This window comes from Apium graveolens, chromosome 1 (assembly GCF_009905375.1).
Source record: "Apium graveolens cultivar Ventura chromosome 1, ASM990537v1, whole genome shotgun sequence".
Taxonomy (NCBI): domain Eukaryota; kingdom Viridiplantae; phylum Streptophyta; class Magnoliopsida; order Apiales; family Apiaceae; genus Apium; species Apium graveolens.
In genome coordinates this window covers 85,702,628-85,774,716 of record NC_133647.1, presented here as the reverse complement: position 1 = coordinate 85,774,716, position 72,089 = coordinate 85,702,628, and the positions used below count along the sequence as shown (strand labels likewise).

The 72,089-nt window shown below is 35.3% G+C and overlaps 2 protein-coding genes and 1 non-coding gene across 4 annotated transcripts; all 3 read right to left on the bottom strand.

Annotated features, from left to right (window-relative positions):
* Positions 1–35,998: 35,998 nt before the first annotated feature.
* On the bottom strand, positions 35,999–36,547 carry LOC141683973 (protein SRC2 homolog). The gene has a single exon (XM_074488827.1). It carries the CDS (start codon positions 36,545–36,547, stop codon positions 35,999–36,001), a length of 549 nt encoding a protein of 182 aa, XP_074344928.1.
* Positions 36,548–38,648: 2,101 nt separating this feature from the next.
* LOC141664803 (acyl-CoA-binding domain-containing protein 4-like) lies at positions 38,649–54,853 on the bottom strand. 2 transcript variants are annotated; one of them, XM_074470758.1, is made up of 18 exons: positions 54,584–54,850; positions 53,564–53,634; positions 52,057–52,120; positions 51,901–51,972; positions 47,237–47,431; positions 47,075–47,152; positions 46,579–46,686; positions 46,378–46,447; positions 44,288–44,349; positions 43,515–43,654; positions 43,095–43,221; positions 42,871–42,985; positions 42,095–42,183; positions 41,185–41,268; positions 40,919–41,104; positions 39,932–40,087; positions 39,656–39,715; positions 38,649–39,144 (listed from the first exon to the last, which is right to left on the bottom strand). In XM_074470758.1, the coding sequence occupies exons 1-18, from the start codon at positions 54,731–54,733 to the stop codon at positions 38,959–38,961; spliced, it is 2,013 nt and encodes a 670-aa protein (XP_074326859.1). In that variant the 5' UTR covers positions 54,734–54,850; the 3' UTR covers positions 38,649–38,958. The 2 variants fall into 2 exon arrangements, with proteins under 2 accessions (XP_074326859.1, XP_074326866.1); XM_074470765.1 differs by lacking the exons at positions 38,649–39,144; positions 39,656–39,715; positions 39,932–40,087 and adding an exon at positions 40,323–40,392 and having other exon boundaries at positions 54,584–54,853.
* A 9,740-nt stretch (positions 54,854–64,593) lies between these two features.
* On the bottom strand, positions 64,594–64,700 carry LOC141683471 (small nucleolar RNA R71). The gene has a single exon (XR_012560311.1). It is a non-coding gene; the product is annotated as a small nucleolar RNA R71 (small nucleolar RNA).
* Between the last annotated feature and the right edge of the window lie 7,389 nt (positions 64,701–72,089).

Genomic DNA, 72,089 nt, shown 5'->3' with positions numbered 1-72,089 from the left:
CCTTCTCTTCTTTCTTAGCTTCTACAAAAAGAGGGTGTTCATCCACCACACAAATTTCCTTACCATTTCTGTAGATTTTGGCAATTCTTCTTTTAAGTGATGAATCAGTAGGATCTTTGAAAAATGCAATTGACCTAGCCAACAGCTTCTTCTTATCTGGCCTAGGTGTCTCATACACAATATCCATAGGATTTTTGTCTGAAAACCTTGAGTAGTTTCTTTTAGGCTTCAGGACCAGATTTGCCTTTGGAAACTTTATGCAGGATGTTTGACCCTTTTCCAGATAATTTAAACTCATTTCATTCACAGAAATTTGCTTGACTTGAGAGTGATGATTAAAGAATTTGTCTGGTTTCTGAATTGGTCCAAATTTCTGTTGAATTTCTGCATCTATTTTCCTCCATTTTTCTTTTAATTCCTTCTCAGCTGCTGCTACTTCAATCTTTAGCAGTTTATCATTTGATTTCAGTTTTGTAACTGCCACATTGATGATGTCAATGATGTCCAAGGCTAGTGGCTTAGTGAAAGCAATTGTTGGTATAATTACTTTGCCGACTTGAATGTTGAGCTGTTTCTCCCCCTCACTTGATGAGCCTTTCTCCACCTTTTTGTTAACATCAAGTTGGAGAGTGAAAGGGAGTTGAGCAGGCACCAATTGTTGGAGCAGAGCAGTCTGAGTTTCTTGATTAGCAAGTAACTTGGCCATTGACTTCTCCACATCAGATAATGTAGAGTCCATGGCCTCAACCTTTCTATTGAGATCAGCTTCCTTCCTCAGTTTCTGAGCTATCTCAGTCATGGTGGTTCCAAGAAGTCTAGCATCCAACCTTGCTATGAAATCCTGTTTTACTTCAGAAACTTCTTGCTTAATTTCATGCACACTTTGACTATGTTGGAGAGCTTGAATCTTGTGCAGTTGAAGGGCTTCAAGATGTGCTGAAAGTAGTCTCTTTGTGTTGGCATTTGTAGATGCTTAAAAGGCTGTTTGGGTGTCATGAATGAGCTTTAATAGTGTTGATTGGAGATGTGAGTACGGACATTCTTTAGTTAGCATCCAGGCAGAAATATCTGCATCTCCTCCTATTCTCATGCTATTTTCCTCATCATCCCCACCAGCATCCCCAAATGAGTCTTCAGCCAGCTCAAAATCACTGCAGTAGTTGAAGGCATAGCAGTGATTGAATCATTTGCTCTTTGTAGAGATTGAGTAGTGTGCACTAAGTTGAGCATCTTTTCAGCCTCCTCATTACCTTGTACAGCTAGAGTTTGATAAGCTATAACAGGATGAGTAAATGTCTCAGCATCTAGGGAAATAGAATCTATGACAGCTTGATATTCTTGCTTAAATAGTCTTTTCCTTTCTGCATCTCTGGCATTCATTGACTCACTAGCAATGGTATCCATCTTTATCTCTCCAGTACCTGCATTTCTCTCATGTTCTCTCTATTTTTGCATCAAGGGCTCCCCTTGGCTTCCCACCCTCACACCCTCACCTTCACCATCTAAGGTGGGACTGCCCTCACTCACTTTTGCCAGTCCTGAAGAAATGAACTGCATAGGTTCACTCATTTTCTCTCCTTTTTCCTGGGAGCAACCGAGCCTCTCACTCAGTTCACTCCCTTCCCTCAGTCCTAAGAGTGATTGTACTACTACTAAGTCCTCTGCACTTGTGATAATTGAAGAAATTTGAAGTTATGCAGAGACTCCCGACGGATGATGAATATCCGTCGGGATAATAGTTTGTCTAGCCGACGGAAGACTCCTGTTAGGCACATCCGTCGGGATACAATCACTACTCGACGGATAAAGAATATCCACCGGGATAGAAAAATGAATGAGTTTGGAGTGGAGACTATTGTAGACTCTGTGCAGATTGATGAAAATTTAGGCACAGATGTCTCAACAGACTCAGAAAGAATTGGCAAGTGAGCCAACAAATAATCTAAAAGATGATGCTCACTTGCTTGAATTTTTGGCTTCTCCAATAGAGTTAAAGATGGAGAATTTGGAAGTGATGTATTGATAATGTCAACATCCAGTGAGTGTGTGGGTGAATTTGGTGTTTCAGGTGCTTCAATTATTAATGACTTTGGCTATGACTCCACATTTATTGGGGCCACATCAATCTGACTTTGAGATGGTGCAGTGACTGGGTCTTTAGCACCAGTTTGCACTGTGTGTGTTCCCTATGCATTCCCAAGGGTTTTTGATCTTTTCTTTCTAGCATAAGTCTATGGTGAACTTGTGTCCCTAACCCTCTTGGCATGTGCTCCTGGTTGGGAGCTTGTTTCAATAGTAATATCCTTTTGGGAGGATGAAACTAGAATTGAGCTTATATCCTTATTAACAACCACAGTTTGTTGGGAAACTGTGGTGTGGCTAGGCTTGGGTACACTAAACTCACCAGCCTTATCCTTAGGGTTTTCTTGATTTTCACCCTGTCCCTCACCTTGCTCACTCACCTTCATACTCCCCTCTTTATATTTAGTAGATTTTCCAACTGATTTCTTTTAAGAGAAACCAGAGGGGGGCTTTCTTAGCTTTGGATTTAGAAATTGTTGTTTTGGTATCTTGGGTAGGCATCTGTTGGGTCATTGACACAGATGCCATTGCTTCACTTGAAGGCAAAGAAATGTGTGAGGTTGGAAGAGTGGAGACAGTGGTGCTTACCTCACTTACCTGAGGTCCCTCCATGATTGGAAAGTAAAGGAGGGGCACCTCTTTGTGGTGACTTGCCCTGTTGAGATCAACAATGACTCTCATTTCTTGAACCCAACAATATTCTCAATAAGATGGTAAGCAAGCATCATAAAGAATCTAGCATAATAGACACTTTTACATCTCTTATTAAGTTCTCCTAACTTATAACCTAACTCAAACAAGACCAAGTCACTGAAATTAAAGTACTTATCAGTAACTAACATGTAAAGCATGTTAAGCATGGAGATGTTAACATAGTCAAAATTTCTAATTTTACCAGAAAATAATTTAGTTACCACATCACACAGATAGCTCCATTCGTTTCTAAGACCTAGCCTCCTAATTTCATTTAACTTAGAAGTAGGAAGTGCATAGCCCATAGAATTTAGCATGTTAACTATATCAGTATCTATGTGTGGAACAGTAGCAGTGTTATTTGGAATTCTAAAGTATGTTTTGACAATGTCACTATTAATGGAAAACTGTTTACCTTTGAGAGTGAAAGTTATGGTCCTGTCAGTAGAGTTGTACACGGCAGTTGTCTATATCTTCTCCACAACTTCACAGTAGATTGTGGGTGATTCCAGCATAGCATAACTGAGTTTACAGCTCTTCACAAAATCCATCATCTTGTGAAAGTCTCCAGAATGAGGAATCTCCTTGTTAGATATATTTGAGATGTCATGTCTAATATGATTTGTGTTTAGTTTTCAGAACTTAACAACGGGACAAATTAGGACTTACTGAAATCAAGACTTACTGTAAGTCAGAACTTAATATCAGAACTTAAGGTCATATCAGAACTTCAGTGCGGGAAGACTTTCAGTTAAGGAAGGAAGCTGATTTACAGGAGAAGGTCGAGACTAAAACAAAAGAAGATGTACATTGAAAAGAGTTAGAAGACTGGAAGACTTGTAGAAGATATATGATTGATATATTTTAGGAGATAGAATTGTATTCCATATCAATTAGAAGTTATCTTGTAACTGTGTGCTATATAAATACAGACTTAGGGTTTACACTATATGTGTTATCATTATCGAGAAGATTATACATTGTAACCTAGCAGCTCTTAGTGATATTTGTTCATCACTGAGAGAGAACAACCGTTCTTATTGTAACAGAGTTTATTCAATATACTTGATCTTTGTTACATACTTGTATTAAATCGATTTGATTGTATAAACACTGTATTCAACCCCCTTCTACAATGTTGTGTGACTTAACAAGTGGTATCAGAGCTTATCTATTAACACACATACAGTAAAGATCCAAACAATCATGTCTGAAGAAGCACAAACCCCAACTAAGCCCACCAAAACTCAAGAAACTCAAAACACTCAAACCCACAGTCGATATGAGACTATTAGGGTTCCCATACTGAAACCTTCTGAGTATCCCATATGGAAAGTGAAGATGGCTATGTTTCTAGAAGCTACAGATCCAGAATACCTTGATAGAATTAATGAAGGACCATATAAGCCTACCAAGCTCTCTGTTGTAGTTGTTGATCAACCAGCAAAGACCATACCAAAGGAGAAAAGACCATAAGAGACAACTATGACCTTACTGAAACTACTCTTGATGAAATTTATGGTATGCTCAAGACTTATGAACTTGAGATGGATCAAAGGAGCAAGAGGCATGGAAGAAAGTCAAGGACAGTTGCTCTTAAGGCTGAGGAGGAATCTCCTAAAGTGGTTTCCTCAAAGAGGGGCAAGGGAAAGGCTCTCATCATAAAGTCTGATTCAGAGTCATCATATTCTAATGATGATGATTTAGAAACTGAAAGTTTACCTGAAATGGATGTTGATGCTGAGATGATGCAACTGTGTGCTCTTATGGTGAAGGGTATCACAAAGATAGCCTACAGGAAATTCAGAAAGGGAAAGAAGTTTTCCAGGAAAGGTGTAAGTTATGATAAGAAAGGGTTCAGAATGTCTGAAGGCAAAGGAGGAAGGTCTGACAGAGTAGACAACTCAAATATCAAATGCTACAACTGTGGTGATAAAGGCCACATATATCCTGGCTGCAAGAAGGGAAAAGTGACAAAGGCAAGTCACTTGTCACAAAGAAGAAAAGCTGGACAGACACTTCATATTCTGAAAATGAGGTGAATTATGCCTTGATGGCAAATGCTGATAGCAGCCCTGAAACTGATGAATTGAAGGTACCTCAAACAACTTATGCTATTCATACTGATGATATTACTGAGTTGAGATTATATCTTAAAACCATGTTTATTAGTTATAGAGATCAGTCTTTAATATGTGAAAGATTAACATCTGAAAATCTTGCCTTTAAAGAGAGAAATGACTATTTAGAAAAGGAGTTAGTTTTTCTTCATCAAACCAAAAAAGAACGAGATGATGCTTTGTATGTTAGAGCTGAAGTGTTAAAATTCAATGAATCTCTAAAAGCTGACTTAGAAAAGGAAAAAGAGATTATCAGAACTTGGACTAACTCTGGCAGAACAACTCAGAGATTATCGATTTGATTGTAATAACACTATATTCAACCCCCTTCTACAGTTTTGTGTGACCTAACAAGTGGTATCAGAGCTTATTTGTTAACACACATGCAGTAAAGATCCAAACAATCATGTCTGAAGAAGTACAAACTCCAACCAAGCCCACCAAAACTGAAGAAACTCAAAAGACTCAAACCCACAGTTGATATGAGACTATTAGGGTTCCCATACTGAGACCTTCTGAGTATCCCATATGGAAAGTGAAGATGGCTATGTTTCTGGAAGTTACAGATCCAGAATACCTTGACAACATTAATGAAGGACCACATAAGCCTACCAAGATCTCTGTTGTAGTTGTTGATCAACCAGCAAAGACCATACCAAAGGAGAACAGTGAGTACACAGTTGAAGACATCTCATCTATTGCCAAGGATGCAAAGGTAAGGCATTTGCTGTATAGTGCCATTGATAATGTCATGTCAAATATGGTAATTCATTGCAAAACTGCAAAGGAGATATGGGAAGCTTTGGAGACAAGATGTCAGGGAACTGATACAATCAAGAAGAACAGGAGGACAATACTCACTCAAGAGTATGAGCACTTTGACTCAAAAACTGATGAGTCTTTAACCGACTTATATGACATGTTTGTCAAACTCTTGAATGATCTGTCACTGGTGGACAAGGAATATGATCTAGAAGATTCAAATCTAAAATTCCTTTTAGCTCTTCCTGAAAATTGGGATTTGAAGTCTACTACCATAAGAGACAACTATGACCTTACTGAAACTACTCTTGATGAAATTTATGGTATGCTCAAGACTTATGAACTTGAGATGGATCAAAGGAGCAAGAGGCATGAAAGAAAGTCAAGGACAGTTGCTCTTAAGGCTGAGGAGGAATCTCCTAAAGTTGTTTCCTCAAAGAGGGGCAAGGGAAAGGCTCTCATCATAAAGTCTGATTCAGAGTCATCATATTCTGATGATGATGATTCAGAAACTGAAAGTTTAACTGAAATAGACGCTGATGAAAAGATGATGAAATTGTGTGCTCTTATGGTGAAGGGTATCACAAAGATAGCCTACAGGAAATTCAGAAAGGGAAAGAAGTTTTCCAGGAAAGGTGTAAGTTATGATAAGAACGGGTTCAGAAAGTCTGAAGGCAAAGGTGCAAATTCTGACTGAGGAGATAACTCAAATGTCAAATGCTACAATTGTGGTGAAAGAGGCCACATATCTCCTAACTGTAAGGAAAGAATAAGTGATAAAGGCAAGGCACTTGTCACAAAGAAGAAAAGCTGGACAGACACTTTAGATTCTGAAAGTGAGGTGAACTATGCCTTGATGGCAAATGCTGATAGCAGCCCTGAAACTGCTGAATTGAAGGTACCTCAAACAACTTATGCTTTTCATACTGATGATATTACTGAGTTGTGACTGTATCTTAAAAGCATGTTTATTAATTATAGAGATCAGACTTTAACATGTGAAAGATTAACATCTGAAAATTATGCTTATAAAAAGAGGAATGATTATTTAGAAAAGAAGTTAGTTTTCCTTCATCAAACTAAGAAAGAAAAAAATGATGCTTTATATGTTAGGGATGACGTGTTAAAATTGAATAAATCTCAAAAAGCTGACTTAGAAAAGGAAAGAGAGATTATCAGAACTTGGACTAACTCTGGCAGGACAACTCAGAATTTGTTAAGTAGTGGAAACTGGAAAGAGGGCTTAGGTTATGGAGATGATAAAAGTGAAAAAGGAACTGATCAAATTGAGCCAAGTGTTGTTAAACAGACTACTAAGCCAAAGGTAAATCATGTTAAGTTTGTAGCAAATACTGTAAAGTCTGATTCTGAAAAGATGAAAGAGTCTGTGACAGAAGTCAAAGATAAGTCGACTTCTGACAAATTAAAACAGGATAAACCAGCTGAAGTCAACATAGGCTTAATGAAAAAAAAGCAGCTTAAGCATAAGCTGAAAGAGATTAGGATTGTCAATAAGGTAAAGGAAGCTAGGAAAAATAGGAATGGAAAGGAAGGGGTGAATAAAAGCAATAACTATATGCCTGTTCCTAATGCTCCTAGAAAGAAATGTTATAACTGTGGAAACTCTAACCATCTTGCTTCTTTTTGCAGGAAGAATAAAGATATAAACTCTTTACCTCCTAATTCAGGAGTTAAGAGTCAGTCTGTTAGGTTTTAGCCACAAAATCCTTATTTTCATTGTGGTAGTTTATGACATTCTATTTATACTTGTAAGGAATATCATAGTTTGTACTATGATTATTATGAAATAAAACCTTCTTTAAAGAAAGTTACTATTGTTCCTTCTAGTGTAAAGTCTGATGCAAAGTCTGATATAAATTCTGATAAACAGCATATTAGCATAAACTCTGAAACTAAATCCGCTGCAAATGCTAACAAACTTAAAATGGCCAAAGGATCCAAGAAAGTTTGGGTCCTTAAAACTAACCATTAGTGGTCTTTGTGATTGCAGGGCAACAGGAAAAATATCCTAGTTCTGGACATGGATGTTCAGGACATATGACTGGAAATAAAGCCCTGCTATCAGACTTTGTGGAGAAAGCTGGCCCAGGAGTTTCTTATGGAGATGGTAACATGGGAAAAACTCTGGGATATGGCAATATAAATATGGGGAATGTCATCATTGAATCAGTAGCTCTTATCTTAGTACTTAAACACAATCTGCTAAGTGTGAGTCAAATCTGTGATAGAGGTTATCATGTGGATTTCTTTGAAGAACACTGTGAAGTTATAAGCAATTCTACAGGCAAAGTAGTTCTGAAAGGTTACAGGCATGGTAACATTTACGAAGCCAGACTTTTAACAAGTACTGATGGTTCTACAATCTGTCTGTTGAGTAGAGCATCAATTGAAGAAAGCTGGAATTGGCACAAGAAACTCTCTCATTTAAACTTCAACAATATAAATGAGCTTGTAAAGAAAGATCTTGTGAGAGGACTGCCAAAATCAGTATTTGCTCCTGATGGCCTTTGTGATTCTTGTCAAAAGGCAAAACAAAGAAAATTTTCTTTTAAGAGCAAAACAGAATCCTCAATTATTGAGCCTTATCACCTACTGCATGTTGATCTATTTGGTCCAGTCAATGTCATGTCTATTGCAAAGAAGAAATATGTTATGGTTATAGTGGATGAGTTCACAAGAAACACTTGGGTGTATTTCTTGCACAAGAAGACTAAAACTGCATCTACTCTAACTGATCATGTCAAGCAGCTGGATAAATTGGTCAAAGATTCTGTTAAAATCATAAGGAGTGATAATGGCATTGAGTTCAAGAATTCAATTATGGAAGAGTTCTGCAAAGAGCATGGAATCAAACAGGAATTTTCTACACCTGGAACTCCACGGCAAAATGGAGTTGTAGAAAGAAAGAATAGGACTCTCATTGAAGCTGCACAAACTATGCTTGATGAAGCAAAGCTGCCAACCTACTTTTGGGCTGAAGCTATGCAGACTGCTTATTTTACACAGTATGCTACACTTATAAACAAGCATGGAAAAACACCATATGAGATGGTAAAGAAAAAAAGCCAAATCTAAAATACTTTCATGTATTTGGATATAAGTATTTTGTTCTTAAGACTCATCCTGAACATCTGTCAAAATTTGATCTAAAAGCTGACGAAGGAATTTTTGTTGGATATCCACATTCCACAAAAGCCTTCAGAGTCTACAATATAAGAACAAGGGTTGTCATGGAATCTATCAATGTATCTTTTGATGATAAGAAGATTACTGGACTTGAAGATTTCAATGATCATGATCAGCTGAGATTTGAAAATGAAGATTTAAATTCTGATGACTTAAACTCTAATCATGTAAGTTCTGATGTGTTAGATTATGATGTCATTGAGACTGTGGTAACAACTCCAAGGGAAAATGCACCTGTCCAGGGGGAGCAAGCTGAAGATCCTACCACAACTCAAGACTCACAAGAAGCATCAGAACCTGTCAATGGCTCTTCAATTTCTGATTCATCAAGTTCTGATGAGCCAAATTCTGATAATTCTAGAAACTCTGATACTTCGAATCCTGAAGGATCCAACTCAAATTCTGAAGTCTCAGAGAGCATAACTACAGGGGGAGCATCAGAAAATGTTGATGGAGATAGCATGGATCATGGGGGAGGATCCAGTTCTAGAAATCAACTTCTATATGCAAGTAAGTGGACCAAATCATATACACCTGACTTAATAATTGGAGATCCTGAAGCAGGTGTCAGAACTAGAACTGCAACATCAAATGAATGTCTCTATCATTCCTTTCTATCTCAGACTGAACCAAAAAAAGTGTATGAAGCTCTTCAAGATGTTGATTGGGTGCAAGCAATGCAGGAAGAGTTAAATAAATTTGAAAGAAATAAAGTTTGGACCCTAGTACCAAGACCAAAGAACAGATCTATTGTTGGCACAAAATGGGTGTTCAGAAACAAAACTGACAGTGATGGCATAATTACAAGGAACAAAGCAAGGCTGTTTGCTAAAGGCTACTCTCAACATGAGGGTATTGATTATGATGAAACATTTGCACCAGTTGCTAGATTGGAAGCCATAAGAATCTTTTTGGCTTATGATTCTCACAAAAAATTTAAAGTCTTTCAAATGGATTTGAAAAGTTCTTTTCTCAATGGAGAATTGGAAGAAGAGGTATATGTTGAACAACCTCCAGAATTTGTAGATCATAAATTTCCCAATCATGTCTAGAGGCTTGACAAAGCACTTTATGGCCTTAAGCAAGCTCCAAGAGCATGGTATGAGAATTTAGCTCAATTCCTTCTAGAAAGTGGATTTCACAGAGGCACAATTGATAAAACACTGTTCTACCTCAACCATGGAAATGACTTACTTTTGGTACAGATATATGTTGATGATATCATATTTGGTTCTACAAATGCCAAACTCTGTGAAAGGTTTGCAAAGCTAATGCAGTCAAGATGTCAAATGAGTATGATGGGAGAACTTCTGGGACTTCAAGTCAAGCAAAATGAAGAATGTAGTTTTATCTGTCAATCCAAGTACACCAGAAATTTACTTAAGAAATTTAGAATGCAAGATTATTCAACAACATCCACTTTCATGGCCACTGCAACCAAGTTAGATAAAGATACTGGTTCATCAGTAAATATTACTAACTAAAGAGGTATGATTGGCTCTATTTAACTGCAAGTAGACCTGATATCATGTATGCTACCTGTCTTTGTGCAAGATTTTAAGCTGATCCAAGAGAACCTCATCTAATAGCTGTAAAAAGAATTTTCAAGTACCTCAAGGGTACAGCTGATCTAGGATTGTGGTATCCTAGAGAATCAGATTTTAAGCTAATAGGTTACTCAGATGCAGATTTTGCAGGATGCAAAATAGACAGAAAAAGCACAAGTGGAAGCTGCCAATTTCTTGGAGGCAGATTGGTTTCTTGGTTTAGCAAGAAATAGAAATCAATTTCCACATCAACTGCAGAAGTAGAATATATTGCTGAAGGAAATTGTTGTGCACAGATTCTTTGGATGAAGAATCAACTACTGGATTATGGGTTAGAATTTTCTAAAATACCTATTTACTGTGATAATCAAAGTGTTATTGCTATGACAGGTAATCCAGTTCAACACTCAATGAAAAAGCACATCAGCATTAGGTACCATTTCATAAGGGAACATGTGATGGAAGGTACAGTGGAAATACATTTTGTTACAACAGATCAACAACTAGCAGATATCTTCACAAAACCACTATGTGAAGCTACTTTTACAAGACTGGTAAATGAACTTGGAATGGTTTCAGGTTCTTTCACTAAATCTGCTTAGTTTTTATTCTCATGCATCAGACTTTATGATCAGTGTTTACAGATTGTCTTATTTTTATGTAATATGTGCTTAAATTGAAATTCATTAAATGTTGATTGTTATTTGATGTGGATCTATATACTCTGATAGTGATTTGAATGTTCTGTGACTATTCAATCCAATGAGAATTACTGTGCTAGATGCTGACCTAGTAGTTTTTAACATACTAGAAATCTCATGTTTGAATTAGTTGTTTATATGGAAACTCATTAACACAAGCAAATTCTAATTTTGAGCTTAGTTAAATTTACTTTGTGTATCTTATTACTAAGTTAAAAACTAGATTCTTGCTTCTTATCTGTCAAATTCTGATGTCAGTAAATCTTAAGGATGAACTAAATGTTGATAAGCCTCACTTATTTGAAGAAAAGAAAAGAAAAAGAAAATGAAAGTCAGGTACTCCTTTGAGATCTAGAGTAAATATGTGGAAGGGAAGACCCAAGTGCATTGCTGGTATTAAGTTATATGCATTAGAAAAGCAAATAAATTTTTCTTGGTGACTTTTCACATTCTCTGATTACTGGAGAAATACTCTGATAATAGCATAAATTCTGATAAACAGTTGTGACTCACTTACACTGAGAAGCCACTGTGAAAAAGAATTCTAAAAGATGCATAAAATGAGCACAAACAGTTGAGGTGGACTCATGCACAAATTTATCCTATAGTAGACTTCATTATTAATGACAGATTTTAAGCATTTTTCTTAGTTATGCCTCATTTCTAAGATGTACTGAAGTATATCAGACTTTAATCTTTATCTGATATTTTGCTAAATGCACACACTATCACTCCATATGAATAATGAAAATTATTGTGGTAATTAAGTTGTTTTTGACAAACAGTTAAGTGTCAATTGCATAAATTTTGAGGACAAGTTCTGATGGAAGTTCTGATGATTAAACTCTGAAGAAGCAAATCAGTATTTGTATGAAGAATCACAAATACAAACATTCACTTTTTGAGTACAGAAGCCATGTTCTAATGACTGTTAAAATTTGATAATAGTCAAGTTCTGATATTAAATCCTGATGGAAATTCTGATGCTTGCGTGGCATTATTTTATACTTGACTTATTTGTGGTAAATACTGAAACGGTCATATTTAATCAGAATATAATTAGGTGAGATAAAACAGTCATAATCATTTAGGTTAGTGATAAATGTGTTTGTCTTGAAAAACTGTATGTGCACAGTAATTATTACTTATTTCTCGTGCCCATTAACTCATGCTTTAAATTTTTACTGACTGTTATTATTACACATCGGTCTAAGGAGACGAGGCATCATTATCTCTACACTTAATCATTAATTAGTCCTCTAGTCCCTTGATATTGTTAGTGTATACTGAAAATATTTATTTGAAGTATGTACATTTATTTCTGGCCAGTTTATTTGAGAATCATTTGAATGTTTACATGTTGTCTAATATTATATATTGTGAACAATCTAGTATCAAATGGGATACAGAATATTAGATTGTTAAATACGGTTATATAATATAATAAGGTTCACAGCACAGGTGGTGTTGGACAATCCACTGGTATGGCTGTAGTATTATTTAGATTAGTTTATATTGACTAATAAATAATGCTAGTATACTTTGTGTATATTGAACAGGATCAAATTTAGAATTGTTCCCTTAATACTGATTAAGAAGGAGAACTAAGATTCTATGTTATTATTAATGCTTAGGTTCTTAATCCAGAAATAGTAATTGACACGTGTATATTATTTACATGCTTTGATTTATATATGAAATAATTCTTTTGAATTATATCATTATATTTTGGGTGATGGAATTATATACATGGTGGATATTATTTATTGAAGGAATCCATGTCCTGATAATATTCGGGTTAATGATGTCCCCTTGAAAGCTTAAAAAGATTTAATTATGTGAAACCTTGCAGGTGGAATTTATTCTGGCATAATTAAATAAAGGTTGAGTGGATGATCAAGGATAAAAGATATTAATTAAATAAATTATCAGTAATTTATTTAATTAATGGACATATGATATTTTAAACATGGGGAATTTAATAAGCAAATAATATTGGAACCGAATTAATTAAATTACGGTATTAGGAAAGGTAGTGCAAATATTAATTCTTTAGTGGATTGAATTAATATTTAATTACATTGGGATAGGCTCAAGATGTAATTAGAAGGCCCAACCTAATTATCCATGGTCCATATTGTAGCCTATATATATTCTAATTCTCTTCTTGCTTGGGATTATGTGAAAACATATTGTAGCCACCAAGGAGCAAGAAGAGAGGATAACTTGAGAAGACGGAGGCTACACTTCGCTCAAGGGAATTTGGGAATACAATAGAAGAGCGTGGAATCAACCATTAACAAGGTAATCCTCTTTTCGTAATCTTTATCGTAAAACGTAGTAACACCCTAAGTCCGTGGTTCCCAACAATTGGTATCAGAGCCTGGTAATAAGTTCTACGTTTTATGATATAATGTCCATGTCGTAATTATATATGCGTGTATATAGTGTTTTGCTTGTATTGTTTTTTATGCAGGTTGTTAATCCACTATTATGGCCATGTATATTTTAATTATGTGTTTGGATCCCACGTGGTTTAATCGTGGTTAATTTTTGTTTTGGTTTCCACGTGGTTTAATCGTGGTTGTAATTTACACGAGGGTTGATCGTGTTAGAATAGATTTTACAAAATTAGTTTTGTATTGGATCTATTTTTTTTTGTAATTGTTCCGGGTATTTTGTAATAGTTATGTGCGATCGGAAATCAATTCCGGTAGTTTTTTGTTCCGCTGTGCGATTACAAGGGGCTGATGTTGATGTTTGGATCGAACAAAATCAAAACAAAACTCACAGAAAAGCAACAGGCGCGCGCGCTGCGGCCGCTGCGACAGCTGGGGCTGCTGGGGCCGCTGCGGCAGCTGGGGCTGCTCGGGCTGCTGAGGTTGCTGGGGCTGCTGGGGCTGCTGGGGCTGCTGGGGGCGTCGGGGCGCGCTTGGGGCAGATTTTTTTTTAGAGCTGGATTTTTTTTCAAGGGCCATAATAGTGGAAAATTTATTTTAATTTTTTCCATTAAATTTTAATTATTGCTTTAATTTATTGATTATGTGTGTCGTTAATTATGTGTGTAATTCTTTTAAAATTGCATGTTTAACTTAATTAGGATGACATGGACATAAATTTTATTTATTGCTTTAATTAAATGTTATATGTTGCTAAAATTATGTGTGTATTTTGAATGCATGATTAGACATAATTATAACAACATAGGGCCCCATTTAATTTTAAAATTTCTCAATTTTAATAAAAAAAATCTAAGTGGGAGAGGGAATTAATATGAAATTAAATCCCATGGTCTCCATTATTGATTGTAGGTAATTTAACATAAAGACGAATATAAATTATATATACGTCACCCATCGTGGCATGTAATTTATGGTGTCTAGAATGTTATAGAAATTACTAGAACAAACTTCTTAAATTAATAAATTTTGAAAGGAATAAATACGGATTTTCTTTATTTCTGATTTGGGGCGATTTTGTCAAAAACGGGTTCATCGAACTTGTAAGGCTGTGGGTTTTAAGCGAGACCGATGTGACTCCTCCACTACCTGGAAATCAAACCATTGATGAATATTGAATTGAAATATTCTATTCAAGGCAAAATTACGAATATTGGAAGGTATACACGCCACCCATCGTGGCGTACCAAGTTCCATAGATTTCGAATAATTTAAGATTTGATGATGGTATACACTTAGCTATGAAAAATAATATAGTCCACCCCAACGTGGCATATTATTTAGTAATAGAACCGAAGTAACATTTAAACAAAATTAGGTGGTATACATGTCACACATTGTGGCGTACCAGAAGCTTATGGTGTTTAGATGTTAGTGCATTAAATTTTAATAATTTAGATCTTAATAATTAATGCACCCTTATTTATGTGATGTTTTTATGCATGATTCTCAGGATAAAATGGGCTTTAATCCACTATTCACCATACTTAAGGATAACAAACTTACCGGACCTAACTATATTGAATGGAAACGAAATTTGGACATTGTGTTGACTGCTGAGGAGTACAAGTTTTGCACTTATGAACCCAAGCCTGAACAGCCTGCTGCTGATGCTCCTGAAGATGAGAAAGAGTATTATAAACGGTGGATTAAGGCTGATGAGATGTCGCGATGTTACATTCTGGCAGCAATGTCGGGTGTTTTGCAGCATCAGCATCAGTCTATGGCCACTGCTTCAGATATGCTCTTTAATCTCAAGGAACTTTTTGGAGATCAGAATAGGGCTGCTAGGCAAGTAGCCATGAAGGCTTTAATAAACACTCAGATGGATGAAGGCACACCTGTCAGGGATCATGTTCTCAAGATGATGTCGCATCTGAATGAGATAGAGATCCTTGGTGCTGAATTTGACGGGGAAACCCAGATTGACATTATCCTTATGAGCTTGTCCAAGAGTTTTGAGCAGTTCCGCTTGAATTACAACATGAACAAGAGGCAGTATAGTCTCGCGGAACTGCTGACAGAACTTCAGGCAGCTGAAGGATTATTTCGGCAGAGTGTTCAAGTGAATGTGGCTGAGAAAGGTTCTTCCTCTAAGCCGAAAGGTATTAAGAAGAAGAAAAAGGCTCAGACACAGAAAGCTGTGAAGGCAGTGGGAGTTCAGGGTGGTGTGAAAAAGCCTAAGGGAAAGTGCTTCAGATGCAAACAGTCAGGTCACTGGAAACAGGATTGTCCTCTTCCTAAGAAGACAAACAATACTGGTATATCTCTTTCTCTAGTTACAGAAACATTTATAGCGGCTATATCTACGAGCACTTGGTGTGTAGATACAGGAGCCACTGATCATGTTTGTAATTCTATGCAGGGGTTCCAACTATCCAGAATGCTTAGAGATGGTGAGATATACGTGTTCATGGGAGATGCTACGAAAGTAGCATAGTTGCGGTAAGAGTTATTCATTTATCTTTTGGTTCCGATAGGATTTTGGTTTTGAACAATTGTCTTTATGTACCTTCTTTTAGAAGGAATTTAATTTCGGTTTCTAAACTTGCTTTGGATGGTTATAATGTTTGTTTGGATCATAATGTTTCTATTATGATGAATAAACAAATTATATGTTCTGGTACATTGCAAGACAATTTGTATATAATTAATCCTAGTCAACCTGCACTGCAACTGCATTTTAGGGAATTGAACAACACATCTTCTAACTCTACTAAAAGAAAGGAACCTTCTAGTTTGAACCAAACATATCTTTGGCACTTGAGATTAGGTCATATTAACTTGAGGAGGATTCAAAGACTGGTAGTAGACGGGCCTTTAAGCTCATTGGCAGTGGAGCCATTTCCAGTTTGTGAATCCTGCTTGGAAGGTAAAATGACTAATAGGCCTTTCAAGGCAAAAGGGAATAGAGCCAAATAACTGTTAGAATTGGTTCACTCTGATTTATGTGGACCTATGAATATCCAAGCAAGAGGTGGTTATGAATATTTCGTCACTTTCATTGATGATTATTCTAGATATGGGTACGTTTATTTGTTGCACCGTAAGTCTGAGTGCTTTGATAAGTTCAAAGAGTACAAAGCTAAAACGGAGAAGCGACTTAATAAAAGTATCAAGTCACTACGATCAGATCATGGTGGCGAATACTTGCTTGGAGAATTTAGGGAATATTTATCAGAAAATGGGATAGAATCCCAGTTAACTGCACCAGGCACACCCCAGCAGAACGGTGTAGCAGAGAGAAGGAACCGGACTCTTTTAGAGAGTATTAGATCGATGATGAGTTATTCAGATTTACCCAAGTCGTTTTGGGGACATGCCTTAGAGACAACAGCTTATCTTCTGAACTTAGTACCTTCTAAGTCGGTTCCTAAAACCCCCTTATAATTGTGGACCGGGGATAAACTGAGTCTAAGACATATTCGAATATGGGGTTGTCCAGCACATGTGCTGAATAAGAACGCGACTAAGTTAGAATCTCGTACAGAAGTAAGGTTGTTTGTAGGCTACCCCATGGGGACGAAAGGATATTTATTTTATAGTCCGAAGAATCGGGATGTCATTGTTAGCACCAATGCAAGATTCTTAGAGGAGGAATATATAATGAATCACAAACCCATGAGTAGTGTCGTTTTAGAGGAACTAGTGGGAGGGACAAATAATACCCATGAAGGTGTAGTACAAGTAGAACAACCACAACATAATGTACAACCTGTCACTAATACCACACCAGTGCCTCGTCGTAGTGGGAGGGTTGTTCAACGGCCTGATAGATTCATGTTTTTGGGAGAGTCTTCAGACTTGGTCTCTGGTGAACATGATGATGATCCCCGTACATATGAAGAGGCAGCACAAGACAAAGATGCAGATCTTTGGCAAAAGACGATGGAATCTGAGATAGAATCAATGTATTCTAATCAGGTCTGGGAGCTCGTGGAACCACCCAAAGGTATAAAACCTATTGGATGTAAGTGGATCTACAAGAAAAAAAGGGGATTAGATAAAAAGGTGAAAGCCTGGAAAGCAAGACTTATTGCGAAAGGGTATACTCAGAAAGAAGGTATCGATTATGAGGAAACTTTTTCACCGGTAGTCATGCTTAAGTCAATCCGTATTCTTTTATCTATAGCAGCTCATCTCGATTATGAGATTTGGCAAATGGATGTCAAGACAGCTTTTCTTAATGGAAGTCTTGAAGAAACCATCTATATGCAGCAACCAAAAGGATTCATTAAGGAAGGCCAAGAGCATCTGGTATGTAAGCTTAAGAGGTCTATTTATGGACTTAAACAAGCTTCTAGAGACTGGAATATTCATTTTGATCAGGCAGTCCAGTCATATGGATTTGATCAAAGTCCAAGCGAATCGTGCGTGTATAAGAGAAGTGAAGGTAATGCAGTGGTTTTTCTAGTACTATATGTAGATGATATTTTACTCATTGGAAACAATGTTGAGATGTTATCATCAGTAAAGGCATGGTTGTTCAAACAATTTGACATGAAGGACTTAGGTGAAGCGGCATACATCCTTGGGATCAAAGTTATAAGGGATCGCAAGAAAAGGATGTTGGCTTTATCTCAAGAGCCCTATATTGATGAAGTATTAGCTCATTTTAACATGCAGAACTCCAAGAAAGGTTTTCTACCTTTTAAGCATGGAGTTGCTCTATCTAAGAAGCAGTGTCCTTCGACATCTAAGGATATAGAGAGCATGAAAGCAGTTCCTTATGCTTCAGCATGTGGAAGCTTAATGTATGCTATGTTATGTACGAGGCCTGACATCTGCTTTGCTGTAGGCATGGTTAGTAGATATCGGTCGAACCTAGTTCAGGAACATTGGAGTGCAGTAAAAACTATACTCAAGTACCTGAGAAGGACTAAGGAGTATATGTTAATTTACAAGGCCTCAGATCTATTTCCTTTGGTATATACTGATTCAGATTTCCAATCAGATAGGGATAAGAGGAAATCAACCTCGGGATATGTTTTTACTTTGGGAGGTGGAGCCGTTATATGGAGGAGTGTAAAGCAGAAATGTATTGCAGACTCCACCATGGAGGCCGAGTACGTGGCGGCCTCTGAGGCTGCCAAGGAGGCTGTATGGTTCAGGAACTTCCTTTTGGACTTAGATGTGGTACCTAATTTGCCTAGGAGCTTGACGGTGTATTGTGATAACACTGGTGCTGTGGCAAATTCAAAGGAACCGCGAGACCACAAAGCAGCTAAACATATTGAACGTAAGTATCATCTCATACGAGGAATCGTAAAGCGAGGGGATATAGTTGTGGCTCACATATCATCAGAAGACAACCGAGCAGATCCTTTCATAAAGAGCTTGCCAACCAAGGTTTTTGACAAGCATGTGGAAGCGATAGGAGTCAGATGGATGGACACATAGATTTTTATGTAATAGTGGATTAAATAAACACTGATGTACACATAGAATATTTTGAGTATAAGTGGGAGATTGTTAGTGTATACTGAAAATATTTATTTAAAGTATGTACATTTATTTCTGGCCAGTTTATTTGAGAATCATTTGAATGTTTACATGTTGTCTAATATTATATATTGTGAACAATCTAGTATCAAATGGGATACAGAATATTAGATTGTTAAATACGGTTATATAATATAATAATGTTCACAGCACAAGTGGTGTTGGACAATCCACTGGTATGGCTGTAGTATTATTTAGATTAGTTTATATTGACTAATAAATAATGCTAGTATACTTTGTGTATATTGAACAGGATCAAATTTAGAATTGTTCCCTTAATACTGATTAAGAAGGAGAACTAAGATTCTATGTTATTATTAATGCTTAGGTTCTTAATCCAGAAATAGTAACTGACACGTGTATATTATTTACATGCTTTGATTTATATATGAAATAATTCTTTTGAATTATATCATTATATTTTGGGTGATGGAATTATATACATGGTGGATATTATTTATTGAAGGAATCCATGTCCTGATAATATTCGGGTTAATGATGTCCCCTTGAAAGCTCAAAAAGATTTAATTATGTGAAACCCTGCAGGTGGAATTTATTCTGGCATAATTAAATAAAGGTTGAGTGGATGATCAAGGATAAAAGATATTAATTAAATAAATTATCAGTAATTTATTTAATTAATGGACATATGATATTTTAAACATGGGGAATTTAATAAGCAAATAATATTGGAACCGAATTAATTAAATTACGGTATTAGGAAAGGTAGTGCAAATATTAATTCTTTAGTGGATTGAATTAATATTTAATTACATTGGGCTAGGCTCAAGATGTAATTAGAAGGTCCAACCTAATTATCCATGGTCCCTATTGTAGCCTATATATATTCTTATTCTCTTCTTGCTTGGGATTATGTGAAAACATATTGTAGCCACCAAGGAGCAAGAAGAGAGGATAACTTGAGAAGACGGAGGCCACACTTCGCTCAAGGGAATTTGGTAATACAATAGAAGAGCGTGGAATCAACCATTAACAAGGTAATCCTCTTTTCGTAATCTTTATCGTAAAATGTAGTAACACCCTAAGTCCGTGGTTCCCAACAGATATTCCATTGGTTATTTAACCGACATTTCATCCTAGATATATCATCTTCTATTCTCACACTAAAGCATTCTCTCTCTTTTAATTCTCACCATTTTTCATCCTTCATAAAAATGGTTCTTGTCAACATGCTTATGAACTATGATAACTTCAACGTCGAGTTCAGTTATGGTGACTGGGAACAGGAGTGGCACGTCACTGCCATTCCTTGTGAGATATGGAACTTGGTTCCACAAGAGGTTCAGACAAACCTCTTGTTCTTTCAGATGGACTATAAACTCTATCTTGATCACTTGGAAGAAGAACGGAGAGAGGCTCTTCTTCAGCAAGAACGAATCATCCGTCTTGCAGTGCTGTTTGTCAGCAGCAGGAGGAACTAGCTGATAGCTTTCCTTTTTAGACCAAAGTTGTTGATCTTCACCATCTTAGACTAGGATTATTTTGTAATCTTTTGCATGTAATTTACAAATTTCATAAGATGTACTCTTTGGATATTTTAATGAAATTTCTTTTGATTGCAAGATTTCATCTTTGTTTATCTCGTATTATGTGAATGTGAATGGTCTTATTGTAACCTGTTAATCTTTACTTCATCTACTTGAACTGCATTTCTTGATGAATGTTTTGATTAAAATTGTGGTTACTAATAATTTGTGCTGATTTGACAGATAAATGTTGAGTTTGAATCGACATATTGATACCTATTTTTGAAAAGGTAGAAGCAATTGAGAAAACTCAAAGAAGCAACATGCACAAATCTCTGAGGTCCTGGATAATCAAGCTTCTCAACAGGCTCAATTGAATGATATTCAATCTTCAGTGGAACTTCTTCTCTCACTCCTATTATCAGATGATGCCAAAAAGGGGGAGAAGATAGTTAAGTCAAAATGCTCAAATGATCAATTACTGAAGAAGAAAGATGATGAAACTGATGACCAGGGAAACCCTAGCAAGGGTAGAGGTCAAGTTCAAGGAAAAGAGCAGATAAGCAAGGTTTCTTTATGGAATCTAAGTACTGATGCAAGCAAATCTTCAACACAAAAGAAGATAAGTTCTGAAGCTGCTCAAACTCAAAATCTGATAGCAAGTAATGAAACTCAAAATCTGATATCAAGTTCTGATGAGCAAAGTCTGATAAAGTCTGATGTTCTGATACAAGGTGGAAGTCAAGATTCTTAAAAGTTCATGCAAACTCTGAAGCTCAAGGGAAAGCAGACTATAGTCTACTACAAGGATCCCAAGATTCAGACATTTGATGAGGAAATTGCTAGAAGATTATTTCTGAAGCATAATCCAGGAATGGATTTAGAAAATCTCAAGGAGGAAGAAGCTAGATTTAAAGCTGAGAAGAAAAATCTAACACCAAAAGCTTCTGTTGCAAAGAAACCTCCAAGGCCTAAGGAAAAAGGTATTGTGATCAAAGAAAAGTCAATTTCTGAGGTATTTAAAGTCAAGACTAGATCATAAACTGAGATTGATCCCAAAGATAAAGGAAAGGGAAAAGTTGATGGACCAATCAAGCCACAGGAGATAAAAATTCCTCAAATTCTGATAAAACCTGTGTGTAAAATGGTTCAGGTTACTGATGATACACTTGTTGAAGATGCAGATTTTCAAACTCTGAAAAGAAAGAAGATTTCTGAAGAATCAAAGACAACCTCTGACAAAGCTCAAGTTGTTCAGAGTAAAGAACTGTAAGTTATAATAAAAACAGCAAGTTCTGATAAAGTCATCAAGTCAACCTCTGACAGTGTTCAAATTGATTTAAATAAAATGGAAGTAGCTGATAAAAAGAAACTTCTGTGGAAAAAAGTCAAACCATCAGATCCAAAAAAAGCCAATTACTGTCTACTTTCATGACTATTGGGTTAAATGCTAGAGAACCAAGAGACAGGGTTGGACTAGGTTCTGATGAAGCTAAGATCATGACAGGACATGAAGTTGATACTAGAGATCCATTTCTATTGACTGAGAGACCTCTTGAAGATGTTACACAGAAACATCTTGATAAAGTTATATCTGTTCAAGTGGTACTGGATGCTCGTAACAAGCACAATGTTAAGGAAAATCTGATTCTATTTCTTAAAGATGGAAGGACATATCAGATGTCAGAATCAGATGTGCTAAACAAAATATTGAAAGAACTTCAATTATTTCATTACCTTTTAGAGGTAAAGTCTGATATTACCAGGAGATGGTCAAAATTCATATTGAAAACCATCAGAGATAAAGCAAGAATTTCTGGTTCAAGAATTACAGAATTTACTCCTAGTATTGTTAAAAATGATGGAAGTGAAACTCCAATGAGGAAGGATTCTGCTAAGCTTGAATTGATACTGAATGAGAAATTTATGTGCTACAATGAAGATTCTCCTCATCCAAGGGTAATAAGACTGAATGATGGTTTAGAAAGAAACCATATCTCTTCTTTAAGGACTGCAATCTACCAGATTGGAAGTCAGAATGAAGAGATGAAGCAAGTTAAGACTACACTCTCTCAAGTCCTGAGGATTAAAGAAGAAAAGCTGATATTAAGCTTTGTCAAGAATCATTATGGATTCAGATTGACTCAGTGAGATTGGTAAAAGCTACAAGGGCTGTAAGTTGTAGTTAGTTATCTAGTTAAACTCTTATTACATTTATACCTAAATGTTTTTGACATCATCAAATCTATTAACTTGTATATTTTGTATAATTTACAAGTTGGGGGAGATTGTTAGATATATTTGAGATGTCATGTCTAATATGATTTATGTTTAGTTTTCAGAACTTAACAACAGGACAAATCAGGACTTACTGAAATCAGGACTTACTGGAAGTCAGAACTTAATATCAGAACTTAAGGTCATATCAGAACTTAAGTGCGGGATGACTTACAATTAAGGAAGGAAGCTGATTTACAGTAGAAGATCGAGACTAAAACAAAAAAGATATGCATGGAAAGAGTTAGAAGACTGGAAGAGTTGTAGAAGATATCTGATTGATATATTTTAGAAGACAGAATCATATTTCATATCAATTAGAGGTTATCTTGTAACTGTGTAGTATAAAAACACAGACTTAGGTTTACACTATATGTGTTATCATTATCGAGAAGATTATACAATATAACCTAGCAGCTCTTAGTGATATTTGTTCATCACTGAGAGAGAACAGTTCCATTGTAATAGAGTTTATTATATTGAATATATCTGTTTAAACTGTTACTTGTGTTCAAAATCAATTTGATTATAATAACACTGTATTCAACCCCATTCTACAGTGTTGTGTGACCTAACAGTTTTCTTATTAAAACTATTTCACAGGATTCTTCCCTCAAAATGTTTTGTTGCACATTAAATTTTAGTTCAAGACACCACGTGCATGATTTGCATGCATGGAGATAAAGACTGGAAGCATATTCTTTGGGAGTGCAAGGTAGCAAAGCAAGTATGGCAAAGGGTTTTTAATTGGTGGACTTTGAATTTTTCTCAAGTGACAATACCGAATTTCTTGCATTCTCTTTTAGGTGTAATTAAAACACCGGTTTGTTTGAAAGTATGGCATATAATGGCGTCATTCACTCTTTGGGAATTATGGAAAGCTAGTAATGTGTTTGTTCTTAATCATAAGAAAGTTGAAGAGGAGCTCATTTTCCAGCAAATCACAGTGGAATCTAGATTCTGGTGTAACCATTTTGGACTAAATCCATTGAAATCTTTGAATCTTTGGTTGTGTGATCCCATTTCTTTAATGAAGAATGCTTCTAGGGAGGGTAAAAAGGAGCTGTTTGAAAGGTTATTCTCATCCTATGAATTTGTGGCATTTTGTGATGGTGCATGGTATAATAATAAAGGTGGTAGAGAAGGGCTCATCATCCATATAAATAAGAAATGTTGTAATGTTTTTTCTGGACCCTGTTTAGCCTCAGACCCAGTTCATTTGGAGTTTGAAGTTGTCAAGCATCTTATCTTCAATATGCATTATTACAACAGTAATTCAAGTGGTGTTATTTGTACTAATTCAAAGAACCTTGAAACAATTTTCCTCAAAGTTAAAGCTGATAGATTTGACCATCATATTTTGAGAGATAGAGTATAGGATCTGGTAAAAATCTTCCCTAATAACAACTCATGTATATACCTAGGGAATGGAATAATGTTGCTGATGAACTTGCAAAAGAGGGAAGTAATCGAGCAAACTTTCTGGATAAATGGACCTAGGTTTAGATTTTTGCTTAGGTAATAGATTTCTTTGCATATAGTGGTTTTCTCACTTTGATTCTATCATTGGACAGTTGTTTATCCCAGGAAGTAGGTGGAGACTGTGCTCTGTATTATGGGACAAAACTCTAGTTTCTGGTGTAATAAAATGGTAGTGTAATTATGAGGAGGCGGCTGAACGTCTAGGGTATAATTACGACCCAAATTGGAAATTGAAGTTTGCTTGCATGGGAACTAGTTGTGCTCCCCTCTATTGGTTCAGCGTTGCATGCATAGTTTCTCATTCTAGTTATATAAGTATTCTCTATGTGGATCATCTATTCACTCAAACACAACTCCTCCCTTATTTTGTTTTAATCTCTATGGATCTCTATTGGGAAATCCCTCCTCCTAGTGCGCTTAAGGTCAATGTGCATGGAGCTAGATTCAACAACTCAAGGCCCAATGGTAATATGAATGGCATTGGGGTTTTCCTTTGTTCTTCAAGTGGTAGCATGCTCAACTACATCGCAGGTGTTATCCCTCACCTCACCTTTCTTTCATGTCAGTTCTGGGCTATCGTCATTGGTCTGAGGCATAGATATATTTAGGGGGTTTCTAAGGTCATTTTGGAGATGGACAACCTTGAAGTTTTTGGAGCTATTCAATTTGCAAATCAAAACAATCATCCTATGTATAGGAATCTGATTCAGAAAATCATAATTAAAATTAGTGATCCGTCTTGGATCTATTCCTTCAGGTTCGTCTTCCCGGAAAGGAATCGTGCCCCAACATACCTGGCCCTCCTTGGTGGTGAACTCTTTACCAGGCTCAATCTATTCTACGAACCTATTGGTGCACTTGGACAGGTTCTTAATCTTGACATGGGTCTTGGCCCTCATGTTGAGCAATTTTTTGAAGCACCTATGGTCCAGGAAGAATCTGAGACTTTAAATGAAGCTCTTGAGGAAGGTTGGGGAGAGCTGGCTGACCAGTTCATGCAAAACTTAGCCTTGAACAATGATAACCTCCAACTGCATGATGTCATTCATGAGGATTAATTGGATGTGGACGATGATCTTTTCAACCTTTTCTAAGTTATATCTCACCCATTCCAATCTATCATGCATCTATTTGGTCCCTGGTTTCAAGATAGTATGACGCTAGTTATGTAGTTTCGTGCATGGTTCCTCTGTTGTAGTAATAGCATGCTTATGTTAGGATTTGAATTTCTGTTATTTTAAGCTTTCTAGATCCTTTGGTTTCTCCTATTCTGGACTTCAGGCTGCTGTTTTTGAAGCTTCTCCTTTTCCTTTAATAAAAAAAAACTCATTACTTGTTAGGCATCGACTTTGACATTTGGTCAATGTTTAGAAATCGTAAACAACGTCTAAATTTGACCTATATGGGAATATTAAGCTTTGTTTAAATTAACTTTACGGTTTATTAAATTCTTTTGATAGTTTAGGCAAATAAACTTTTAGCAATATAATTTTAATCAAGTATATTAGAATTTCAGTACATGCATGGTAGAATATTTTTCAGTATTTTTTACTTTTTTTTTCTTTTTTTTGATTAGCTTCTCTTGTAATTTCATAAATAACCTCTCAATTTATTTGAGTTTTATTTAGTATTTTCTTGTGAGAATTAATTTATTTTGATATGATTTGGGGTTATTTGTGACGCCCTCCAAACCCGGGTCAAAAGTTTGGGGTTCGTAACACACACACACACCCAATATATAAACATATTTATGAAAATAATATATGCAATGACCCTACTTATCATAATCCACGGATCGCAACAGGTTAAAGTATGCCCACAAGCCACAACCTTATTTATATTATAACTTACCAAATCCCAATTTATTTATCCTACAACTGAAAATAAAATAGTTTTACAAACTTTCAACTCAAACTAAGACAAACATCCTTTGCTAGCTTATTCCATTTCAACCTGGGAATCTAGCTCGCACATTTTTATGGGGATCCTCGCTACCACCAGTTTCCTTTTTAACTAAAAAAGAACATAAACAGATTTGCAAGAGTGAGCTAACTAGCTCAGCAAGTCATAATGACAACACTGAGATTAAACAATGATCAATTGTATTGATATAAGGAATCAAGTTTCTTGATAAGCAATGATTAGAATTGGATATTCACTTTTATTTTAAAAACCAAGGTTAGGCTGCTGATCAGTCACACACTAACCCCGAGCAAGGCACACAACTCTGCTCTTTATACTGTATCCAAGGCACGCATTGGCCTAATATGACCACGAATCTGGTCCATATTTAAAAACAATCCAATTATATAATAAACACATGATAAACAATGTAAATCAATAAGCTTAATCATAAATAACATTTATCTCGAAGCATAGGGTTATTCATAATATCCTGAAAGTATATCAAGGTAAATATACAGATTGGCTTCCAGCCAAGGAAAGGATCAGAAAGTAGTAGACCAAAGGTTTAATGGTTACAAGCATTGGTCTTTTGTTATACAAGGTGTAAAGGTTCGTATGTTAAGCAATTCCATTTCAGGGATCTGTATGTGGTATATATGTATTTGTGGAGTAGTATCGTATATGTGTGGTTTATATCTGGAAATTCAACAATCAATGGTTTACAAAGAATAAGGCTTACGGCTCCACATCAATAACAAGAATCGAGGTTTAGGGTTAATTACTTTAAAGTACTTGCAATATAAAACAGAACTATCTTAATACATATCAATATGGTTCAAGAAATAATTGCAGTATTACAAGAATGAACGGAAATACTTGTAATATATCACAAGAAGGTTCAAGAGTACTTGCTTTATTTCGTTTCACTTTCACTTTACTTGTACTCGTCTATTGATTCTAACTCACTGACCACTTGGTTTCCCTTTCTATGTCTCGCTTACTCTGTTAGAAATCACATGTAATTATCAGTACTTATTCACATCTCATTCTATTTGTTACAAACTTCTATCTACCATTCGTTTCACCTAAATCCGACCTACGGATTGAAAGTTATGATAAAAACCGTGAAACAATGCACATACAGGCGTATTATACATTAATCTGATCACATATAGCACTTAGCACCTAAGACATTCGATCAAAGTAAATCTTCAAAGAAGATTTGGGGTTAAAATGATTTTTCGGGTATTTAATACTAATTTTTAAATATTTTTCAGAATTAAAATGGGTCAATGAATGATTTTATAATTAAATAACAAGGTTCGAACACCCGAATCTGATTTTAAAATCATTTAATAATATTTTAAAATAATATTTTAAATCTCAAAACTATTTTTTAAAATTTTTAAATCAAAAGAAATAATTAAATCTAATTAAATAATCAATTAAAATTAATTAATAACTAATTAAATTAATTAATATTTAAATTAATTGACTAATTAAATAACTAATTATCAAAAAATTAACTAATTAAATAATTTAGATTTATTTTTAAATTAAAAATAATTTTCGGAATAATAAATAATGAATTTTGAAATTTTATATAATTAAAAACAATTTTCTGAAAATAATATAAAAATAAAATACTATTTTTGAAAATATATAAAACAGAAATCCATTTTTTGTAAATTTTTAAAATCACAGGGACTGAAATGCAAGGTTTACAAAACTACAGGGATTAAACGGTAATTTTCACCGTTTTCTTCTCCGATCATCGTCCCCTGTGGCTGGCCGCCATTAACGGCGGCCACCAAGCTTTCCCGGCGACTATAAACACACCCAGAAATTCACCAAAATAACAGCGTACAATTTAATCGATTCCAGAAATACGACTACAAGGGTAGAATCATCAAATAATTAACAAATCGACCAGAAAACTTGGTCGAAGTTTTAGGTGCCGCCGAGCCCTATTTTCCGGCCAAGTCATTCCAGGAATCCTCCGTTAATCACATATATACCAATCGATTCGTTTTTCAACGATCTATTTTTTGGTGCAATCAATTTAAGCTAATAACCCCTAGATTGAAAACGCCTAAAAATCAATTAAGAAGATTCACACTACATAAACCCTAATTTTATTATTTCGAAAATCAAACTCCCTTTTCAGTATGTTATTGAACTCCAAATTCAACATATAATATACCAAAATGATCAGGTTAAAATTATCTACAAGATACAATCATCAAATCACACAAACAACATCAAAATCAAAATTTCATATATTAATCATAAATTAATTCGAATTAAAATAAATAAATAAATAAATAGGAAAATACCTTTAATTTCTGCAGTAAAACTGATTGTTGATTCTGAAAGTTCTTTTCGAGAGTTTCGATTCGGTTATTCACACGCTTGATTTCGATTTCGATAACGCCTTCGTTTTTAGGTTTTATTTTGAAGAACACGACGAATATTCAAGTTTTTCTCTGTAAATTATATGTTTTAATTGTTTGTTTATGATTATCTGTATAAAATAAAATAAGAAAAAGTCTATTTATATTTATGGAATATTAATACCCGTTAGATCATATCGGATCCGAAAATAGATTACTTAGCCGCTAAGTAACTATTAAAACGATCCAATTTGATACCAGTTTTAGAAAAATATCAAAATCGGTCTTCTTATAAAACACTCTACGAGAGAATAATTTAATAATTTAATCAAAATATCCCGTCTCTCGAGAATACGAGTTTTATTGATCTATCGAAATGAATTTTCAGAATAATCAGATTATGTGCGAAAGGAGTTTTCCGAAGACTTTCGGGTTGTAAAAACACAAAAATGGTTGAAGTTGGACGATTCCCGGTTATATAAAATAGTTTATAAATATTCAAAAAAATAATTATTAAATCCATAAATCATTTAAAAATCAGATAACAACCTAAACATTACCAGAAAATATCAAAATTATCTATACTTTATTCTGGACATATTAAAATTAAAATACTCACATTTTATCACATATAAACATCTAAATATCAATACCAATCATCAGATAATTCACCAGAAATCACATAATAATTATTTATTGATAAAAATAATTACACGATATATCCCGGATATAACATTATTCATGTAGGAAATTATAGATTCGACAAAATTTTCATGATTTTGATTAAGTGATAAAAAAAATTATATATTTACATTTACGGTTAAAACAATCACTATAAGATATCTCAACCGATTAATATTGATTCTCGTATTTTAAGATGATGCTTATAAGTAATGAATTGGGACTTAATCAGAACAATCTGATCACCATTTGCTGAGAATGGAAGCCCGAAATACATTTTTTTTTATAAAAAAAACAAATTTAAAACACCCGTTGGCGCTATCACCCACCCAAAATACCTTTTGAGTGCGCGTTATGTAAATGCGTGATCAGAATACGTATATAAAAAATGCGTGTAATATGTGAATTGGTATTTAATTTCAATTAGTTAATAAAATACACGCATCGTAACCATGCACATAGACCAGGACTATGCATAGGTAGCATGCGTACAGACATTTCGCATGAACAACATGCGTAGTCCATATTTACACAGAGTCCATGGCATTATTATTTTATTAAGATTAACTATTTGCTTTGCATGTATATGGCAGTGGGCTAGTGACATCTTAATTTATTGTTATGTTGCAGGCTCTCAAATACGCAATAACATATCAGGTGAACAAATAAATGAGGTTAGCCTTTCTTTCCTTCAGTTCAGCCTCAGCCTATTAGCTATTCATCATACATTAGAAAATAATGTAGATAGCATACGCATTTCAACAATGCGTGAACAGCAGATATTTTGGGCAAATTCTCCGTCCCGCATATATTTTGGGCAGTGTAATGTTATACATCGCACTCACCAGCCCATAGACTTAAAGACATACAGCAGGCGTAAGAAAAAGAGTGAAGACAGTCAAGGGGCAAAACAGTCAAATGAGAAGTAACAGGTGGACTAAAATGAGAAAAGAGAGATAACAAATAAAAGAAAGAAAAGAAACAAAAGGGGCCCACAGGAAAAGGATAAGAGGAGAATTGGGGATCTAATTAGGGTATCGATTGGGGATCTAAATGCGTGATCAGAATACGCATATAAAAAATGGGTGTAGTATGTGAATTGGTATTTAATTTCAATTAGTTAATAAAATACATGCATCGTAACCATGCACATAGATCAGGACTACGCATAGGTAGCATGCGTACAGACATTTCGCATGAACAACATGCGTAGTCCATATTCACACAGAGTCCATGGCATTATTGTTTTATTAAGATTAACTATTTGCTTTGCATGTATATGGCAGACTTAATTTATTGTTGTGTTGCAGGCTCTCAAATCCGCAATAGCATATCAGGTGAACAAATAAATGAGGTTAGCGTTTCTTTCCTTCAGTTCAGCCTCAGCCTATTAGCTATTCATCATACATTTGAAAATAATGTAGATAGCATACGCATTTCAACAATGCGTGAACAGCAGATATTTTGGGCAAATTCTCCGTCCCGTATATATTTTGGGCGGTGTAATCCCAGAAATTGGGTAATTCGGTCATTGTTTCATTTGCTGATAGCATCCTTTTATTAACAACTGTTGATAGATTATTTTTTTTATCTGATTTTGATTGGTAACGTTAGAGGGGGAATATTAATACAAATTTCAAAGTAAATGATTCTTATTGAAAATTATAGTTTTAGTATGCAAAATATTATGCGGCAAAATTGATGGATTTTGATTGTTCAGTAAACACGAACTTTAAGAAAAAATGTAATCGGAAAAATGTTCTAAACTTTCGTAAACCGTTAAACAAATGCTAATATTGTGATATTTAGAAATGAAAATAAATTCACACTTATATTTGTTAAAGATATCATCATGTATAAAAATTTTACATGACCCTTTGCAAAATTCAATTTTGCCTGACCTAAAGTTTGTCTTAAAAAAAGTCCAAAATTGTGAATAAGTGGTTGGATGTATGAGTAGTAGTATTGTGTGTAGCATCCACCACCCACCCATGGGTTTCTCAAAATATAAATTGAGGAGGGCGCCAGTGGTCTTGCATTATCCCCCAACTAGTTGAAAATTCAAGACTTCAGTTGTTGTTTGTTAAAGCAAGATTATGCGCTCTCTCTCTCTCTCTCTCTCTCTAGTTAGATGTGAATTTGCATTTTTCATGGAAAAAACTCATCTACACATACACGGATAAATTGATTTCTGAAACATTAACATGTTTCATGTTTTCCATACTTTGGAGTCCATATAAAAATCCATACATAAATAATTGAAAATATAAAAATCTCAAGAGTTACTTTCATACTCTATTAATCTTTGAAACTGCGCATGCAACTGCTAAAGAAGATATTAATTAAGTATGATTAGGTGTAGAGGTGTGGAAAATTTGTGTGTGAAAATTGACAACACATGCATGCCTATATTTCTTTTCTTTTGACTTAAAAATCACTTCCGAGTTCTGTCAATGTTTGTCCCTATAATTTTAACCCTAATCTACCAGCCCCAGTGAATGGAACCGAGCTTGCTGGTGACTGTAGAGCCACAAGTGAAGAAACAAGAAATAAACATATTATTTACACAAGTCATAAAAGTTGAAAGTGGAGGACTTGATTTGCATTTATTGAATGGTGAATACATAAGTTATGAGCTTTCCTGCTCAGAAACCCTTTTTCCATACCCTGGCCAGCAACAAAATTTGAATGTCTTAGTATAATTAGATTGTGCAAGTCATACTTGTCTAATTACACATATATAGCTTAGGAAATTATCTTTGTCAAGACAAGATATGGCGCACTACAGCAGATGGAACTTATAATTAAAAAAATCCTAGCATATCAAGTTTACGTCCAAGGCTGACAATTTTCGTTTCTTGTTTTATCTGATTCCGATATTTCTCAAACCATCGTATTGTGTTTGTGCAGTCCTGTTTTGCTGGTTAAGAGCCTATTAATACCATGCACTATGCACATACTAGCTAAATCTGCAACTCCGCATCAATTAATACATATCCTTTGAGCTTTAGGGCCTAAGCATATTCATACCTCACCGACATAAAATTATCCCACCAGTTTCAAAAGCTGAAGACAAATACGAATTACTATTTAGTAATGTCGTGTGATTATATATAGCGGAAAATCTCTGTATTTTATCTTCATCAAGGAAAATGAAAGATGTTCCAGAACACACAGTTCACACTATAAAGTCTGCAGGACCACAAGATTTATGCAGATATTGACATGTGTTGGCCCAATCTGTATTTAGCTAAAGCTTAATCATGCTATAAAGGACTAGGGAGGTATAAATTTGACTATTAAGATACAGATTACGTGTCAGCAGTGCTATCTCAACAGATAAATTCTACTATTAAATTACAGTTTTAGTCCAATTAAGCATACTATTCAACGAGAAAGAGCAGTAAAAATTAGAAAATGCAATCTGATGATGGATAGAATGCTATCGTTTTATGCAGCAACTCATCTCACAAGAAACAAAAAACATGTCAAACATACAAAGTACACCAAATTTTACAAACAAAATCTGCATTTTGGGGGTTTCTTCACAGTGTTTTAGGCCACCCGCCTAAATTATATGATGGCGAAGTTGAATGAAACAATTAATAGATATATAGAGGTATAAACAAAAATGAGCTTCACCACAGGGATTTGCAGGCCTGTTTAAGCAAAATGACCCAACAAAGATAAGTGTTTATGGATATTGACAGTAGAAAATTACGCTACTTACTTTGGCAAACTCAATTCGAGTATTCACCTAAGCCCAAACAAAAAAAAACTGTTTCAGAAGCATAAAATAAATTTTCAGACCCAGTCTACGAAGATCTTGATCACAATCTATGCAAGTTAAGAAAAAGAATAGTAGAAATTGTTTGTAATATACATGAATTATTGAAATCGTGAAAGTAATTTTTAGATTTTAAAATTGGGCAATACAGAAGAATTGCAGGTCCCTGCCTGCAGAATAGGTCTGTTAAGACTTTTCTGTATCTAAAATCTGCAGTGAAAACTTGTAGACACAAGGCAAACCGTATATATTGCCTATTGTCATCATCACATGAAGTAAATATCCTCACATGTGTTGAAGTGTACATTCTTTTAGATATGTTAGAGCAGGCATATTTGCATTTTACAAAATTTGACATATGATTCAAGAACAATAATAGTTTTTAACAAATTTTGGTTTCAGTTTGAGCCTCCAAATACAAGGATTATGCTTTAGATTTGTGTACCAGCAACTACGCGGAATTGTGAAGAGTGTGTCCAAATGTCTATCAATAGGCCTTGGATTCTTAATCCACAAAATAAACTGAAATTGGTTATTGACAGGCCACCAAAGTAACAACAATTCGAATTAACCTCTACATTGTTTGGCATCAGCCTTTTATGGTTTTCAAAGGCCCATTCTACCTCAACTCAATTCCATAACTTGCATTATAACTTATCAGTATATTGACATGGTAAATTAGGTGGCACCCCTACTTGTTTCTCAGTGTCACAATAGAATAATTAATAAAAATTTACAAATTTTTTGATGATCTTGTCAGTTGATCTGCAAAGCAAAGGAGGCTTGAAAGATTGCACAACCAGCCTACAAATGCATCTAATATCACATATAGCCATCCTTACCACGTCATTGTTCCGTGGAGGCTACTTTATCAGTGCTACCAGAATCCCCAAGTATTCTAACGGTAATGCAACATTTTTCTATTCGTAGCATCTGGCTCATGATCAACGAGCCCAAGTTTATGAAGAAAATAATAAATCATGAGTTTTGCATTTGGGTAAACCAAACTACAAGTTAAGATATTGATGAACAGGTTGACCTAAAAGTACACCACCAAATCATAATGGGGAACTACTACATAAAGCACTCATACTTTATAACTTCAATAAATATTATGAACAGAACACATAAAATAAAATAACTTTAAGTTTTGATCTTTAAGGTGTATCAACTTCAAGCACTGGTAGCTCATATCTCCTAGGAATAATATGAACAGAAAATATAAAATTACTTTTAAGTTTTAATCTTCAAGTTGTATCAACTTCATAACTATGATCGCCCTTCGGTTATTTGAAAGCCCTATCACTAACATGCTTATTCTCACACAAACAATCAATAAGATTCAAAAACCAAGTCTCGTCCTGGAAACTAAACTCACCTATAATACTTTTTGTATTAATCGCATCTTTAGCAATATTAGTACGTGCATAATGCTTAAACATTATACAAAAAGATGACCGGGCAATGAACTGAAATAATTTGTTTTACAGTTATAATGAATCAAGTTCCAAGCACAATCGAAATCAAAAACTTGCCTGATATGTGTAAATCGATTTATTATAAGCATTCGAGCCTATTGAAAAATTGCGTTATTTGGATCAGGGATGCAAAATATATAGAAAAAAGAAGGGGAAACAAGTAAAATGGCAAAAACATATAGCATAGTATGAAACAGTAACAGATCAAATGATGCTGATGTTGTTACTTCCAAGAAAACTATAAAAACGGGAAATTCTGATCCAGACTGCAACAAGTTTTACCTGGATTCTGTATAATATTTGAATATATCTATGAACCTAAGCGACTTATAAATTCTGTATAATCTGTTAATACATCTATGAACCTAAATAAACCACAATGCAATGTTATCAATGCGGATTTATATATTGAATGAAAATAGGAGACTGGCAAGGGATGACGATCAAGATAGCTCTTCATGGAATTACTTGAGGAAGTTCTCAAAACAAGCAGATAGGATGAATACTGGAAAATTCAGAGGACCAGAGCATTCAAGCTTGATGCACCTAAGCTCGATGAAGTGATTGTCTTCCAAAAAATCATTTGAACAGAAGGAATCAAGCGTCTAAGATCATTACTTGGAAGATCAAGCAAAAACCCAAGGCAAGACTGTTGAAGACAGAGAAGAAATTTACAAGAAGTAGGCTTAAATCCTGTTTTGAGCTCGACACCAGAGCTCTTAAATCTGAGAAAACAGCCACCATATATTTTGATTGCTTATCACGTAGCACGGTTAAATTGCAAGAACTCGTACAAGAAGATCTGTACAATCAAAATACTGCAACTTATGTGCTGTCAATTAAAAATCTTTAGAAATGTCGTTTTTATCACTGTTTTCACATGTACATAACTGTAAACAAACTGGCTGAGTGGTTATCAAGTATTAATTAACCAGTGTTTAACTACTGACTTTGAACATTTGCATAAATTTCACCAAAACAGGTACACTGAGTAGCGAAAACAAAAAAATTAGACAGAGGCAGGCTTTGAATTCAGGAAAATCATAAAAGAACAGATAAAAGGTATGGATCATACAGAATGATTCTTTCCTCCAGATGTTACTTTAGATGTGCAAACTTTCTGAACCGAGTATAGTGACATTTTTTTCTTTCCAATACAAAGTTAAAACTCCCTGACCAAACAAATTGTGAAAACAATCATAATAAGAAGAGAAGTAATTTAAAAAAAAAAAAAAAAAAACCAATACAAAATGGATCAGCGACAGCTTGAAACTAAACTTATTTAATTAATACATAAATCAACTCTGAAAAGAAATTAAAGAGATTTATGACTAGATTCACAGAAAAAACAAAGAAAAGCAAAAATAAATGGCATTGCATTATAAAGAGCATGATGCTTCATTTATCCTTGTAATATATTTGAATATTCACCCCTCTAGTTGTCCTCATAAGGAGGGGCTGAGGGGGATCCCAATGAAGGTCTATCAGCAGGAAAACCTTCTGAAGGCGGAGCCGACGGAGGGGGCAGAACCCTAATAATCTCTTTATCAAATCTCCTAAACATAATATTTTCTCCAAACTCATAACTCAAATACAAAATCCCCTTAGGTTTACCAGAGCTTGTAGTCACCGTATATGCAACATCACGACAACACTTTTCCCCTGCAAGGCCTTGGAAAAGCTCTCTTACCGGAACATAAAGATACCCGATGTCTTTATGACCAAAGGGTTTGCTACACCTTACTTGGAACACAAGCATGCATGAGTTTGCATGGATTTTCGACTCTTCCAACTGAAATGTCATCCTAAACCACCAACAAGGTTTCGATCCATTACGTAAATCTACGTTTGTTCTTTGTTTGGAGAATGAATTGCCACCAATAAGTGCTACAACAATGTAAATTCTTCTTCTGTCGAAGAAATTGACACGTTTAAGAATACAAGCAGATTTTATAGTAATATCTAAAGGTACTACGGAATTCATAGTTTTTAATGGTAGCTAGGCGGCATATATAGAAGAAGAAGAAGAAGAAGAAGCTATATATTATATATAGTTAGGTAGGAAGGAAGAATGCAATTTGGTGTTACTTGTATGAATATATAGTACTACAATATTAGATGAATGTAGAATGAGTAGTCTTAATGGATCATGACTCTCAAGTTACCTGTTCAAACTCAAACACAAATATTTCATGAATTTTGGTGTGAAATTCTGAGTCCCCCAATTATTATAATATATCTGTGTTGCATTCTTATCTGGGATTTATTAATCAACTAGGACTCTAAAACAGAGTGTGTATGTTAATGTTACTCCCTCTTGAATTAAGGATTTAAGAACGCTTATTAATTTTTTAGATTTTCGCTTTGAAAATAATATATGTAGGTGGACATTTGTTAAGCAGATACGTGTCGTGCATTTTCATATGTCAAATACAAAAATGACCGGGATCGCGTAAATTGGTGTTCATATATCTTTTTCTGTGTAAAATAATATTAAATAAATTTTAAAAAAATAATATTATTAAGTAAAAATTTTAAAAATATATTAAATTTATAAATTTAAATCAGATTTACTTGCAATATTGTTAATATTATGTATTAAATTAAAAAATAATTATACATATAGTATTTATTTTGGGAATTTTGAATTAAATTAAGTCATAATTAGGGGTGGCAATTTAGATCTAAATCCAAATTACCCGCCCAAACCAACCCAAAATACAGGTCTATGATTCAACAAAAAATCATAAATTATAATATGGACTGGACCGGGTCGCAGTCTCATATTTACTCCAAAATATAGGTTCAAATTCGTGATATCCATTTCACAACCCATATTATCATACTTCACATGTTTTTCACAATCAAAATTGCCACGGTGATGTGGGGTTGATGGCTGCAAGCCTACAAAGTTAGTTCCTCTTATAATCTTATTCTCTAATTCTGAACTCCCTCATGTATATATTCTCCAATTACCAAATTGTTGGAGTAATTGTTTTATTTTAAATTAAAGGAATATGAAGGTATCTATTGTTATACGGTGTACTATTTTTTTTGCGTGTAGTCAATTTTACTCCCTATTTCTATTTAATAAAATTTTACTCACTATTTCTATTTAATAATAAAGCTATTCTTACTGTATTGATCCCAATAACATATGTTTCCTTTTCCTTCACTATTTTTTTTTACTTAACTTTTGATAGCAAGTCACAAACCTTTTTTAAAGTTACATGGATCCTGTTATATATTTCAAATGTAATAAAAAAAAATCGATTCAATTTATTGCACATCTATTTGATTTTGACTGATTCGGTATTTTTGTAAAAAAAAATCAAATAATAGTAAAGTCATAAAAAAAATTTAAAAAATAATATTTTTTATAATTTCTCAAAAAAATGGTTGACCCATATTTTGACCCGGAACCATTATAACCTGAACCAAATTTTAACTACATTTTTTTTAAATACGGGTAAAATGTGGTTTTGGGTCAAGACCCAACCCACGCCCATATTCAATGACCCAAATCCCCCCAAAACCATTTTTCGCCATACATATATCAGCTGGAACCACCCTTGAAATCATCAAAATATAGCGTGTACAAAAATGTTTTGCATTTGAGGAAATATGATCTCTAAGGTCCAATTCCAACGCAAATTCCTTATTCCAATGCAGACTCTTCATATGTAAGCTCGTCGTAGCTGGACAACCAAATATCTAATACTATCAATCTCTTAGCGGAATTTAGAACTGAGACCAGCATTTGGAATTGAAATGCAGATCAATGACACATTAGTTGGCTCACATTGCATGTCTTATCATCTCTTAGCAAATACTATATATAGGGATGCTCCATAGACTACTGTTTCTTTCGTACTCCGCTACCATTAATATCACCCGTTTTATAAAAAAAATAAAAAATTACGATTAACAATCTACTTGTCAATCCAAAACAATCAACCTTGTAATCCATATAATCCCATGTCATTTGATAGCAGTAGTTTACCTCAACATTCTTCGCGGAACGGTTGGGTTGCAAATAAATATCTCCAACAATTAACTAATAAATTTACAATAAAAATGGAAAGTTATTTTAAACTCAAAACAAAACATCATGTATATATATATAATATTATTCGTTATATATGACATCTCTAGTTTCACATGTATAACTTCTCTGCTCCAAAACAATTTAAAATGCAAAAACATATAACCGGCAGTAAACAAGTTAATACACATCTGATTTGTATATGCAAAAATCTCACTATGCTCCCCTCCAGCTAACATTGAACTCATCATCTTATTTTCATCTCTGCAAAGAAAGTTAGAAAACACTAATATATTTTCATAAAAGAATTGATCATATCTGGTGATTCCTATGTGTATTCCTCCTACTTTTCAAGCATCATCAGCTTTCGGTCCGGGAGATCCAGCTAGCCAACCCCATACACCACCTGAACCCTGCCTTTGTTTTGCACTTATCGCAGCTTGTTCAGATGCAGCCTTTTGTCGCTGTAGAAGTTCAAGTTCTTTTTGAAGCGTCTCCATATTTTGCAGCTTCTGCCTTAGTTCAGCAACATCAACCTGTGGGTACATAAAGTAACCATCATGTCCTTTCCGGGTAAACTGCAATTGAGATTGTTTCTAAAAAGGATTTGAACAGAATGGTGAAAACATGTCCTAGTTTCCTCAACTTTATGATCATATTTTTTGAAAAGTTGAGCACATTTGGTTTCTAAATATGCGAAGAAAAGACGGGATAAACATTAAGTTAAATCGATGTATTCAGATTTTCTGGAACAAACAACATGAAAGCTACATGCTAATTGCTAATAATTAGCAAAAAAAGAAAAGAAAGCTCCATGCTAACAGGTTATAACAAACCGGTCACTTCATGTGCAGATGTGGATTCCGTCCAGTTCAACTCTAGGTAGTAGGTACAGTTTGAAGGTAATATTTTTGTCTACTAATATTAGTTGCTTAATCAAAAGATGATCAAAATTGAGATCACACTAACAGCAGGTACTGAACATTGCTATACACACTTGGCAAATATCAACTTTAAAGGAAGCAAAAATTTACAGTGGGCAGATACCTCTAGTTTAAAACATCTGGATTGCTCAGAAGCAAGTTGACCACGTACAGACTGGAGTTCCTGAAGAGTCAAAGAATTAAAATAAATTTAGATATAGGAGTAATCATTATGGAATGTAGAGGTAAAGTTTTTAGTGAAATAATAATACTCTACCCTATTAATAAATTTTATTTCGAAGCCTGGAAAAGGTAGCACAGTATTGGTGAGATTCATAAAGTGAACCAGACAATGGAGATTAAAAACTTCACTTTTACGATTTAGTTGTTGAAAGGTTACCTTGTAGAGATCCGTGTTGCGATTTTCTGCTTCTTCTACCTGGTGCTTAAGCTGTATTGACTGTAATTTCTCTTTGCTTAAAGAGGATTCCAAGTCAGCTTTCTCTATTTTCAAGGCAGCTAGCATCTGTTCACTTGTTTGTTTAATATTTTTTATCTGCATTATGATATATAAGTGAGAAGATGGTAAGAAAGCTACATGTACGTTATACATACACAATAGAATTAAAAATGCTTCACTAAATATAGCAGATATTTGATTGTGCTTCCAAAATTTAAACATGGAACTTCCATCACAACATTATCTTAACAAACCAAGGTAGTAGAATTTTTTACACCTCAGAACAACTTTTATAGTTAGGAGCAAAGTGAATAATTTTCTTGTGCTAAACCTTAGGACAACTTCGTGACTTCGCCAAAAAATTCCACCTTTATGATCCAATGATCTGAAAGATTCAATGGCTGACAAAAAAACTTCACAACATTGTAGTTCATGAAAAAAACATTAGTCATAAACATACTTTCAATTCAAGGAAGTGCAGCAGGCATAAAAAAGCAACCCTAAGTCCCTAATTCATCACATTTTATCCTCAATATATCTATGTTAAAATACAGTTAGTTCCTTCTTCCTAACATGTACAAAGAAACTATTTAGTACTCCCTCCGTCCCACTGGATTATTTACGTTACTTTTCGGCACGCTTTTCAATGCTCGTTTAAAGTATAGTTTCATAATTTTTTTTTTATTTTTTTTTTGAATAAAAGTTTTATGTTTAAACTTTTATTCAAAAAAAAAATTGAAAAAACATTATGAAACTATACTTTATAGAAGTCTCGAAATGCGTGCCGAATAGTAACGTAAACATCCCAGTGGGACGGAGGGAGTAGCACATATCCTGTTGGGCTATTACACATACAAATTGATTCATCAACATATTGCTTCTTTTTCATATTGACAATTCAGGAGACAAAGTTTGAATATACAATACCTTTGGTTCTGAATCAACATTGTCCATTACAATTTCCCTTATTTTTCCTTCTTGGCCCGCCTCGTTATCGGATTCTACATCTCTTGTTGCATTTGTAGCATTATGAACACCTGAAACGCTATCAGGAACTGGTGTATCCAACTTTGACTGCAAGCTCGATTTGTGGCTTGGCTTAAGAACATTAACCTATCAACATTAGATTATCACATTTGAGATTCTAAAGTATAGGAGAATCCATGGAACAATGGTAAAAGATAATTTTCAACCTCATTGCTGTAGCGCCCATTGTATCCGCCAAAAGATACCAAGACATCTTCACCGCTATATGAGCTTAGGACCAGGCTCAGACCCTGTAATGAAAAAACAATTTAATGTTTACGCTAACAGTTGCCTAAAAATTTCACAAACTTCGATATTCATACAGTACTGTGTATCATATACACAGCAGTCAAAATTAACAGGAAGGACATCCTAAAGAAGATAAGGAACATCTAGCACATTCATATACACCAACCATATACTACCCGTCAAACCTTATACAATAACACAAAGAATCCTTTAAAATTATGCTTTTTAGGAGAACTACAGAAAAAACTACTTTAGAAAAAAAATACATAATATAATCTGAGAAGAAAAAATGGCTGGTTTCTCATTGCTAATTGAACTCGATATAATAATAATATTGGGAAATGACTGTACAATTTCCATACACCATATTTTAATCAGAAAGCTGTTATGTTATTAGTAAAGGTATATAGCTGCATCATAGCAATATTAATGGAAAAGGAGTTTGTGAAGATGCAAATTTTGTTGGTGTGAAATTTAGTTAGAGACACGCTTTTGGTATAACTTGACAGAGTAATAGGAAACATATTATACTGAACTTTTGAGGATGCCAGGTTGTTATTTTCTTTCATTCACTATCTTTTATAATGATGATATATCAGGGACAGGGAATCACTTGAGCTACAGTTCATATTCGGTGTTATCCATCAATAAGAAAATATTCAATAGAAATTCAAAAATCTTAAATACACTACTTAATTGGCATAACTGCTTTTATGCTTGCCTTACAAGCAAGTTACCCCCCCCCCCCCCGCCCTTCCCTGGGAAGTGGCACAGACATGAAAATCAAAACGAATAACTCGATCAATGGATCTATTATCTTTTAAATACCTCACTTGCAAGTGGAACACGTCCTTCAACTGTAGTTACAACTGACCAGGCCAGCGTAGACATATTTAGGACAACAGTTTCTGGTGCACCTGAAACAGATTTGGAGGGGGCAAGAAACACAATAAGCAAGATTGAGTTTATCAGTGGATACTAGATAACATTGGCCTAAGTTCAGATTAGACATTTGGGGTGATAGTACATAGAGTGGAACGAGGAAATAATCATGCATACAGGAGATGGAAAAAACATGAGTTAAGCTTATTTATACTAAAACTAACATGTTATTCAAACATTAAGAAAAGAAAGAAAAGAGCCGTGCACAGGTATAGGAGCAACAAGATTTCTGCACAGGTATTTAAGAAACAGAAGTTTCACACAGATACATACAACATTAGAGATCATTACATATGAATGAACAATCAAACATAATATAGTTGATGGCTGGTACACATATTTTTTTTCTCTCTCTATTCTAGAAAAAGACCAACTAACATGGAACTCCGAACTTGTGCTGAGAAGTCAGTAAGATATACAAGTCTAAATTATAAGCAAAACCATGCATATCAGCGTGCCAACCAAATTTTAAGGTTATGATCATATTAATTATAACTAAAACCACCAAGCACGTATGTATGTGGAACCAGTTGTGACTAATCGTGACATTTTTCCAGGTATTTGATTAAAAGTCCAAAAATTTCACACTGCAACAAATAATAAACCCTCCCCAGTAAAACAGTAGAGAGGTCTAAATATTAGAGAAATACACAATAGCATACCACTTTTGTTGTCACCACCACCAGCAATGAACCAACTTTCCCCAACTGTAGCACCTGCATGGCCAGCCCGAGGACTTGGTACCTCGCCTTGCTGTGTAGGTCTTGACCACTCCATCTGTATAAATATTAATGTGGCGAGTATAAAGATTACTTTATTTATTTTTAAAAATAAAAGTAAATGTCTACATTAACAAGGGTTTATAATAGAGAAAAAAATGACTCACAGTTTGAAGGTCCAGGACGTGCAGATCATTGAAACAGGTAGCATGTGAACCCCCACCAAATATTAGAAGGTATCGTTCTGCGTGGACTGCAGCAGCATGATCAGATCTTGGTGAAGGTGGCAGCCCTCTACAAAAAAATGACAACAATGCCAAAATAATATGAATTTATCTGGTAACAAAAAAGGCAACAATATGGAAATTTTTGCCAATATTTTAAACATCTCAAGCACACATTGCAATGAATCCTATGGTACTGGTGCAATGACATTTCTTTTATATAATCCAAAGTGGATTAACTGAATTAGTAGAAAGAAAGTTGTACCATACTGAATGAATTGTACTAGTAGTCATTGCCTATTAAATCATTAACAAAACAAAACATAAAAAACCAAATATAAATCCGGTGAATAGATAACTTACAGTGTATCTATTTCATCCCAGGTCAGGGTTTCTAAATCAAGGATATGTAAGTCATTCAAGAGAGACCTCTTTGCATCTTGACCACCAAATATGACTACACTTGTCCCCACAAGGGTCGCCGATTGACCTCCACGCGAGACCTGAAAAAGAATAAACAAACGTGAACTTCATTCACACAAACAACCTGTAAATTGGTAGACTATGCATAAGTTTGCAATTTTTAGAAAAAAATGCAGACAGTAACCAAGTTCATTGAAAATTGTACTGAAGAGAGAGAGCTCAAGTAAAAATCAATTCAGAACTCATCAAAAAGGTTTTTATTTCTATTTGACAAATTGTTACTTCATACCTCGAATACCTAAAAGATCCAGTAATCTGAGACCTTACTTGATGTGCATATTTGGAATTTTCAACAAAAAGTGCCATCAGACCACCTTACTGTGGAGTGAGTTTCTTCTTGTTCACTTAAGTTTATTTTAGATTAAAATTTTTTTAACTAAGTTGTCAGGTCAGGGACACTTCCTTCTATAACTATAGACACAAAATTTTTAACAATCTTGGCAAATGGTAATTTTTTTTATAATTCTCAGTTACCTCATCTGGTTCTAGTTCTCTTACCTTCTTATTCAGAAACAAACCAAGCTAAAACCTATTACAAAGATTCTGACCACCCAAATTTATATAAAATGCCTAATTGCTAGAATGCAGTTTAACCGGGGTGTTGATATGCAAGAATGCAAAAAGATGATAACTAGAGAAGAAGAATGATGTACCGGTGGCTTCCCATAAGTCTTCAAGGCTGACCAGCTGAAAGTTTGAAGATCAAACACCTTCACTGTCAAAAGAAAAAAATTAAACAAAAACAATTAAGAGAAGACTTGTAAATAAATTACAGTTCGAAGAGATACAAGATCCTTGCATACAGTTAATAAATTCTAATAACTCACCACTTGGCGTAAGAAAATACCCTCATTATACATTTGAGTGTGGTAGCGGGTATTGTTTTAAGAATTAGGAGTTTTATCTTAAAAATCATACAGATATATACCAACATTTAATATCTGAACTCGCTACAAAATTTAATTGATTAAGCTGCAAATTTCAATTTTTTACTTCAAATTTAAAATATATATATAATTATTGCTTCACATGTAAACAAAACGCAATCCATAATAGTCTGTGCCGAGTTTTAAAACTGAAAACATTCTAACTTAAACATTGTTAAGTATCCATCATAAAGAAGAACATATTAAATCGCTGCTAATATGAAAACCAAGTCAACACTCCAATATAACTGATTAACTAATTGTTCCACAATCGAGAACAAAATGCACCATATCCCTATGAGAAATTAGGAATTTTATATTTTGCTTCATCAATACAAACATATAGTTGCAAACTCGAATCAAATCGTTATTTTAGTAAATATAACCACGAAAAGAGAACACCCAAAATATTAAGTCAAGTTATTGTTTTCTTATTTCTTCCTTTTTACATAATATTATGTAAACATATAACAATTGTCAGGTTAGATGGGAAGCATAATATATCTATATATATGTTAAGTGACAAGTCACTAATGTTTTATGAATATAGAAATTCAAACTTGTTTCTCCCCATTTCAGGTTTATGGGTTAAAAATGGTCCCCACTCCACACATCTTTCTCTTCATTATATAACTACATTTAAACCTCTCTAAATTAATAATACTGGACCAGTGAATTTAAAAAAGTTATGGAGATTAAAAATACACCGTCTGTATTATATTAGGACAGGGGAAATGATTAAAAATATTAATTAACGTGGGCTATTTATTAATCGAGGTTCCATTATACTGCCTTCAAGTTCTCAACCTTCAATCTCTATTTCTATCTGACCTTATCTGATTCTCCCGCCTAAATTCTCTTTATGTTTTATCTTTAGGGATAAAGCTTTTCTGCAATCCAAGAAGATACTCATAGCTATTTTTCTATCACCTTCCTTTTGTGTCTTACTACAGAACCAGGCCCCCTTATAACTGTCTGTTTACTGGTAATTACAATAGTTAGATCGAAACCATTGCATTGCGTTCCTGTCTAATCAGTTGGTTTTGTTTGATGTGTTAAGCCATGACATAGACTCCTCCGTGAGAATATGAGACACACCTACCGATACATAGATGTAGGGTATAACGAATATTTTTAGACATGTCATGCCATGTCATTGATAGAGAAGAACTAGGCGAATCTATGTAAGTGTAGGTTAGGGTATAATACATGTTTGTAGACGGCATTGTTGTAAGGCATAACAAACATTCCTGTATCTGAAACTTGACTTAAATCTATGTAAAATTGCAGTCTAAGGAAGAAGATGAAAAAGAAGAGATAAATAAACCTTGTCATTAATTCTTAGAAGAGAATAGTGATCTAGAGAAAACTTGTCTTTAGACCTGAATCAAAAGGTCTGCGCAGAGGGAATGTGAAAATTGATCCCCAGTTTAAGAGGAGGAAACTAGAACTAAATTATCCAAGCCCTATTTAAAGCAATATATATTTTCAAGAAATCACACAACTTTAATATGGATTGTAGAAGTAGCATTTGTTCAGAGATTTGCACCTATTGGCAACATAACTATAAAAGGAGTATATCTCCGAACATTCAACATTCCTAAAATCCAACGATATTCATAATATTTAATGTTCGTAATAGTCAATGATAGGGTCAGAGATTTGACCAACTTATTATAATAATTCATTTGTGGACATTCAGTTCTTGCTAATTTATTTCTCCAATATTAGAAAGCTTATAAAATACACGTGTGCTAATTCTAGCTTGTGCAATTCAGAACGTAAATGACAACAGCCTTAACTCATGTAATTCAAACCTTGCATAGACTCAGAAGGATCCTTTGTATGTCCAGCAATTGAAAGAAGCTTATCTTTCCCCCATGGTATCTAGACATAACAAATATAAAAAAAAAAAACTTAACCTCTTAAGAAAAAAAAGTTATATAAAAATATAAAAAGAAAGATATCAATTTTTTAAAACACAACATCAAACTGTGGTGATAAATTGTTGAACTGACCAATGAATGACCAGCACAAGGAGATGCAATGACTGAAGATGGTTCCAGAGTAACTGGTGGGGCTTTGACTTCAGCCCTGGACCATGTCCAATTTCTTAGATCCAGAACCTAAATTGTTACGCAGGGTGCTTAGGTTCTAAATAAAACAAACAATATGGTATACTTTAAAGTAGAATAATAAAGAATATATACGTGTATATAGAGATAATGCAGTTGGGGGATCGATTGTAGGGAATTAATTGGAGGGTTGAGAAGTAAATTGAAGGGAATTATAAGAATACCAAATACCACAGTCACATCTTTCAGGCACCATTCACCAAGTCTACAGGTAAAAATATTGTATGTAACTTTGCATATATAACATATAATTACAATGTGAATTAAAAGATACTTTCGATGTTTGGTCAAAGAACTTTAAAATACGTGCAGAAAAGTCAAACATCAAATATTACCAAACAGAGGGAGTAAAATTAGTGTGCATATGCTAGTGACATACCTGAAGATCATTTAAGTACCGTCCATTATGATTTCCACCATAAATGTACATTTTATCATCAATAACTGCTGCTCCATGCTGCAAATTTGAAGATAGGGAATGCTAAGAAGAAATCTAAAATAATTTAAAGATAAATTTTATGTAAGAAACAGAATAGAGGACCTCATATCGGGCTTTCGGGCGTGGACCAGATACCGGAGGTGCGACCCATTGATCATACAGGCCTATTGAACCAAGGCCCACCATTACAACATCTTTATCCTGAGCTTCTAGGACATTCCCATTTTCTGCTGGAATAATCTTCGTCTCAGGCAAAGCATTTCCATTTTCAACGAAACTCTCAACTTTTGAATAACTCTACCAACAAGACAAAATTGTAAAAAGGTTACTAACAAGAAGTAGAAGCTACAAAATATACACAGAACAAAAACGACAGCATGATGTAGTTATTATAACATAAAGTACAGTTACAAACTGTCATAATTCTTCATTTTCATGTGATACTTACGAAATTTCTGTACACTGATTCGATGACCAATTGAACCTAAACAGGATTATTTTAAAGTTTGAATTTGAAAAGTTGTTATGAAGAACGGGGACAAGGAGAACAAAAACAGGACATGCAAATCAACCAAAAACAGACTGTGGATGGTGGGGGAAAGATCATCTGATTTATAAATAAATCTATATGATCACTTGCCGTATCCAGTTCCATTCTAATATCATTAATATGAGAATAATGCAACTTTCTAAGAAGTCAGTAGCAGTTCTCAGTTCATATAATGAATTCAAGTAAACTGACGCTCGCCTTCCCAAGCGTCCACCGATTGCACAGTCACTCCCAAACTATATGTGAGGATCAGAAAATATGAAGGAGTTTGACAAACTAAGAAAACATACTTGTTCAATGACTTGCTACAAATTTAATGACATCAAAGCAATCTTGATTTATAACACTTACTCAGTCATTAAAACTCCTCTAATAGATTCTACGATCCTTTGGGTGAAAGATGTCTCTACAATACGAACTCTGTTCGAAAAAGAGTTTCATCCTAGAAAAATAAACATGAATCATAGTAATTGTTGATATACTTGGGATAAGGAGAAGGAATTCTACTTTAAGAAGTATATGAGAAGCAGTGCCAGAAATCAGCACAACGTGACTGCTAAAGAAAAGATTTGTGTCCATTCAAATCTAATAAAAGCTCAAAAAAAAAGACAAAAGCTTTTCCTGAAAGCCCCCCCCCCCGTTTTAAATCTCCCTTATCTTCAAGAAGGAAAAAATATGGGATCACAGATCACTTTCTGGAAGCTGCATAGCTTTTGAGCGGTTCGTTTCAGAAGATTGTTATCTGATATTGTTCCATATTCCTGTCGCCTTGACCGGTTAGCGGCTCAGATGACTGATACGATCTTATTTGTACAATGTAAAACAAGTTGTCTTTCTAATATTTTTTTTTGCCAAGTACTTCTAATATTATTAATTAGTTAGAGTACAACTTTTAGAAATATCAAGGGTTTTTCTGCACTTTAATCTTGCAGGCCTGTATGAAACAAGTATTGGTGGTACACTGCATCTGCTAAGTTTTCTCTCGAAGACTCGAACTGATCGAAAGTAGTCTTAATGTAAGCAACCATTCACTCTTTAAATAATTAAACATTCTGGAGTTTTTGTTGCAGTTTGCAGTTGACACTACTTACACTAGAGTTTACTCATTCTTTTCTAGTTTTCTTTTGGTTTTAAAACAGCTGTAAATTTGTAACATGTGAGACATTAGAGGAATCAATATTATTTTGTTGTGTTTTGATTTAGTAAAGGTGTGCAAATATTTTTAATTCATAAACAAGGTTTCCTTTTACTTCATATCTAGCAAATACTGTACTTACTATTAATATTACTATGCATACTGCACGCATGGGAATTCTTCATAATAGGCTACTCTTTCATCTTTGTAAAGCATAGGAATTGTAGTTTTACTATATCCTAGATTATATTTTTAAAAGAGGCATTTTTCTAGCTTAAGAAGAATTTATATTCAAATATTCATATATTAACTAAACATATTAAGTTCGTTAATGTTAGGATAGCTAATTTTAATACTAGCAGTATTAGGTAGCAAGAGAAGTCAGTTAGGGTATTTTAGTCTTTGTGTGGTCTAATAGTGTTTTATGTCTATAAATACCTGTTGTAACTTTCATTTCTGATATGTGGAATATGAAAATGGCTTTGCCACCAAAACTCTTTATCTCTCTATAAGTGATTCTTACTTTCTCTATCTAGGGTTTCTAAACCCATTCTATCTCTAATCTCTCTAAAACTCTGTCTCTTTCTCATTTCTTTGCTAAATCTCTCTGTATCTTCTCTGATTTCTCTCTGATCTTCTTTCTGATCTCTGTTTCTATCTGTTATCTACTTAATTCTGCAATCATAAACCAGAAAATACCAAAAATAGACATAAAACTCACAAAACTAGGTCAGGTAATCATCAATTCCCGAAAGATAACCTGGATAGTGATCTAGCATAATTAAATAAACTATTTTACTGTGCACTTTTAGTTCAAATGTAATCTACTTTCAAATATATTTGATTTAAATTATAATATTTATAGGATAAGAATATTAAAGTATCATCATAAACGACATCCATTGATGTTTACGAATGCCATTTAATAATTAATGAAATCTACAAAAGTCATCATAAAACTACTAATATAGGTAAAACTCTCTGGTGTTCCACCTTCAATACACCACCTTAAGAATACCAATAAGATTCATGATAGAAAAGGAACCAAGCTTTCAATTTAAAATACACAAATAAACAATTCATTGTATGATTGTATCCCTGACCAAAAAAAACAATTCATTGTATCAAAAGAAGATTCACGGAAAATCCATCTATGGTTCACCAGTAAGTAGGTTTCTAGGCTAAGTTCAGTTCGTGTGTTCACATACACTTTGAAGAAAACACTATCCAAACCTCTTGTGTTACAGCTTTATTATTAATTACTAGCAGGTAACCCACACCAAGCATGAGTTGCTTCTAATATTATTCAACGAAATATGTATTATAATAAATAAAATTTATTTTGTAAGATAACTTGATTATACTAGTTATATCAAAAAAATTTAAATATAGAAATATTCTATTTCTATTTGAAAATATAATTATACAATTATTAGTTAAAACAATTTTACAATTTAAACACAATTATGTAGAAAAATTTATTGTTGGTAATTATAATAATAAGAGAAATTGTAATTTAAATTGAAAAAACAGAATGTTGAATATTTATATGTGTACAACTGTTACAGCTTGTCTTTTTTTGTTTTCTATAGCTATTTCAATTTGTATGGTTTATAAATACATAACTAGATAAAATTGATTTAAAATATACTGAATGATACATTTATAATTAAACTTGAAATTTTAGTAGGATTTTGATGGGGATATTTATAACAAATCATAATCATTTATAATTTTAAAGTAATGAATTTATAAAATTTTATACACGTATATATATTTGTATATGATCAATTACTAAAAGCTTGAACCCACGACCTCTTCTAAAATTCTAGGGCTATTTGCTAGGATAAGCCTCACAGATTATAAATCGTATTTAGTAATATGTTGATAATCATTTTAAAATATAGATAATGGTAGTTCTGAAAATTTGAATATGATATATACTGATATTAAGTAATCAATCTGATAATCATATAGAAGTTGATATATAATCAAAGAATGCTAGTGTTTTGACATCCATTAAAATGGTCTTTCAACTTTCTACATAGAGTAATAGATTTCCCAACTAGCAAACATCTAAAATTCTGGGGCTATTTGCTAGGCTAAGCCTTAGAGATTATAATTCATATTTAGTTATCTGTTGATAAGCATTGTAAAATATAGATAATGGTAGTTCTGAAAATTTGAATATGATATACTGATATATAAGTATTCAATCTAGTAATTATATAGAAATTGATATATAATCAAAGAATGCTAGTATTTTGACATCCATTAAAGTGGTCTTTCGACTTTGTACATAGAGTAATAGATTTCCCAACTAGCAAACATTTTTTCTTGCTAAAAGCATCTATTTATTTAAATTTTAGTTTTCTGAAAAAACAAATGGAAATCATTTTGAGTATATTAAACAGTGTGCAGAAAGACTTAGATATATTGTTTGTAGATTATTTATCCTATATTATACACTTCCTATAAAAGAATATTTGTCACCAATGTATTCTCAATACAAGATGCTTAGATAATATAAAGTTCATATGTATTTACCAATTCAGGGCATCTTCACAAAATTGGATCTTGAAAATTCGAAATATATATATATATATATATATATATATATATATATATTCAATTACCTAGCAGAATAATATTACTTTAAACTGAATTCACAGAATAATCACGTTACAAAAATAACATTTGATTTGACAAAAGAGTGTCGCTTGTCGAAGATACATGTGAAGGACAACGGAAGAAATCTTGAAAACTGTTGTCCACTGGAAGTGACATGTCTAATTTTCTTCAATTAAAAGAGTGTTTCCCCAAGTAGTTGACAACTATTTGTGTCTAATCACTACTCGATTTTAAATAACATGCACCCAAGATGTATCACATTTAACTTTGACTTCAAACGGGATAATGTTTGTCATGGCGTCAACTGCCTATTTAAGTTGGTAACAATTGCCTTGCTTCTTACTTGTGTTTAAAAGGAGAACTACTCTAGACCATAAAAGAATCATAATTGAGAAACTCATTCATAATATCTAGATGAAAAGGATAAGAATTTAGATTAAATATACTCACATTCATTTCGATATCCTGAACGGGCTCAGTAACAAAGTTTGATGCTCGTGAATACCAACCTGGATCTTCTTCCTGTTCAAGGAATGTAAATGTAAGGTTTTTGCTATAAAAAATGATGTTTTAGTACTATCAAAGCTATTGGGTTTACACCCTAACCTCAAGTATCTTTACAAAGAGTCGCATAGCTTCAGTTGAAGCCATTTTGTCAAGCCCATTCCAGCTGCAAGAAGTTTGGTTTAGCCTATTAAATTTCTAAATAAACAAAGGAGCAACTAACAGAAACAAGCTTTAGTGCATAGAGCTTTGGGTCTCAAGAAGTAATAAATCTTAACCAAGTGTCTATCTAGAGTTACCAGTTACAGCTTGTATAGAGGTAAATCTTACATGCACCTGTCCCTGGAGCCTAGGGATGAGGAGAAGCCTTAAGATGTCTGTCTTTTGAAAAAGGTGTGCACTACTAATGGAATGAATAATACTTTCATTCTAGCAACGAAGCATTCAATGACAATCAACAATTTCATTTATAGACATTCCAACCTCACATAGTATTATTCTCTGATAAAAACTATAACTAAACTATTGGTAAGGTATAGCCTGTATCCACGTTCAACTATATACACATTTGAATCCCTAAAGATCAGTAATCAACTTGTTAAAAGTAAACTAGAGTACATTGAAGGACCGCAATGGTGAATTTACAAAAAAATTCCAGAAGTGGTGTCTTCAATTTCTAACTTAAGTACTATGAAAGAACTAGCATCTAGCAACTTATATTTAATTTAGACACGGTGCTTTAAATTACTCACGAGTAGTGACTCATGACAAAGAAAATTCAAATCTGAACAAGCAGAGTAAAGGTTATGAGCTCCTTCAATCATATGTGTATAATATAATTAAAGTGGCTAATGCATGGCCACTTGTCCTTTCAAGTGTAGCAATTAGTAGCAGCAAAGTCACTGAAGTCTGCAAGAGGTTTGTATCAGAAATTTATGCTGCAGCTTGAACTTGTCTTGCAAGCGTGAAGAGCTCTTTGTTCATCAAACATATAGTTTTGGTGTCATAAGAATGATCAATCAGACTTCTGATGAATGTACACTTTGTGTGAGAAGACTATGAGGAATTCAATGAAGTTATTCTACTTTTTACTTTACAAGTGGCATAGTAGATTGCCCTAATTGGTCTATTTTGGTGGTTCATCGCCATCAGAAAAGCTTCAGCAGTTTAGTAGTTTCAGATTTCGGTATGGATCGGCTGATATTCTTTCTTAAAGACTATTATATCTTGATATAATCACTAATTTGTTCAAAAGCAAACACAAAAAACAAGTCACCATTAAATAATTATGTAATGAAGTTTGTGGCAATGAACTCTGTGAACAGATAATAGATGGACACGATTAGAAAAGTCACCCGGTGTCTTCCTTCTTTTTACCAATTTTTTATTGTAAAAAGTAAAGTGAGAGAGACTGGAACAAAAGATATGAAGAATCTGTAAATTTTGTACAAAATTAATAATAGAGATGAGAAGTTTTTGAACTCTAATCTCAACAGTGTTATCACCCATTTACAAGCGTCTAAAGGTGATAACGGCACAGTAGTTCTAACATAAATTGTTCAAAGTAACATAAGAATAGAAACAAGTGTGGAGTTTTAACAATGCAAACCTTGTCCATTTGTTTTGCTCCACGGGACTCCAACTTCTAGGCTTTGGAATTTTACATGGTCCTACAGTTGCCTGCAGAAAATTACAAATCAAACTAGTCTAATTAGTGTTCTTGAATTAAAGCAATGATTTTCATTGAAAACTCTAAACACTAACATATATAAAATCTACGTTACTCTCGTAGTCGCCTGCATAATAAACATAATTGAAAAAAAATCATATTACAGAAAGCAACAGGTACCAGTACAGCCGTACTCTGAACAATCCCAGTAGCATTTGAAAATCCAACACTTACATTTCAACAATGCCAATCACAAATTGAGGGGCTAAATCGCTAAATTAAATATATGTAAACATCCCCTTATTCACATGTATAAATGGCTTGACTAGTAATACACCGAGTCACCAACACATAAATATTTAAAAACTTGACATTTCTGCGATGCACATCACAATAACCACAATACATATTCCAAATCAACAGCTCAAATCCATCCCTCCTACATCCTCCCTGAAACTCGCATACATATCTCGAAACCCACCAGAAAGTTTAACATTTTGAAAAAAGCCAGTTAAAAACCCCAAATTCAGTTATAGAAAACGAAAATGAAATCAAACAGTATCATACATACACACAGAAACACTAATACACTTAAGCTAATCACTAGATCAGAACAAAGCACACATCTCTAACTCAAATACTGACATAATTTACGGAAATACAATAAAAGTAAGCACCAAGATGAAATAAAATTACTCAAATAACAACACAATCAATTACCAAAAAGCAATAACACAATCACCACAAACACCTAAGGAAATCATCTTCACATCGCAATCTCGAAAGTAAGCAAATACAAAATGCACTCCAATTAACAACTTAAAACAGCATCACAACGCACAATTCAACAGGAAGACAATCAATCAAATCAAATCAAATCAAGAGCTAGATCACATCAAATTACAGATTTACGATTACACATAAAACAAAAGCAGGCAGATGATAAAGTAAAATGATGACCTGTTGATACAATCCATAGAGCAAGAGAGCAACATCGTTGGAAAACTTAGAGGTAACAGAAGAAGAAGAGTTAGGAGATCCATCAAAACCAGCATAAGCAGCTGCTGCGAAGAATCGCTCAGGATAAGCTAGCCCTGTCCCCATCACCATCGAGATCTAGAGAGATCCGCAGAGAGAGATTTCAGAGAGATCGCAACTATTCAGTTATATCAAATCAAATGTCGTCTGCTCTCGTGTACATTTTATGTTACCTTCTTGCTGCATTTAATAACACTACACTTCTTTTTTATATCATACCCTCCTGTATTCTAAAATCCATTCGATTCGATTTTTTTATTGGATATTTATAATTATTTATTAAAATTAAAATATTATATTAATTTAAATATGAATAATTATAAAAATTATGATATAATAAATATATAATTATTGATAAATAATATATAATCATAATAATATATTTAATTTAATATTATAATATATCCAATTTTTACTCCGATTAATTCCTAATTTTCAATTAATCCCAAAGGATAGCTTCACTGATCTTTTCCAATTTTCGATTTTTACAACTGCATGCACTTAAATCTATATATAATAATAATTATTATTATCATTACTAGTTTCACAATGGTCTACACTATTATTATAGGAAATAGTTAGATTACTCTAAAGTTTTGGGAAATATTTTATGATATGTCTATAGACTCTATAGACGCAAAGTCATGGCTAACCAAGTCATCGTTAAACACCAATAACAATAAGGAGCATGCGTTTTAAGACGTGTTAGGAACACATACGTGTACATATAACAAATATATTAGTTAAGTAAAAATATATTAGCTAGTTGAATGCTTCCCAATCATATTGTTAGGCTTTTGTGATCTTCTCTGAAAGAAAAAACCTGATTCCAGAGTAACCTACTTGCCTACACATAAACGTGGAACATCTAAAATCCATCTAAAATTGTTTTAAACTATCTCGAGCTACTCTATTATATATATATATAACTATAGTTCTTCATTATTTCATCAGCATGGGCATATCTTCTATCCTATCCTATGAATTAAACATTTGAGCCTGATAGGCCAAAATCTAATGCATGAAGATTTCGGTTACAACAACTACCATTCGGTTTTTTGAAGTCATAAAATGCAAGAGGAACCTAACTGTCAATTAAATAGGCATTTTATGATAATGTTTTCAAGAAATCTATCTACTTGTGCAGCCACTTAACTATGAATCCTTATATATGATCAAACTAATTTTGGAATGGGACATTGGAGTAACTCTTATACTTTACAGAAGTATAGATGATTGAACAATTTCTGGAAGAAGATCTATGATCAAACCCTTAGAAATCAAGAAGTACATCAAATAAAGGAGTTGCAGAAAATAATGAAATTTCACCAGTCTAAATTTGAGAAGTTTGTACAGAACCAATCGAGAAATGCCTAAATGTACTAATTTGAGAAGTCTTGGAGCTCATTTGAAAAAGGCATTTTACACTAATTCGAGAAGTCCATTTGCATTAATTTGAGAAATGCAAATATACTTATTCGAGAAATGCTAAATAAGCCAATTCGAGAAGTCTGAGCAACCCGGTAGATTTAACTGATTCGGGAAGGATGCAAAGCCAAATTTGGGAAGCTAATCGTGTAACACCCCAGTCCCACATCGAGAAAATTTGGGAATTATATTTAGTATCTAAGGCAAAGTATTATTATTATGTGCACCAACAAATCATGATCTTTTGGGGGCCTGTGGTGGGCTTGTTGTTTACCCAAGTTGGTTGCATTTAGGTCAGTAGGCATTAGCTTATTTCGTACTCAGAATCGGGACTTGACCCGATTTTCGAAAAAGACCCGAAATTTGACTCGGGTTGTCACATATGGTATCAGCCGACTCTCGAAAGCTTGATTCGTCAAGTTTCCGGTGCCGGAGGTGGGTACACGAACTGGTGGTATTATCTGGCAATGGACAGAGATCCGGAGGCGGGGATATGAAACCAGTCGGTATTATCTTATAATGGCTAGAGAAATAATGATTCGGACCTATGGGCTGTCTGTTCAGGCTTGACGAAGAAGTCAAGAGTTTAAGTGGGGGAGTTTGTAACACCACAGTCCCACGTCGAGAAAATTAGAGGGACAATGATTCAGACCTATGGGCTGTTTGTTCGGATCTGACGAGGATGTCAAGAGTTCAAGTGGGGGAGTTTGTAACACCTCATTCCCATTTCGAGAAAATTTGGGGCTTTTGTTATTTATAACAATCAATAAACTAGTAATTTGTAGAAGGGGGTTGAATATAAATTATAGTTTTCAACTTTTTTTCGTTTTGAACAATTTTTAAAGTAAAATAAGAACACAGGATTTAAAATATCAGGGGGTTTATTTTTGACTTGCCACCTGAGTTATATATTGAAGAAATAATCTGTGCAAATTACAAGAATTTCACAGCTGCGTTTTACAGTATTTTTCTAAGAGAAGGTTCTCCTACCTTAGCCCTTTTGAAAACTCTAATTTCTATTTCTTAGAGACTACACTACTACTTATTGGTTTATATATTACCAAGTTATATGTCTTGCTAGATACTACATATCACAGTCTTCGAGGTACAACAAACAAGATTGCTCCTTCATTCTCTTCCCCGTGAGCCATGACAAATTGGTTTACATTTTATCTTAATGTGTTGCTTCGAATGCCCCTCCAATTTGTCATGCATGGAAATGAAATATTTTTTCTTCTTCATTATCCAAGATCACATGCTCGTTTTTCTTGACTCCCATTTTTTAAACTGAAAATCTTCTATTAGCCCATGTGCTCTATCAGATTTGATATTTGTATTTTGTTTGGTCATTGTCAACTGCTATTTGCTACATTAGCCATTGATAGTGTACATTCCTTAGCCGTAGATGAGCTGATTCCCTAGCCATAAATGAACTAGTTCCGTAGCCGTTGAAAGTGTTCTTCCTTAGACATTGATTGTCTCACTTAATTTAAAACAGAATTACATGGTATCGAGTATTTACAATTCGCCACCCCTTTCTATTTATCAATTGAGTCAGCGATAACTATGAAATTAACAATTACAACACTGGCTATTATCTGAGATCTACATGAAAAATGCTATACATTCTTATCATAAATAAGTTACTCCGCTGATGGCCATCGAGCTGTAACTTATCCATTATTAGTTACGCCTACTTAACAAAATATTGTGTCATATATTTTGTTCATCATCAAAAGTGTATACGATTCCTAAAAATCTCCCCCAATTTATGACTGATAGAATAACAACCATAAATTATCCTCTTGATGATAATAAAACATACAATAAATAAAATTACTTTAAAGAGAGCACACCTAAATTTCATAAAGCTGTTGTGTTTTTCAAGAAATAGAAACACAAGTAAAATGATAGAGAATTACTTTGCTCCTTTGATCTGAGCTAATCATTTTGCTTTTTTCGGCCTTAGTTGGTTGTAACCATGTTTCCTTTAGAGAAAGCCATAAAAAATTCTTTGATCCTCATTCTTAGTATTTAGCATTCCTATGAGGTATTGTAGATAATCAGTGCTGATTGTTTTCAACTGATCTTTGAGTCTGAAGAATCTTCTGCAGCCATCCTGATCTCTGAACTCCATCAAATGATCTGGATGATGATGTATTCTCTTGCCAGTGAAAGGAATAGAAAGTTTTCTTTCTAGAACATCTTTGTCATTCCAGTTATTCCATATCTGATTAATTCCTTTAAGAACTATTCTCGTGGTAGTAGGAGTGAATTCACCAGTTCTCTTCATGTGAGGGAATACTTTCATTAGAGTCTCGTGTCCTTCTTTAAGAACGTGTTCAAGAAGCCATGTTTTGTTAGAACCTCCTTTGTAGATAAACACAAGTCTCTCAGGCAATTTGGGAGTAGCATCCAAGCCTTTGACTTCAAAAATTTCATCTAGATAGAGATCAAGGTATGTTTTTTCCTCAATATCTGCAATGTAGATAATTGAGTCCTTTTCTTCAGTATTCTTCACTTTTGTTGGAGCTGGTGGTTTTGACAATGGCTTCTTCATTTTATTCTTCCTCTGAGCTTCCTTTTCCATAAGTAATGTATGCAATTTGACATTTTCTAGCTCAAGAGATTCCCCCTTAGGCAATATTGGTTCACCATGAAAGTTAAATCCAAGAGTCACTACTACAGTTTCAGGAAGATGAACTGTAGGATGTTAAGAAGTCAAAGTAGTGACTACTGGTTCATCTTGTGACATTTTTCTCTTGGCAATGGACTTTTTCTTGGACCTTTCCTTGTTTTCACACATTTTGGCTTCTTGACTTCTCCTTCTTCAGTCTCAGCCTCCAGTTCTTTCTCCAGCTCAATTGCTAGCATTAACTGGTGTTCTGTGAACACATTCTCTGTTTCACTCGAATTTCCACCCTCAGCCTGCTCAAGAGTTATTCTTGCCAACTCATCATTCTTAGCCTTCCATAACCAACATGACTAGACTATATATATATATATACTGGTTCTCCACCTCCATATATGCATGCTCTTCCTTGTTTTAGATCAGTCCTATAGTACATTTTAAGGTCCTTGATATGTTCAACCAAAATCTTCGTTTCATCAGGCTTGGGCCTAGCAGAGTGTACATCACCTGAGGGTTTCTTTCCTTTGAGATCATTCTTCCTGGAAGGGGATTTTTCCTCAAATAACTTGAACTTGGAAGTTAATTCATTTTTTAATGAAGGAGATCCATTCTGAATAAATATTTTTATAGGCAATGCTAAGAGTAATGATCTTCATGATGATTGTTGAGATTGGGATATTTGCCGGCTTTTGCTTGGTGGCTTCTGAAACATATTCCAGTCTTCCAGATATACTGTCAATATCCTTAATTTCCTCTTCCTTGCTTACAAGGACTTGAATCTACAGGTGTTGAGCACGGCTACCAGTAGTAGACATAGGAACAAATTTGTCATCTTGAGCTACAAACTTCTCCTTCTTTTTGTTATCATCAAGAGATGAAACAAAAGCCGTAAAATTGAAAATCTATTGCAAAAGCTTCGTTTGTTTCTCCATTTTCTTGGCCAGATTGCACATTTTCAATTTCATAAGACTTAGTCGCTTGTCCATTGCGGCCAGTGTCTTCGAATTTATTCTTCTTTGTTCAGTTTGGAGTGAATTGTAGGCATGTGCGAAGTGGCAGCCTACTGTCCAACTCTCTATTATATACAGTTTTCATCTCTTCAATAGTATTTATAAAATCTTCAAAATCATGTTCGTGCTGAAAGATTTGAATTTTGTGAAGTTTGATGTTAGATTGTTGAAACTGCATCAAGATCTGAGTTTGGGTAGTGGAGGAAGGTTGATTAGTGAGTGTAGTCTGATACTGAAATATTATTTTAAATGAATACCTGATATGGGTAAAAAATAACACTAAAGATGCATTAAATACGACATTTATTAAACCTAGAAAGGTTCATCTAATAAGGCATAATTAATAAATCCTGATAATTAATATTACATTAATTAGACTCTAGAGACCCAAAGTTATGGTCTAATCAAGACCCAATCAAGTTAAAGGGCTTGGCCGACTATTTAAGCAAGACAAGGCTTGTATAAGGCCCACAGACCATGAATTTATTATTAAACTTGTAGGTCATAAATCAGCCAGAATTATAGCTGAGAAAATAAGTTCAAATCAAATTTAATATCTTAAAAGAGTAGTCTCCAAGCAACATAATCTTTTAAGAAAGTAAATATTGACTATCTAGGACTTCTAAACCCAATCGAATATAGATATTTTCTTACCAAGTCTCCTAACCCTAAAACATTTACTCTTAATACCTATATAAAGGGTCTAACCCCTCATTCTCATAACTATATTTTTTGGCTTAATTCTCTACACGCTAGAGATATAGAGGCATCTTGTTAAGGCAAAACTAAGCCAAGAAGCACAAGTGCAGCCATTAAAGCTTGAGACTCCTCACCTTAATATTAAATACCTAATTATTATATACAATAAATACGGCCTAGTTTTTATTCCATATCATTTGGCGCCATTGGTAAGAAAAAGAAATCAACCATGTTAAGCACACAAAGCAGATCTGAAGGAATTCTGGCTGGAATTACACATGCCATCTCATCCACCACCAAAATTTTGGCACATTCCACCTACATCACTCATGGTGTAAAAATCCCAGAAATGATGTTTGAGCCCCTAGCTCAGAGCCAAGGGATGAGTTCCTCAATCCAGGATCCCCAATAGGAATGAATTTACAATCTCAACTGTTGAACCACCAAATTCAAATGTTGAGTTCCCCACTTAGCACGCAACTAGGGTTTGAGATATCAACATTGGTGTTTACAGGAATCGGCAACCCAACTTACGGGATGCTGTTGTACCCCGACATTGGGGGAAGCGGGCTACAACCATCGTCACAACCACAGCCATGGAACAACAATAATCATATATTAGGGGTTCGACACTCATCCCTGATGAACGTGATTTTTCTGGTCCTTATAGCGAGTCTAGTAAAGAGTCAAGTGATGAAGATTTACACCATAGAAGAAATCATAGGGACTAGGATCCCGTTGGAGGAAGATGCGTAAACTTGCAAAAGTTAAAAGGCATAGAAGCGCAAACTTTGAAGGAGAGGATTCTGGCTCAATAAGATAAGATAGAAAAACACGACAAGGATCTTAAAGCTAAGAAGGCCAAGAAGCCCCCTAGGACTAATGGGATTAGAAGAACAAGGGTACCTCTCAAATTATTGATTTGGAAGAGACACCTCGAAGAAGGACTTTGAAAATATTTAGTGATGATCCCACCGACTTGTTGCCCCTTTGAGATCCTGATGATCCTACTCCGTCTTTTACGGTTGAGATCATGAACACTCACATCACGAGAAAATTCAAGATGCTGATTAAAAAAGCATATGATGGAACTTGTGACCCAAAAAACCATGTAAGAACATCATATAATGATTTACTATTACAACATGTGAATGATGCTATCAAGTGTAGGGCTTTTCCCTAAAACCCGGAGGCAGGGCACAAATGTGGTACAGTCGTTGACCCCCAAATTTAATTAGGAGTTTCAGGGATTTGAGTCAAGTTTTCATCAAGCAGTTCATCATCAAAAGGGTGCACAAGAAAAGTTCAGCTTCCCTTATGAGTCTTCAACAAGGGTACAAACAATTCTGAGGGATTATTTGAACCGATTCACAAAAGAAGCCTTGAAGGCCCTAGATTTGGATGATAAAGTGGTTTTGATAGCAAGGAACGAGGAATGAGCACTTCAAGATATTGTTGGCCAAGCGTACTCCTGAACATATGCTATAGCTGCAAGATAATGCAGGAATGTACATTAAAGCTGAGGTGGCCATGAAGAAGTATGTGATTCAGATAGATGGAGAGAAAACAGCAAAAAACTGCAAGGGAAATCATGAATATGATAATAAGAACAAGCACCCATGTGTGTCTAAGGAAGCGAATACACCTCTTAAAAAGGTACGTATAATAACTCCAATTTTTTAGACTTTGTAAAAACGTTTAATGAATAGTAACCCTGACAGACGGGGAAAACTTTTTAGCCCACACTATGTTGTGCATGAGAAAATGAGTTTCGAAGTTCATATTATGATTATACGTACCAAATGAGTGTATGTAAACGCTATTAGTTTTCGAAGAATACAAACTTTGAAAAATGACCATATTTACGAATCATCGAGGATTACGGGAATCACAATATAATTACGAATTTAAAACCCTATAGATTTATATCCAAGGACGATACTTCAAAATATAAGGAATAAATACGAAATGATTTACGTCGCGAACCGTTTACGAGAAATTATTACGAAAACGTTAAGCGACCGATCGAACACTGATAAGTGGTATTTTATACCACTTAGAACGTCTTAAAATGGCTTAAATTGGTGTCTTGAAATCAAGTATTTTGTGTATTTGATGCGTTTTTCTAGTGTTTATGCATTTCAGGGTATTAGTTGCATTTCGGAGGAGGAATCATCAAGAATAAGCCTTGGCATGTGTTCACCATTGAGAGAGGAAAAGAACGGGCAGATTACGGCGAAAAAACGGAGCAAACCTGGAATTTTTCCAGTAGGGTCCTGCGCGCCCGCGCAGCAATGCTGAGCGGCCGCGCAGCAGCCTTGCGCGCCCGCGCAGAAATGCTGAGCGGCCGCGCAGGGTCGGGGAAAAAGCTGAATTATTTTAGACTTCTACTTCTATTTGGCTTCCAACTTCTATGTAATCTGAGTTTTATGGGACTATTATATAAGTAGATTTGAGACATTTTCATAGAGAATAGGAGGAAGATTATGTTTTAGATTGTGTTTTGCGCAAGAAGCGAAGGAGATAAGGAAGAAGACCGATTTAGCACACCGCAACGAAGGAGGAAGCATATATTCTTGTGATTTTTGTTTCGTTGAAACGTTGGATGCTAGTTTTCTTGCTTTAACTTATTTACTCTTGTGACGTACTCTGTTTTAATATAATTAGTTTAGTTATTATTTCCTTGTGTTGTTTATCATGATTTCATATGAACCCATGATGGCGATAAGTTCTATTATGGGCTAATCGTGATCATGGGGTTGCAACGGATTTATTATGGAATTCTTTAGTTAATTGTTTAATACTTTAGTGTGTGATGATTGCATGATATCTAGTATTGGTTGTGCGTATTCGTCTTATGTGCGTCGCGAACATATAAGATAGGGTGTTAATCTCTTGTGAAGCGACGGTGGATCTTGAGATTTAGAACTTGCCATGCTAGCATAGGTTCATGTACGTTGTGCATGATTAGTGGGTAATTCTAACAGTTTTATTTGCCCTATGTAATCAAAAGGAATAACTTGTGCTTAAATTGTTGTGTTGTCAATTTCTGTAGACATATAGGAACTCAACATAATTGATGACTATTCAACTTCTATCTTAATTGTGGATGTTTGGTAGAATGGTATTAGTACAATGAAAGTTGGCTTTTATCAGTTTCGTGTTATTCGATTAATGTCATCACTGTCACATGCTAAAGGTAATAACAATGGCTATAGAAGGAAGTAATAATGAAGTTGTGATCTCATGAGTGTTTTATTATTGATAAATTGAAGTGTTAGTTAAGTGGTTAATTAAGTAGTTAATTATAGTTAATATTTAATCAACAATTTTAAGTGTTATTATCTTAACATTGAGAAGTAATCATATATTGGTGAGTGAGTTTAATTAGACAAAAACTTAGTCCGAGTCTCTGAGGGAACGAACTAGAAAATATTCTATATTACTTGCGAACGCGTATACTTGCGTGAATATTAGTGCGTGATTTCGCCCTAACAAGTTTTTGGCGCCGCTGCCGGGGACTCGGCGTATTTGTTTAGTTTATGTACTTACCATCATTGGTCATTAGGACTCAGTGATTAGGACATAGTAGTTACTTACTCTTTTCGGTTGTGTTTCAGGTACTTTAGCAAGCGTTTATGCAAACTCGTTCTCGTGCTCGCAAGAGGACCTCAGATACAGCTGAAGAGAAAGACGAAGTTCTTGATACTCCGGAGAAGTTAGATTTTGAGGATTCGGATTCAGGAACTGAGCAGAAAGAACCAGTAAACATGGGAGATCGTATTGTTCAAGCTGATCCAGCTCTTATGGATTTTTCTCGGCCTAAAATTGATGACATTCAGTCAAGCATCCTTCATCCGGCTATTCAAGCTAACACCTTTGAAATCAAGCCGGGCACTATTCTGATGGTGCAGAATTCTGTTTCTTTTGGAGGAGCGGCAACTGAAGACCCCAACATGCACATAAGGAATTTTGTCGAGATCTGCAGCACTTTTAAGTATAATGGCGTGACTGATGAGGCTATCAAGTTGAGGCTTTTCCCATTCTCACTGAGGGATAAGGCTAAAGTCTGGTTACATTCTGAACCAGTCGGGTCCATCACTACGTGGCAAGATCTTGCGCAAAAGTTTCTGGTGAAGTTTTATCCAATGGCAAAGACTGCTGCTATGAGGAGTGCTCTTACTCAGTTTGCACAGCAACCTACAGAATCTATGTGCGAGGCTTGGGAACGCTACAAGGAAATGTTGAGAAAATGTCCACATCATGGAATGCCGGATTGGATGGTAATCACTGGTTTTTATAATGGTTTGGGGGCCCAATCTCGGCCCATGCTCGATGCAGCAGCTGGAGGCGCCTTATGGGCTAAAAGCTATACTGAGGCGTACAATATTATCGAGACGATGGCTGCAAATGAGCATCAAAACCCAACTCAGAGGATGACGTCAGGCAAGGTAGCAGGTATTCTGGAAGTTGATGCAGCCACCGCTATTGCAGCCCAGCTCCAAGCGCTATCAATGAAGGTTGATTCTTTGGCTACGTATAGAGTTAATCAAATAGCTATGGTTTGTGAGCTTTGTGCAGGTTCTCATGCTACGGATCAGTGTTCTCTTGTCAACGAATCTGTTCAGTATGTGAATAATTTTCAGTGACAACAGCAGCCTGTGCCAGCGACCTATCATCCTAATAACAGAAATCATCCAAATTTCAGCTGGGGAAATAATCAGAATGCTATTCAGCCACCATATCAGCAAGGAGTGAGTAAACAGTTTAACCCACCTGGATTCCAGCAACCACAGCAGTATGCTACAAGACAATCATATCCTCAATAGGGAAGTGCAGCTGCACCTACTAGTGCTGATTTTGAGGAACTTAAGCTGTTGTGCAAGAGTCAGGCGGTTTCTATCAAGACCTTGGAAAATCAAATCGGTCAATTAGCCAATGCAGTGCTCAATCGTCAACCTGGCACTCTTCCCAGTGACACGGAAGTACCAGGCAGGAAGGAAGCTAAAGAGCAAGTCAAGGCTATTACCTTAAGGTCTGGAAAAGTAGCTGATGCTGAAAAGGCAAAAGAAGTCGAAGCTGAAGTTAGAGATGAAGAATCTAAGCAAAAGGAGAAAGTGGCGGAACCAAAGAAGACTACTGTTGAACACACTCTGCCTGAGGCTAATACAGGGGAGAAACAGCTCTATCCTCCACCACATTTTCCTAAGAGATTGCAGCAACAAAAGCTGGATAAACAGTTCGGGAAGTTTCTGGAGGTGTTCAAGAAACTTCATATCAATATACCTTTCGCTGAGGCTCTGGAACAAATGCCTAGTTATGCGAAGTTTATGAAGACTATTCTTTCAAGGAAGGTGAAACTGGATGACCTTGAAACCGTTGCTCTCACGGAAGAATGCAGCGCTGTTCTGCAGCAAAAGTTACCACCAAAACTGAAAGATCCAGGAAGCTTCACCATTCCTTGCACCATTGGCAATCTAACTTTTGACAAGTGCCTTTGTGATTTGGGAGCAAGCATTAATCTGATGTCGTTGTCGATCTTTAAAAAGTTGGATCTGCCTGATCCAAAACCCACATACATGTCGCTATAATTGGCTGACCGTTCCATTACTTACCCAAGGGGCATAGTTGAGGATGTGCTCGTCAAGGTGGATAAGCTCTTCTTTCCTGCTGATTTTGTTATTCTGGATTTTGAGGAAGATAAGAAGATTCCCATAATCTTGGGGAGGCCTTTCTTGGCTACTGGCCATACCTTGATAGATGTGCAAAAAGGGGAACTTACTATGCGGGTCCAAGATCAGGATGTGACCTTCAATGTATTCAAGGCAATGAAATTCCCTACAGAAGATGAAGAGTGCTTAAAAGTGGATGTGATTGATTCTGCGGTTACTTCAGAACTCGATCACATGCTAATGTCTGATGCATTGGAAAAGGCCTTAGTGGGGGAATTTGACAGTGATGATGAAGATAGCAACGAGCAATTACAATATCTGAACGCTTCTCCATGGAAGCGAAAGCTCGACATACCATTTGAATCTCTTGGTACTTCTGACCTTAAGAATGCTGAAGGGAAGCTCAAACCATCAATAGAGGAAGCACCTATCTTGGAGCTCAAACCATTACCTGAACACTTGAGGTATGCTTTTTTAGGTGATTCATCTACGTTACCTGTTATTATTTCAGCTGACCTTTCAGGTAGTGAGGAAGACAAGCTCTTAAGGATTTTGAGAGAATTCAAATTGGCTATAAGATGGACCATAGCAGACATCAAGGGGATAAGTCCTTCATATTGTATGCATAAAATTCTGTTAGAGGAAGGTAGTAAGCCAACTGTGGAACAGCAGCGAAGACTGAACCCGATCATGAAGGAGGTGGTGAAGAAAGAAATTCTGAAATGGCTAGATGCAGGCATCATTTATCCTATTTCTGACAGCTCGTGGGTGAGCCCCGTGCAATGTGTACCTAAGAAAGGAGGTATCACTGTGGTCGCAAATGAAAAGAATGAGCTCATCCCTACTCGAACAGTTACAGGATGGAGAGTATGCATGAATTATAGAAAATTGAACAAAGCCACAAGGAAGGATCACTTCCCTCTCCCATTCATTGATCAAATGCTTGACAGATTGGCGGGACATGAGTATTTTTGTATGCTGGATGGTTATTCCGGGTATAATCAGATTTGTATTGCACCAGAGGATCAGGAAAAGACTACCTTCACTTGTCCATTTGGCACATTTGCTTTTCGAAGAGTTTCGTTTGGGTTATGTGGCGCCCCGGCCACCTTTCAGAGATGTATGATGGCTATATTCTCTGACATGATTGGAAATAACGTCGAAGTGTTCATGGATGACTTCTCCGTCTTTGGACACTCATATGATGAATGTTTGAATAATCTGCGCGCCGTACTCAAAAGATGCGTGGAAACTAATTTGGTGCTTAATTGGGAGAAATGTCATTTTATGGTGCGTGAAGGCATTATCCTTGGGCATAAGGTCTCTAGCAAAGGTCTGGAGGTGGACAAGGCCAAGGTGGGAGTCATTGAAAATCTTCCCCCACCTAATTCGGTGAAAGGAATCCGTAGTTTTCTCGGTCATGCGGGTTTTTATCGGCGATTCATCAAGGACTTTTCAAAGATATCTAAGCCGTTGTGCAATTTACTTGAGAAAGATGTGCCTTTTAAATTTGATGATGAATATTTGGCAGCATTCGAGACTCTCAAGGGGAGTTTGATCACGGCACCAGTTATTACAACACCAGATTGGACAGAACCGTTTGAGATGATGTGTGATGCGAGTGACTATGCGGTAGGTGCAGTTCTGGGACATCGCAAGAAAAATCTCTTCCATGTGGTCTACTATGCGAGTAAGACTTTAAATGGGGCCCAATTGAACTACACCACTACTGAGAAGGAGCTTTTGGCTATAGTCTTTGGCTTTGAGAAATTTCGATCTTATCTGCTTGGTACGAAAGTAACAGTATTCACTGATCATGCAGCTATTCGCTATCTGGTTTCTAAGAAGGATTCGAAGCCGAGACTCATTCGTTGGGTGCTTTTACTTCAGGAATTTGAGTTAGAGATCAAAGATAGAAAAGGTACTGAGAATCAAGTAGCTGACCATCTCTCTAGGTTGGAGAATCCCGATTCTACTTCACAAGATAGGACGTTAATCAATGAATCTTTTCCGGATGAGCAGTTGTTTGCAATTCAGGAGGAAGAACCATGGTTTGCAGATATTGTAAACTATCTTGTTAGCAATATAATGCCGCTTAATTTAACATCCGCTCAGAAGAAGAAGTTTCTGCATGAGGTGAAGTGGTATATGTGGGATGAACCATATTTGTTTAGACAAGGAGCTGATCAGATCATCAGGAGATGTATCCCGTTCTGTGAGACGGAGGGGATATTACGAGACTGCCATTCCACGGTTTATGGTGGACACTATGGAGGTGAGAAGACGGCAGCTCGTATTCTGCAAGCAGGTTTTTTCTGGCCTACTTTGTTCAAGGATGCTCATCAGTTTGTTTTAAGGTGTGATCGTTGCCAAAGAGTGGGAAATTTGTCAAGGAAGGATGAGATGCCATTAAATGTGATGCTTGAAGTCGAGGTCTTTGATGTATGGGGAATCGATTTTATGGGGCCTTTTATCTCGTCTTGCAATAATCAATACATCTTGTTGGCAGTCGATTATGTCTCGAAATGGGTCAAAGTTAAAGCTTTACCGACAAATGATGCAAAGGCAGTGCTAAATTTTCTTCATAAGCAAATTTTCACAAGGTTTGGAACGCCTCGGGTAATCATAAGTGATGAAGGATCGCATTTTTGCAACCGTAAGTTCACTTTTATGATGCAGCGTTATAATGTGAATCATCGAGTAGCTATTGCCTATCATCCGCAAACAAATGGTCAAGCGGAAGTGTCTAACAGAGAGATAAAGCGCATTCTAGAGAAGGTTGTTTGTCCGTCAAGGAAGGATTGGTCTTTAAAGCTCGATGAAGCTGTTTGGGCTTACAGAACAGCATACAAAACTCCCCTTGGGATGTCACCGTTTCAGTTGGTATACGGTAAGGGATGTCATCTACCGGCGGAGCTTGAGCATAAGGCCTACTGGGCATTGAAGAAATTGAACCTGGATTTAGATGCAACTGGTAAGAAAAGAATGCTTCAGCTTAATGAACTTGATGAATTTCGACTTCAAGCGTACGAGAATAACAAAATGTATAAGGAAAAGGTGAAGAGGTGGCACGATAGGAAGCTACATCCTAAGTTATTTGTGCTAGGGCAACAAGTTCTGTTATTCAACTCTCGGCTCCGACTTTTTCCTGGGAAGTTGAAATCAAGGTGGTCTGGACCTTTTATTGTCAAAACTGTGTTTTCACATGGAGCGGTGGAAATTTTTGAGAATGATTCGGACCAAGCATTCAAGGTTAATGGTCAGCGGTTGAAGCACTACTATGGGGACATGGCAAACCGAGAGGTGGTTAGTGCCATTTTGTTGACTACTTGAGAAAGGTACGGAACGTCAAGCTAATGACGAAAAAGAAGCGCTGCGTGGGAGGCAACCCATGAATTGTTGTTACAGGAACCCTTAGAAGTTAATAACCTATCCAAAAACACAAAAAAAATCAGAAAAAAGGGGCTGAAATTTTTTTTTTCCAGAGACCCTCTGCGCGCCCGCGCAGCTATGCTGAGCGGCCGCGCAGCTTGCTGCGCGCCCGCGCAGAAATACTGAGCAGCCGCGCAGGGGTCGAGTTCCAGAAAATTTTTTACAGTTCAGAAAAAAAAAAAAAAACAAAACAAAAACACAAAAACCCATCACAGCCCATAAACCCACGAATTCTTTTCCCATTACCCCATGATTTTATCCCTCAACCCCACTCCTAATCTAATTTAACCTACTCCACACCCTATATATACATATACCTATCCCACATATCTCCCACAAACTTCCTACACTTAAACTCTCTCATAAACATCAAAAATCAGTTCTTACACACTTTTATTCACAAATCAATGGCACCCAAGAGAGCACGCACTATTGACAACAGCAGCACAGTTCCTAATGCTGATTCATCAAGGGGTACTGCTGCAAGGCCTCGGTTAACTGACAGAGCTGCGGAGGAGGAGTACACTAGGCTGTTGGGGAAGCCGATTCTGAAGGAGAGGGGGTTTTTACCATCAGGGAGGGATGGTGAGTTGTTGCCCATGATTGCAGAGAAGGGGTGGATAGCTTTTTGTGAGTCACCCGAAGCAGTACTGATGAGTTTTGTTCGCGAGTTCTACGTGAACGCGAAGGCTGAAAAGAATGGGTTTTCTGTAGTTCGTGGGCTGACGGTTGATTATCATCCTGCGGCGATTCGCCGTGTGATTGGATAGCGAGAGAGGAAGCCCGAGGAGGAGAACTGGAATGAAAAGACTGCTGAGGATTTTGACTTGGATTTGATTTGTGCGACTCTCTGTCGATCGGGCACAGTTTGGAACCGCAGTCCAGCCAATAATGAGTATCGTCACTTTCCGGGATCGCCATGAACAGGTATGCCCGTGCATGGAATGCATTTATATGTGCTAATATTTTGCCTTCTTCACATGCACACGAGGTCACAGTTGAGAGAGCACAGTTGTTGTGGGGAATTCTGAATGACGAATACTATGTGGACCTTGGTGAGTTTATCTACCAAGGAATTCTGAAGTTTTTGAGGGAGCAAAGCATATGAACATCCCTTATGCATCCACGGTTACGAAGCTATGCCGAGCAGTAGGAGTGAACTGGCCGGCTCATGAGCAGTTGCAGTTGCCAGCAGCTCCGATAGATTCTGGCACTCTGAATGGGATGTAGGAGTGGACCGGTGGTGAGCCTGAGGAGCATGGGCTGGGTTATCATCTTCCAGGAGGGCGTCCAGCACGAGGTGCTACTATGGCTAGGCCAGGGCGTGGTGAGGCTGGTTCTTCGAGAGCTCAGGAGGGTGCTGGGATGGGTGATGCCCAGTATATGAGGCTTTCACGGCGGATGGATGCCATGTATGAGACGCAGAGCAGGTTTGCTCAGGAGCTCACCCTTGCGTTAGGGACTGCTTTTCGAGGCCTTGGAGCTGATATCCAGTCGCCAGTTTTTGGTGAGGACTCTGCATACCCGCCGCCTGATACTCCACCCACTGAGGGTGATGATGATAATGACTCCGAGTAGGTATACCCTGTGTTCCTTTCTACTACCTTCACTGGGGACAGTGAAGATTTTAAGTTTGGGGGTGGTAGTTAAGGAATATTTTGTGTGTGTCATATAGCTGCATATTCATGATAGTTAGTTCATATAGTTGCATAATTTTTGCCATATAATTTTTTTTATTTATTTTATAGCTTTAGTTGTTTGTCATATCATATAGCTCATGCATATACCATGATCCCTTTTGCAATGATTTATCGACTGAATTGTGATATTGATGCGAGTGTAGTGATAACATTAAAGTGTTATTAAGTTGTGTAGGTTGATATGCATGCTAGAAGCACTTGTATTTTCACTAAGTCTTAGAGAATGCTTAAGGGTTAGATTGTTGTTATGATCTGATTATTTTCGAGGATAATCTATTTATTATGCTTAGAATTTGATAATAGGTTCTTAGTGGTAAAGGCATGAAAAAGAAAAAAAAAAGGAGTAAAAATGGAATTTGTTGCTAGTTGTGGCTAGGCGTCAAATGGCTAGTAGCCGGCTCGCATGTTATGCGAGTAGTTTAGGGTTGAGCAAGATGGAGCGAAACGCACTTGCTCAGAAGAGAAAAAAAAAATATTTTGCATAATTGATCAAGAGTGGGCTCTTTGGTATTCGAGTTATTAAGTTCTTAGGGGACTTTGTGCCTAGTGACCTAAGGCTTTTAGAGTCTGGGATCCGCTAACCTAACGCTCGTTACATGGATACCATTGTATAAGTCTTTTGTGGACCTCACTCATTGCACGGTCAAATAAGCATTTGAGTTGTAAATAAAAAGCACGATTCCGTAGTAAGCTCCAGAGTTCTTGTAGTGTTGTATATCACTTTGTGCCTAGAATTTTTATTCTTTGTATACTCGTAGGATTGCCTTGAGGATAGTCTAGTCATAGTAATTGGTCTAGTTCTGAAGCATATCTGTTAAGCATTTGCACACACCACGTTTCTGGCTGTATGTCCGT

Excerpts from the sequence above, each read along its gene's own strand:
- LOC141683973 (XM_074488827.1), bottom strand. The coding sequence starts at position 36,547 with ATGAATTCCGTAGTACCTTTAGATATTACTATAAAATCTGCTTGTATT.
- LOC141664803 (XM_074470758.1), bottom strand. The coding sequence starts at position 54,733 with ATGGTGATGGGGACAGGGCTAGCTTATCCTGAGCGATTCTTCGCAGCA. Across the intron at positions 43,222-43,514 it reads TGGGATGAAATAGATACACT|AGGGCTGCCACCTTCACCAA; the intron begins GTAAGTTATCTA and ends ATTTTTTTGTAG. Across the intron at positions 42,986-43,094 it reads ACGTCCTGGACCTTCAAACT|ATGGAGTGGTCAAGACCTAC; the intron begins GTGAGTCATTTT and ends ATATTTATACAG.